The 72,089-nt window shown below is 43.5% G+C and overlaps 3 protein-coding genes and 1 pseudogene across 3 annotated transcripts; 2 read left to right on the plus strand and 2 right to left on the minus strand.

The window, feature by feature from the left end:
• The first annotated feature begins 24,288 nt into the window (after positions 1-24,288).
• LOC101952896 (olfactory receptor 10AG1) lies at positions 24,289-25,257 on the plus strand. Its single transcript, XM_005309064.3, has one exon. The coding sequence runs from the start codon at positions 24,289-24,291 to the stop codon at positions 25,255-25,257; it is 969 nt and encodes a 322-aa protein (XP_005309121.3).
• An 8,269-nt stretch (positions 25,258-33,526) lies between these two features.
• On the plus strand, positions 33,527-34,495 carry LOC135975091 (olfactory receptor 11A1-like). The gene has a single exon (XM_065565136.1). It carries the CDS (start codon positions 33,527-33,529, stop codon positions 34,493-34,495), a length of 969 nt encoding a protein of 322 aa, XP_065421208.1.
• Positions 34,496-39,063: 4,568 nt separating this feature from the next.
• LOC101952370 (olfactory receptor 10A7) lies at positions 39,064-43,349 on the minus strand. Its single transcript, XM_005309062.3, has 2 exons — positions 43,247-43,349; positions 39,064-40,091 (listed from the first exon to the last, which is right to left on the minus strand). The coding sequence occupies exons 1-2, from the start codon at positions 43,347-43,349 to the stop codon at positions 39,064-39,066; spliced, it is 1,131 nt and encodes a 376-aa protein (XP_005309119.2).
• A 23,166-nt stretch (positions 43,350-66,515) lies between these two features.
• Positions 66,516-71,159, minus strand: LOC112060457 (olfactory receptor 6C75-like; annotated as a pseudogene).
• Between the last annotated feature and the right edge of the window lie 930 nt (positions 71,160-72,089).

The raw sequence follows: 72,089 nt of genomic DNA on the forward strand, positions 1-72,089 counted from the left end.
TAATCCTACCTTCCTACCTCTTTTCTCATTGTCCCGTGTCTCTTCATTCCATTACAAACTCCCATGGCCCTAGACCTCTTCTCCTCTAGCATGCCTCCTTGCACCACTGTAACAGAGATTGAGCAATACATGATAGACCTTTTCAAACCTAACCAGTAATTTTCAGTGCCTTAATTTCTGGGTGTTCTGGCTGAGACCCATTAAAGGGTCCTGGTTTTCAGAGGGTGGCCATTAAGAACTTTCTGAAAACATGCCCAAAAGAACAAGGCACCTGAAACCAGATTGAGAATATAGGCTCTAGTATACTTGTCAAGGCTACTTCCCTGCTCTGAACTTTAGGGTACAGATGTGGGGGCCTGCATGAAAACTTCTAAGCTTAACTACCAGCTTAGATCTGGTCCGCTGCCACCACTCCCAATGTGCTAATTCCCTTCCCTGGGTAGCCTTGAGAGACTCTTCACCAATTCCCTGGTGAATACAGATCCAAACCCCTTGGATCTTAAAACAAGGAGAAATTAACCACTCCCCCTCCTTTCTCCCACCAACTCCTGGTGGATCAAGATCCAACCCCCTTGGATCTAAAAACAAGGAAAAATCAATCAGGTTCTTAAAAAGAAGGCTTTTAATTAAAGAAAAAGGTAAAAATCATCTCTGTAAAATCAGGATGGGAAATAACTTTACATGGTAATCAAACTTAAAGAGCCCAGAGGACCCCCCTCTAGCCTTAGGTTCAAAGTTACAGCAAACAGAGGTAAACACTCTAGCAAAAAGTACATTTACAAGTTGAGAAAACAAAGATAAACTAACACGCCTTGCCTGGCTGTTTACTTACAGGTTTGAAATATGAGAGACTTTTTCAGAAAGATTTGGAGAGCCTGGATTGATGTCGGGTCCCTCTTAGTCCCAAGAGCGAACAACCCCCAAAACAAAGATCACAAACAAAAGCCTTCTCCCCACCAAGATTTAAAAGTATCTTGTCCCCTTATTTGTCCTTTGGGTCAGGTGTCAGCCAGGTTACCTGAGCTTCTTAACCCTTTACAGGTAAAAGGATTTTGGAGTCTCTGGCCAGGAGGGATTTTATAGTATCGTACACAGGAGGGCTGTTACCCATCCCTTTATAGTTATGACACGCCCCCCAAATCACAGATAGAGTTGGACAGCTGGTTCCACACTGGCTGTGATTTCTTCCTGGAGCTATAGGAGAAACCAGAGTTAATAAGACACATGCACCTTTAGACATACTACTGATTATATAAAAACTAACAATATGTCCCACATTCCAAGAACAATTTTTAACCAGTTGATTCTGGGAAACTTTCCCGGGAGAGTGCATCAGCCACTTTGTTAGAAGCTCCTGAAATGTGTTGTATTTCAAAATCAAAATCTTGGAGAGCTAAACTCCACCGAAGAAGTTTTTTTTTATTCCCCTTGGTGGTATGAAGCCACTGTAGCACAGCATGGTGTGTTTCTAGATGGAAACACTGTCCCCAAACGTATGGGCATAGCTTTTCCAGCGTGTACACAATGGCGTAGCATTCCTTTTCACTGCTTTCCCTCTCAGACAGTTTCTTGCTGACAAACATGACAGGATGGAATTCTTGATCCGGTCCTTCCTGCATTTAAACTACTCCCACGCCCCGCTCGGACGCATCTGTGGTTACTAGGAACGGTTTGTCAAAGTCTTGGGCCCTTAGCACAGGGTCAGACATGAGCGTCGCCTTAAGCTGGTTAAAGGCCTTTTGACACTCATCAGTCCACTGAACTGCATTTGGCTGTTTCTTTCTGGTTAGGTCTGTCAGCGGGGCGGCGATTTGGCTGTAGTGTGGTACAAATCACCTATAATATCCGGCAAGGCCTAAGAAGGATTGGACCTGGTTTTTTGACTTTGGAACTGGCCACTTTTGGACAGCATCCACTTTGGCGTGTAGGGGATTTATAGTTCCTTGACCACCTGGTGCCCCAGGTAAGGCACTCTGTTTTGGCCTATTTGACACTTTTTAGCCTTAACAGTTAGTCCTGCCTGCCTGATGAGCTCGAAGACGTTTTCCAGGTGCTCTAGGTGTTCTGTCCATGAATCAGAAAAAATGGCCACGTCATCGAGGTAGGCAACTGCAGATTCTCCCAATCCCGCTAGGAGACCATCTACAAGTCTTTGGAAGGTGGCGGGTGCATTTCTCAGCCCAAAAGGGAGTACATTGATTTCATACACCCCTGCCTGGGTGACGAAGGCTGACCTTTCCTTGGCGGGTTCATCTAGTGGTACTTGCCAGTACCTCTTGATTAAGTCTAAAGTACAGATGAATTGGGCATGTCCCAATTTCTCCAATAGCTCATCTGTGCATTGCATTGGATAGTTGTCAGGACGAGTTACAGCATTTAGCTTACGGTAATCCACGCAAAAGCATATTTCCCCATCTGGTTTGGGAACTAGAACCACTGGAGATGCCCATGGACTCTTAGACGGGCGGATTATACCCATCTGTAGCATGTCCCGGATGTCCCTTTTTATAGCAGTTTGGGCACGAAGTGACTCCCGGTAGGGTGGGGTTCTAATTGGGTGAGCATTACCTGTGTCAACGGAGTGGTATGCCCCTTCGGTCCATCCTGGATTGGCTGAGAACAGTGGTGCAAAGCTAGTGCACAGCTCCTTGATCTGCTGTCGCTGCAGACATCCAAGGGTCGCGGAGAGGTTCACCTCTTCCACGCCACCATCACTTTTTCCTTCGTAGTATACACCTTCAGGCCACTCCGCGTCATCTGTTTCCTGGGCTGTAAACTGGAAAACCTTTAATTCTCCTGAAAAAAAGGGCTTAAGAGAATTAACATGGTATACCTTAGGCTTTATGTTGGAGGTGGGGGATGCTATCAGATAGTTAACAGCTCCTAGGCACTCCTGGACCGTGAATGGTCCTTCCCACGATGCTTCCAGTTTATGGGCCTGGAGCGCCTTTAAGACCATGACCTGGTCTCCTACTTTGAAAGACCGTTCTCTGGAATGTTTATCATACCAGGCCTTTTGCTCTTCCTGAGCATCCTTTAGGTTTTCTTTAGAAAGGGCTAAAGAGTGTTGGAGGGTGCTTTGGAGGTTACTTACAAAGTCTAGAATGTTAGTTCCTGGTGAAGGCGTAAACCCCTCCCATTGCTGATTCACCAACTGTAATGGCCCCTTAACCTCGCGGCCATACACAAGTTCAAATGGTGAAAACCCTAAACTGGGATGTGGTACAGCCCTGTAGGCAAAAAGCAACTGCTGCAACACTAGGTCCCAATCATTGGAGTGTTCATTTACGAATTTATGTATCATGGCCCCCAAAATTCCATTAAACCTCTCCACCAGGCCATTGATTTGATGGTGGTGAGGGCTGGCAACCAAGTCATTCACCTTATGAGCTTCCCACAGGTTTTTCATGGTCCCTGCCAGGAAATTAGTTCCCAAATCTGTAAGGATGTCGGAGGGCCAACCTACCCTGGCAAAAATGTCTGCTAATGCCTGGCACACACTTTTAGCCCTGGTGTCGCTTAGAGCTACTGCTTTCGGCCATCGGGTAGCAAAATCCATGAAAGTCAGTATGTACTGCTTTCCTCTTGGTGTCTTCTTTGGGAAAGGACCCAGAATAGCCACAGCTACTCGCTGAAATGGGACCTCAATTATGGGTAGTGGCTGGAGAGGGGCTTTGACCTGGTCTTGGGGCTTTCCCACTCGTTGGCACACCTCACAAGACCGGACATAATTAGCAAAGTCCTTGCCCATTCCCTCCCAGTGGAAGGACTTCCCCAACCGGTCTTTGGTTCTGTTCACCCCAGAATGGCCACTGGGATGATCATGGGCTAAGCTCAAGAGCTTTACACAATACTTAGTGGGAGCTACCAGCTGTCTTTGAGGGTGCCAGTCTTCCTGGTGCCCACCAGAAAGAGTCTCCTTGTATAAAAGTCCTTGTTCTACAACAAACCGCCATCGGTTAGAAGAGCTGAGAGGCGGTGGGGTGCTCCATGCTGCCGCCCAAGCTTTCTGAATGCTGTCATCTGCTTCCTGCTCAGCCTGGAACTGTTCCCTTGATGCTGGAGACATCAGTTCCTCCTTGGACTGTGGACATGGGCTTGGTCCCTCTGGAAGCGATGCAAGTGCTGGGGTTGTTTCCGTTGACTGTGAACTGCTCTCCGCTGGTGCACTACATAGTATTTCAGGCTCTGGCTGAGCCTCTTGGGTAGGGTTATCTGCTGCTTCAGGTGGTTCAGGCTCACTGGTGCCCTCTGGTGTTGGAGTTGTAGACGGGTTTGCAAACGCTGTACTCAGTGCTGGCAATGGTTCTGGCGCTGGTTGTGTTGCCAGTTCTGGTTCTGGGACTGGCTTTGTCTGGGTCTCTGGGATTGGATCCACTACGTCTGTTGCAGTCATTGGCAGGGGATCCGGTTCCACCACCTTTGTCTGGATCTCCGGTAACACAGACGGGGCCCTGGTGGACGGCTCAGGAACAGGGCTGGGGGTGAAAGCTTGCCTAGCCTGGCTGCGGGTGACTATTCCCACTCTTTTGGCTAGCTTCACATGGTTGGCCAAATCTTCCCCCAGCAGCATGGGAATGGGATAATTGTCATAGACTGCAAAAGTCCACATTCCTGACCAGCCCTTGTACTGGACATGTAACTTGGCTGTAGGCAAGGTGACATGAAGGGTTGAATTGTCACCAGAGCCTTCGCGTTGATGAGTTTGTGGTCCAGACACTCAGGAAAGAATTCTCTGTAGTAACTCAGATCCCACCCCATCTAACATCCCATCACAGAACATTGGGCACATTTACTGCTAATAGTCAAAGACCAATTAGTTGCCAAAATTAGGCTATCCCATCATACCATCCCTTCCATAAACTTATCAAGCTTAGTCTTGAAGCCAGATATGTCTTTTGCCTCCATTGCTCCACTTGGAAGGCTATTCCAGAACTTCACTCCTCTGATGGTTAGAAACCTTTGTCTAATTTCAAGTCTAAACTTCCTGATGGCCAGTTTATATCCATTTGTTCTTGTGTCCACATTGGTGCTGAGCTTAAATAATTCCTCTCCCTCTCTGGTATTTATCCCTCCGATATATTTATAGAGAGCAATCATATCTCCCATCAGCCTTCTTTTGGTTAGGCTAAAGAAGCCAAGCTCTTTGAGTCTCCTTTCATAAGACAGGTTTTCCGTTACTTGGATCATCCTAGTAGCCCTCTTCTGTACCTGTTCCCGTTTGAATTCATCCTTCTTAAACATGGGAGACCGCAACCACACACAATATTCCAGATGAGATCTCACCAGTGCCTTGTATAACCGTACTAACACCTCCTTATCTCTACTCGAAATACCTCACCTGATGCATCCCAAGACCGCATTAGCTTTTTCACAGCCATATAACATTGGCGGCTCATAGTCATCTTGTGATCAACCAATACTCCAAGGTCCTTCTCCTTGTTAGGCCCGTAAAATTATGGGGTATAAAACATTGTCTGGCTAGCTTAACCATATTCAGGCTAACAGTAGTTGGTAGGCCATTTCTTTTTTCCTCTGTGAGGCCTAGGGGCCCGCTTGCTCAAACTGTAGGAGATAAGATAGGAGGAAGGGCCACGTTCTTGTAACCGAAGTACCAGGAACAATTTGTTTAAACAGATGGAGACTCGGAGTCTCCACTCCCTGTTACTCCCTGCTTATGGGTTTTATCTGTACCTAACTCCTTCTTTGTTCTCAGCCTCTGGCACATGACGAAGATGTCGATAAGAAGTTGCTGAGGCATCATGAACTGGTTGTACTGTCAATGAAGATAGATATGCATAGATGTCAGAAGCTTTTAACTAGTAAAAGGGGGGTTCGGGGGGTTTAAGTTGCTTAACTATGACGCGACGAAACTGTCTATATAATCTCACTAGTTGTTGTAGAGGTGTGCTGGTTCTCTCTGGAGACGGGCCGCTCTCTATTGTTGTGTGCACTCTTCAATAAAGAGCTTGTATTGGACCTTGCTGGTGTTGCCTGTCTCTCACTCTGCGGTCAGACAACGAACCTTGCCGTCTGGGTTAAAAAGTCCCCGACATCCTCCTCTGTTACTTCCAAGTGATGCGTCCCCAGTTTATAACAAAAATTCTTGTTATTAATCCCTAAATGCATTACCTTGTATTTTTCACTATTAAATTTCATCCTATTACTATTACTCCAGTTTACAAGGTCATCGAGATCTTCCTGTAGTATATCCTGGTCCCTCTCTGTATTGGCAATACCTCCCAGCTTCGTGTCATCCGCAAACTTTATTAGCAAATTCCCACTTTTTGTACCAAGTTCAGTAATAAAAAGATTAAATAAGATTGGTCCCAAAACCGATCCCTGAGGAACTCCACTAGTAACCTCCCTCCAGCCTCACAGTTCATCTTTCAGTATGACCCATTGTAATCTCCCCTTTAACCAGTTCCTTATCCACCTTTCAATTTTCATATTGATCCCCATCTTTTCCAATTTAGCTAATAATTCCCCATGTGGAACCATATCAAATGCCTTACTGAAATCGAGGTAAATTAGATCCACTGAATTTCCTTTGTCTAAAAAATCTGTTACCTTCTCAAAGAAGGAGATCAGGTTCGTTTGGCACAATCTACCTTTTGTAAAACCATTTTGTATTTTGTCCCAATTACCATTGACCTCAATGTCCTTAACTACTTTCTCCTTCAAAATTTTTTCCAAGACTTTGCATAGTACAAATGTCAAACTAACAGGCCTGTTGTTACCCAGATCACATTTTTTTTCCCTTTCTTAAAAATAGGAACTATGTTAGCAATTCTCCAGTCAGACTGCTGGATGAGGAAAGTGGACAGTGGAAGCATGAGACGAAGGCAGAGGAAAAGACAGGCTACTGAAGGAGAAATAGATCTCAGGAACAGGTTTGCGGAGTTGGAAAATGAAGAAGGGGCACAGCAGGTGGTCGCTGAAGGTGAGAGGGCAAGGAAGAAGAGAAGAGCAGCTAGTCCTATAGGAAGAGGGGAAAAGTCAATGATGATAACACCAAATATGAGCCCCAAGAGGATACAGGATGGGTTGTGGAGGATTGCAAGGGACAATAGGAATTGAGAGGACTTTCAGCTAGAGGGAACAGGGGATAGACCGGAGAATCGCACCATCACCAGGAAAAGGCAGGTCTACGTGATTGGGAACTCCTTACTGAGAAGAATAGGCAGGCCTGTAACTAGAGCTGATCCAGAGAAGAGAAGGGTGTGCTGTCTGCCGGGTGCTAAGATACGGGATGTGGACCTGAGGCTGAAGAGGATCCTAACGGGAGTGGGAAAGAATCCGCTGATTGTCCTTCATGTGGGAACAAATGATATGGCTAAATTCTCACTGGAACGTATCAAGGGAGACTATGCCAGGCTGGGGAAGATGCTTAAGGGAATCTAGGCTCAGGTGATCTTCAGTGGGATTCTGCCTGTTCCTAAAGAAGGGCAACAAAGTGTGACAATAATATGATGACCAACAGATGGCTCAGACAGTGGTGCTATAAGAAGGGCTTTGGGATGTATGGCCACTGGGAGGCATTCATTGACAGAGGACTGTTCTCTCGGGATGCACTTCACCTGAGTAGGGAGGGAAATAGACATCTAGGATGGAGGCTGGCACAGCTGATTAAGAGAGCTTTAAACTAGGAATTTGGGGGAGATGGTTGGGAGATGTCTAGGTAATCTCCATGCCAGATTTTAACATTGAGAGGGAAGAAAACAAAGTAAGAAAGGATACAGCCGTGGGTAGGAGAATGGATGTAAGGAGGAAGGGTAGTGTAGATACCAGTCTAATAGGTAATACTAGTGGTAGAATGTCTGGGCCTAATCGGGTAAAGAATGTGAGCGAAGCCAAACAGCAAAAATTAAGATGTTTTTACACTAATGAGAGGAGCCTACGTAACAAAATGGAGGAACTAGAGCTATTGGTGCAGGAAGTGAAACTAGATATTATAGGCATTACAGAAACATGTTGGAATAGTAGTCATGACTGGAGAACAGGTATTGAAGGGTATGTGCTGTTTAGGAAAGACAGAAATAATGGCAAAGATGGTGGAGTAGCATTGTATATCAATGATGAGATAGACTGTAAAGAAATAAGAAGTGATGGAATGGATAAGACAGAGTCTGTCTGAGCAAAAATCACATTTGGGAAAAAAGCTACTAGAGCCTCCCCTGGGATAGTGCTTGGGGTGTGCTATAGACTGCCGGGATCCGATTTGGATATGTATAGAGACCTCTTTAATGTTTCTAATGAAGTAAATACTAATGGGAATTGTGTGATCATAGGAGACTTTAACTTCCCAGATATATACCCGAAGTCCAAAGGTGCAAACAATTCAATGTTTATTGGGGTGAACTTCCAGCAAGCATGATTCCAGTTTCCTTCCTTAGTGTCCCCCTTCCCAGCTCTGACACCACAGAGCCTTGCCTGTGTCCCTGTTCCCATTCCCCCCCTTTGCAAAACATGATTCCAATTCCCCACCCCCATTTCCTGTTCCCATTCCCCCACACACACTTCCTGATTGACTGCAGACTATATAGTAAAACTTGAGTTCTGCTTAGCTGTACCTTAACCAATCATTTTACTGAAATTTAACTAACCAATCCTAACATACTGTAACACCACCACCAATTTAACCAATTATATCCCACCACCTTAATTCGTTTACACCAAACAAAATTAATTATACAGCAGACAGAAACAATCACAGAACCAGACAGAGATTATACAGACAAACAATAGGAAAGTGGAGACTACAGTGATAGAACAATACAGAAATGAGGATTTCACATCCCAGCTATTGATAAGTGAGTTCTTACCAGACGGGATGCTATCAAACTAAGTTTCTTTTTTACATCTTCTAGGCTCTTCCTTTTCTCTGGAGGTGATAGGAATATCAGGACAGGATTGGATTCCTAACAGCCCAATAGCACCTTATTTCAATGTGACTAGTTTGGAATGTGAGGATGTGACCATACATTTCCCAGTTTATGGCTGGCCTCTGCTGCTTAGCCAAAGGCCTTAGCCTAAGAACCAGGCTTCAGACTGTCACAGTAAGAGAAGACCCTTACACCGGCAGACAGTGATTTTGATTCTTTCTTTTATACCTCTATAACTAGCTAAGTGATAAGAATACACCTAAAATCTTAAAGTATAGGCCTTTACAGACAGGCCTGACTATCTATATCCTAGCCCTCCTCCCGCTGCAGTGTACTAGACAACCCAGACCAACCTTCTTGGGCCCACTATAATGGGAAATCTGGAACACTAATTGGAATAGGTGTGGTATGCCCGTAAGAGACAAGGTGCAGGGCACTGTACTACACAAGGGGCAGTGGGACAAATGGAATATCGACACCTTCCCCTTGATGCCTGGCCCTATCAAGAAATGTCGCCATATGTCCTATGCTTTTCCAGGGATACCTGGGCAGGAGGGTCCCAAAAGAAAAAGGAAAAAAGGGGTGGAGTCTCTTCCAACCCTGATATTCTATGATTCTATTCTATGATTCTATGATACAAGGAGAGTTAAGCTCTGCAATAGCTCCTGAGGGAATCCCCATCACTGCGGGGTTTTAAGAACAGGTTGGACAAACCCCTGTCAGGGATGGTCTAAATTTATTTGGTCCCCACTCAATGCAGGGGGCTGGACTTGATGACTTCCAACCCTACATTTCTATTATTCTATTTAACATTTTCATGACAAATCAACATTTTCTGAGGAAACTGAATGTCAGAAAATTTCTGACCAATTCTAGCCCTTATCTTTATTCCCTGAGAGTTCAGTGGATCCACAGAGTCTTGCAGTTCCCTGATTGTGACGTACTGAAAGAGTTTGCTGCTTGCTTTTAACTCTGAGCACTTGTACTTCAAATTCCCTCTGACAGTTAAACCTCTTTTCATATCAGACCCTGCCGCTACTTCCATTTACACCCATCCCTCCGTCAGAGAAACTGCCACTGTTGGTGTGTTTGAATTACCCCCTCCCCTCTTCCGAGGTCTTCTCTATTGACCTAAAATAAGAGTTTCACTCAGAGTGAGACTCTCCCAGTAAACCCTTTCTGCTACTCTCATTCTCTCTCAAGGGTTTGCTCCTACCCCTCAGTGCTGCTAGGGAGAGTTTCTTTCCCATGCCTCTCTGACTCTGGGTTCCCTTACAGCCCTCTCCTCTTTCCCTGGGTGTCAGGCCCAGCTCTCTGACAGCTCCCCACCTCTCTCTGAGCAGGGGAGCTCAGCTGGCTCCCTCTTTAAGCAGGGTTGGCTCCAGGCACCAGCGCAGCAAGCGCGTGCCTGGGGCGGCAAGCCACAGGGGGGCGGCCTGCTAGTCACCGTGAGGGCGGCAGTCAGGCTGCCTTCAGTGGCATGCCTGCGGAAGGTTCGCCGGTTCCGCGCCTTCGGCGTCAATTCGGCAGCGGGACCGGCGGACCTTCCGCAGGTATGCCGCTGAAGGCTGCCTCCCTCCCATGCTTGGGGCGGCAAAATACATAGAGCCGCCCCTGTTTGGGTGCAGGTTCCTCTCACTCCTGGATTTGGCCTGTGTAACTCTGATGTTGCTAAAACTATTTCTGAGGCTGCTGGGGTGCAGTTAATGAGACCAAGTCCCTTGGTAGCATCCGGAGTCAGTTTCTAACTTTGCTAACAATGCCCTTTGGAAAATCAGAGAGCAGCAATGTAACTGACACCCTCTGCTCTGCCGCTCTGTTAGTGGTGACTGGCTACAAGTATATAGGCAAGTGGGGAGAGACTGATGCAAAGTCTGATGTAAGTTCTTCAGCTGAGGATAGTCAAGTGTTTTCCAAAAGCAGGAGAGCCGAAGAATGTATCTTACAGGGATCATGGACTGAAGGGCCTCATTCCTCTTGCATCTTTGTTCTTGACACAGGTAAATACCCTCTCATTTAGTTCACTGATCTTTTCCCCTGCTAGCTCTAGGGAAAAAATATGCATATTATTTGGCTGTCTCAGAACAGGCTGAATAACCCTGCAGGGCATGGGCAGTAACTTCCCTTGCACATTATCAGCCTCGGTCAATCTTCAGCTGTGTTTGGCAGTTACTTACCCAGCCTGCCATATCTGACTTAGCCTCAGTAGTCATCTTCCATGGTCCGAGCCTACAAAACCAATGCCCACGAGTCACTTCACTCATGTGTGTAACCCCTTTGAGCTAACGTGAATGGGGTTACCCATGTGTGTCAACATTACATCTTCTAGTGCAGCCGTCACATGCCATGGCAGATCAGTGGGTAAGCCTGGACTAGAGAGGGTCAGGACTTTTTCTATGGTGAGTTTTTTCATTTGAAAAAGCCAGTTTTTCAAAACTGAATTTTTGTGTGTGGAAATTTAGTAGTATTGACTAAGCTTTTGTCTGGAAGGTTTAATAATTGCAGCTTGAAACCAAATTTTGAAACACTGAAACTATTCACAAAATGCAATTCTTCTTTTCCACCCAGTCCTAGTATGGGCAAAGCTGATAGATAGATAGATAGATAGATAGATAGATAGATAGATAGATAGATAGATAGGAAAGCCAATATTATCTGTGAAAATAAAACATTAATATTGAGTAGAATCTCTCAGAAAATTTTAACTTTAAAATTACTTTGGAAGATTGAGTATTTCAAAAGCACTTAAGGGAATTAGGAACATAAGTTGATTTGAAAGTCAGTGTTCCTAACCCCCTAACACACTTTTGAAGATTCTCCCAGAAAACAGTTCACTTAATTATTTATTGTCCAAAATTTCATGATTTTTTTCTCACCCATTTTCTGACCAGTTTCATTTATCACTAATTTCTTAGGCTGGGATTTTCAATGGTACCTAGAGGAGTTAGGCACCCAATTCCCATTCACTATCAATGGGATCTGCTGATCGCCTCATTCACTTAAAAACTCTTCCCTTAAACCGATTCCAGACCCAAATCTTTGTTAATGCAGAGTCAAGGTGCCAAGTACAGCCTCACCCTTCCAGAATGTGGCGCTTGTCTGGACTTTAATCTCTGAAAAGCAGGGAACAAAGAATTAAGGTGCATGCCACCCCCGCAATGTAACCTTAACTCTGCCCCTTTAGAGTGTGCACTAGCCTCTGGGAATGCATGGATTTAAACTGATGGGTGGCTATCAGAGCAGATAACACCCTACCTGATGTTTAGAGGGACAGAGGGGGCAAGTGACAGAACAGCTAGCTTGGAGATGTTTAATTTTGGGCATTTTTAAAACTCACTTTTAAAAGAGACAGGTCTAGTCAGAAAATCAGGTAATCTTGGAAGATTTTCCCTTTAGCTGGAGTAGCACAGTCTCTGATTAACTTCCCTTTTGTGGAGTATCTATTCATTCAAGGCAATGCTCTGGTTGGCCATCTAAATAATTCATTTTATTGTAGGTTATTAAAAAAAATAAACTATAACAAAAGAAATGAATGACTTTCCTCCACAGAAGTAATATCAGGTGCATACGTTTTAATTGTGAGTTGGTGCACAGGTGTTTGTTGGGAAGGCCATGTGTGTATTTCACAGTAATCAATCTTTGTGTTTGTTGTAATCTTTAAGGGTTTTTAAAGTTCCCCATGTAAGTGTATGTTCACAAAAATGAGAGTTGCGTTTGCAGTGGTGTGTATTTTGGCTCTCTGTGATTGTGTTACAGGGTCTATAATTGTGTGTTTGCACCAGTGTCTGTGTCTATTTGTAAGGGATTTCTTAGGGAGCGTGTCCTGTGTTTATGAATTGCTCCAGTGGGTATATGTGTGTTTGGTCTCTGGCCGTGGAATATGTATGTTTTTAATGTATAATCATTAGCATGTTTGCTTTGTTTCTGTGAGAGTAAAAGCACATTTGTGCTTATACCTTTGTGTCTATGAGTATGCCACTATGCCTTCCTGTTGTGTATTTGTGTGTGTGCATGCAGATGTGTATTTTTGCACTTGTGTCTGAGCTTTTGCAAATATCAGCCAGCATGAACAACAGAGACAGAGAAACAAGAAAACCAGGAATAGAACTTGTGTGACATGGGCCCCAATTCAACATATGGGGCAACCTCATTTTCAGTGAAGCTAGCTTAGATTTACACCAAAATAATTGAATCCATCTCATTAAGTTTCAATGGACTGTCATTTTTCTTCTATTCGTAAAACAACAAAACCCAAGTGGTTATTGATATTTCAGGAGTCAATCAGACTGCTTAGATGAATAATGTTAGTATTGACAGGATTGGACGGGGGGATGGATAAAACAAAGATTTGTTTTCCTATATCCACATTCAATTTTTAAAAAAACAATCTGAAATTGGTGAAAAAGGCAAACATTTCTCAGGATTTTTTTTTTTCAATTTTGTCTTTATTGGTAAATATTTCCCACTTTTGAAAAATATTCACAATTCTATTGTTAGGCAAAAAGATTCTTTTCCCCAAGAATCAGACAAGCACAGACAATACTGAAGGGGGGTTATTCATTGTACCAGGAAGACTGACAAGCAGCTTCAAAAATATGGTGCCACCGTGGCCAGTTATATACATTCTCTTATCAATTCATTCGCATTTATCAGTATATACAGAGACAGACTAAGGTTATGTCCAGACTACCCACCAGATCGGCGGGTAGCGATTGATCTATTGGGGATCAATATATCGCGTCTTGTCTGGGATGAATGATTACAGATATCCGGTGGGCTGTGAAGGAAGGGTTTATTCTATTCTAAGAACTAAGTTACTGAGCGGGCATTGACCATATAAGCTTATCACTTGTTTACAATTGTCAGTGCCGTTTGTGCTACTGAAACATTCCTGCTTGCTTGTCTCGGCCCGATCCTGATAACCTCGCTGAACTGTCCCTTTCCATGGGCACAAGCTTTGTTCCTTCTTACCGATAAGCTGAACTAAGTTATCATGTATTGACAGAAACTATGTCCTTGCTTCTCAGCAGTTTCCGTCTTTTCTGCTGGCTGAATTTTAACTCCTTCCTGACAATTCCCTACTTTTGACAAATCAAACTTCTAAGTGAGATAAAGTCAACACTTTAAATACTTTAATATACATGATCTGTTTTAGGGTTGCCTGAGGAAGGCGGGTGGGGGGAGGGAGAGGGGAATTGGGGAAAGGGGGTAAAGGTAGGAAACATAGTAAGATTTTTAAGCATGTGTACAAAGTACCCACAGATGACAAGAGAGATTAGTAACACAAATATAGAAGCGACAGAAGCTGTTATTTGGACAATTGTCCACCAGGAGATGGGGCTGTAAGATGCATTACGAACAAGGTCTTTCAGTCGGGTGATGGTTTGATTGGAGTGCAACCTTTGGTGACATGGTTATGAACGGTTTTAAACACAGATGCAGAAGCCAGGACCACTTTGAGTAGTAGCTCCTTGGCTAGTTGAACTGGTGTATTGTTCAGGTATAGGTTGTTATACCACCGAGGAGCCATTGTCATTCCAGTGAACACACGGCTAGGGAGGTGCATATCACCTAGGGTAAATGAGTCAGTTATCTGCAGGCACATGGAAGCATTTGCCTGGCACTGTAATGGTCCATACATGTAATAAAATGCAGTGGTGATGAAACACCAATGAGTAGCGAATATTCGTACAGCAACTTCACCATCTGCAAGAGGAAGGACATCCACAACAACAGAAGAGGACGAGGTCAGAGGGCGAAGGGCAGAACAGGAGCACACGATGTAATTGTCTGTTTCTGTGCAACAGTCCGAAGTTGTCATCAGTGTAGCATTGTCAGGTGATGGTGTCAGGTATCCAGATAGCCCTATTTTGTACACCATATTATTAGCCACATATTCAATAGACTTGAAACGGAAAGAAGAAGGAAACACATGAGTAGGAATGACAGAAGGATACACAAGAAGGAAATTGAAGGAGGAGGGTGAGTTTGGAGGAAGCAGAAAGGCTACTATTAGTTGTGTAGCAATGCCTGCAATTTGGGCAAGGGTGGGGGAGGAAAGGGTATGAGACGGGGGAAAACCCAGGCATACATAGAATCATAGAATCATAGAATATCAGGGTTGGAAGGGACCTCAGGAGGTCATCTAGTCCAACTCCCTGCTCAAAGCAGGACCAATTCCCAACTAAATCATCCCAGCCAGAGCTTTGTCAAGCCGGGCCTTAAAAACCTCCAAGGAAGGAGATTCCACCACCTCCCTAGGTAACGCATTCCAGTGCTTCACCACCCTCCTAGTGAAATAGTGTTTCCTAATATCCAACCTAGACCTCCCCCACTGCAACTTGAGACCATTGCTCCTTGTTCTGTCATTTGCCACCAGTGAGAACAGACGAGCTACCTCCTCTTTGGAACCCCCCCCTCAGGTAGTTGAAAGCAGCTATCAAATCCCCCCTCATTCTTCTCTTCAGGAGACTAAACAATCCCAGTTCCCTCAGCCTCTCCTCATAAGTCATGTGCTCTAGACCCCTAATAATTTTTGTTGCCCTCCGCTGGACTCTTTCCAATTTTTCCACATCCTTCTTGTAGTGTGGGGCCCAAAACTGGACACAGTACTCCAGATGAGGCCTCATTAATGTCGAATAAAGGGGAACGATCACGTTCCTCGATCTGCTGGCAATGCCCCTCCTTATACAGCCCAAAATGCTGTTAGCCTTTTTGGCAACAAGAGCACACTGTTGACTCATATCCAGCTTCTCGTCCACTGTGACCTCTAGGTCCTTTTCTGCAGAACTGCTACCTAGCCATTCAGTCCCTAGTCTGTAGCTGTGCATGGGATTCTTCCGTCCTAAGTGCAGGACTCTGCACTTGTCCTTGTTGAACCTCATCAGGTTTTTTTGGGCCCAATCCTCTAATTTGTCTAGGTCCCTCTGTATCCGACCCCTACCCTCCAGCGTATCTACCACACCTCCCAGTTTAATGTCATAGAATCATAGAATCATAGAATATCAGAGTTGGAAGGGACCTCAAGAGGTCATCTAGTCCAACCCCCTGCTCAAAGCAGGACCAATTCCCAGCTAAATCATCCCAGCCAGGGCTTTGTCAAGCCGGGCCTTAAAAACCTCCAAGGAAGGAGACTCCACCACCTCCCTAGGTAACGCATTCCAGTGTTTCACCACCCTCCTAGTGAAATAGTTTTTCCTGATATCCAACCTGGACTTCCCCCACCGCAACTTGAGACCATTGCTCCTTGTTCTGTCATCTGCCACCACTGAGAACAGCCGAGCTCCATCCTCTTTGGAACCCCCCTTCAGGTAGTTGAAGGCTGCTATCAAATCCCCCCTCATTCTTCTCTTCTGGAGACTAAACAATCCCAGTTCTCTCAGCCTCTCCTCATAAGTCATATGCTCCAGACCCCTAATCATTTTTGTTGCCCTCCGCTGGACTCTTTCCAATTTTTCCACATCCTTCTTGTAGTGTGGGGCCCAAAACTGGACACAGTATTCCAGATGAGGCCTCACCAATGTCGAATAAAGGGGAACGATCACGTTCCTCGATCTGCTGGCAATGCCCCTACTTATACAGCCCAAAATGCCGTTAGCCTTCTTGGCAACAAGAGCACACTGTTGACTCATATCCAGCTTCTCGTCCACTGTGACCCCTAGGTCCTTTTCAGCAGAACTGCTACCTAGCCATTCAGTCCCTAGTCTGTAGCAGTGCATGGGATTCTTCCGTCCTAAGTGCAGGACTCTGCACTTGTCCTTGTTGAACCTCATCAGGTTTTTTTCTGCCCAATCCTCTAATTTGTCTAGGTCCCTCTGTATCCAATCCCTACCCTCTAGTGTATCTACCACGCCTCCTAGTTTAGTGTCATCTGCAAACTTGCTGAGAGTGCAGTCCACACCATCCTCCAGATCATTAATAAAGATATTAAACAAAACCGGCCCCAGGACCGACCCTTGGGGCACTCCACTTGAAACCGGCTGCCAACTAGACATGGAGCCATTGATCACTACCCGTTGAGCCCGACGATCTAGCCAGCTTTCTATCCACCTTACAGTCCATTCATCCAGCCCATACTTCTTTAACTTGGTGGCAAGAATACTGTGGGAGACAGTATCAAAAGCTTTGCTAAAGTCAAGAAATAACACATCCACTGCTTTCCCCTCATCCACAGAGCCAGTTATCTCATCATAGAAGGCAATTAGGTTAGTCAGGCACGACTTCCCCTTCGTGAATCCATGCTGACTGTTCCTGATCACTTTCCTTTCCTCTAAATGTTTCATAATTGATTCCTTGAGGACCTGCTCCATAATTTTTCCAGGGACTGAGGTGAGGCTGACTGGCCTGTAGTTCCCCGGATCCTCCTTCTTCCCTTTTTTAAAGATGGGCACTACATTAGCCTTTTTCCAGTCATCTGGGACCTCCCCCGATCGCCATGAGTTTTCAAAAATAATGGCTAATGGCTCTGCAATCTCACCCGCCAACTCCTTTAGCACCCTCGGATGCAGCGCATCCGGCCCCATGGACTTGTGCACGTCCAGCTTTTCTAAATAGTCCCGAACCACTTCTTTCTCCACAGAGGGCTGGTCACCTTCTCCCCATGCTGTACTGCCCAGTGCAGCAATCTGGGAGCTGACCTTGTGCGTGAAGACAGAGGCAAAAAAATCATTGAGTACATTAGCTTTTTCCACATCCTCGGTCACTAGGTTGCCTCCCTCATTCAGTAAGGGGCCCACACTTTCCTTGATTTTCTTCTTGTTGCTAACATACCTGAAGAAACCCTTCTTGTTACTCTTAACATCTCTTGCTAACTGCAACTCCAAGTGTGATTTGGCCTTCCTGATTTCACTCCTGCACGCCTGAGCAATATTTTTATACTCCTCCCTGGTCATTTGTCCAATCTTCCAGTTCTTATAAGCCTCTTTTTTGCGTTTAAGATCAGCAAGGATTTCACTGTTTAGCCAAGCTGGTCGCCTGCCATATTTACTATTCTTTCTACACATCGGGATGGTTTGTTCCTGCAACCTCAATAAGGATTCTTTAAAATACAGCCAGCTCTCCTGGACCCCTTTGCCCTTCATGTTATTCTCCCAGGGGATCCTGCCCATCTGTTCCCTGAGGGAGTCAAAGTCTGCTTTTCTGAAGTCCAGGGTCCATATTCTGCTGCTCTCCTTTCTTCCTTGTGTCAGGATCCTGAACTCGACCATCTCATGGTCACTGCCTCCCAGGTTCCCATCCACTTTTGCTTCCCCTACTAGTTCTTCCCTGTTTGTGAGCAGCAGGTCAAGAAAAGCTTTGCCCCTAGTTGGTTCCTCCAGCACTTGCACCAGGAAATTGTCCCCTACGCTTTCCAAAAATTTCCTGGATTGCCTGTGCACCGCTGTATTGCTCTCCCAGCAGATATCAGGGTGATTAAAGTCTCCCATGAGAACCAGGGCCTGCGATCTAGCAACTTCTGCTAGTTGCCAGAAGAAAGCCTCGTCCACCTCATCCCCCTGGTCTGGTGGTCTATAGCAGACTCCAACCACGACATCACCCTTGTTGCTCACACTTCTCAACTTTATCCAGAGACTCTCAGGTTTTTCTGCAGTATCATACCGGAGCTCTGAGCAGTCATACTCCTCTCTTACATACAACGCAACTCCCCCACCTTTTCTGCCCTGCCTGTCCTTCCTGAACAGTTTATATCCATCCATGACAGTACTCCAGTCATGTGAGTTATCCCACCAAGTCTCTGTTATTCCAATCACATCATAATTCCCTGACTGTGCCAGGACTTCCAGTTCTCCCTGCTTGTTTCCCAGGCTTCTTGCATTTGTGTATAGGCACTTAAGATAACTCAATGATCGTCCCTCTTTCTCAGCATGAGACAGGAGTCCTCCCCTCTTGCGCTCTCCTGCTTGTGCTTCCTCCCAGGATCCCATTTCCCCACTTACCTCAGGGCTTTGGTCTCCTTCCCCCGGTGAACCTAGTTTAAAGCCCTCCTCACTAGGTTAGCCAGCCTGCTGGCGAAGATGCTCTTCCCTCTCTTCGTTAGGTGGAGCCCGTCTCTGCCTAGCACTCCTTCTTCTTGGAACACCATCCCATGGTCGAAGAATCCAAAGCCTTCTCTCCGACACCACCTGCGTAGCCATTCGTTGACTTCCACGATTCGACGGTCTCTACCCCGGACTTTTCCTTGCACAGGGAGGATGGACGAGAACACCACTTGCGCCTCAAACTCCTTTATCCTTCTTCCCAGAGCCACGTAGTCTGCAGTGATCCGCTCAAGGTCATTCTTGGCAGTATCATTGGTGCCCACGTGGAGAAGCAGGAAGGGGTAGCGATCCGAGGGCTTGATGAGTCTCGGCAGTCTCTCCGTCACATCGTGTATCCTAGCTCCTGGCAAGCAGCAGACCTCTCGGTTTTCCCGGTCAGGGCGGCAGATAGATGACTCAGTCCCCCTGAGGAGGGAGTCCCCGACCACCACCACCCTCCTCCTCCTCTTGGGAGTGGTGGTCGTGGAACCCGCATCCCTAGGACAGTGCATCTTTTGCCTTCCAATCGGTGGAGTCTCCTTCTGCTCCCTTCCCTCAGATGGGCCATCTAGTCCACTCTCCGCATTAGCACCTGTAGAGAGAACATGGAAACGATTGCTCACCTGTATCTCCATTGCCGGTGCATGGACGCTCCTCTTTCTTCTTCTGGAGGTCACATGCTGCCAAACCTCCTCACAATCCTTCTGTCCCTGCTGCGCCTGCTCTGAATCTTCAGAACATTGCGGCCGTAGAAGCATCTCCTGACGTCTGTCCAGGAAATCTTCATTTTCCCTTATGCAACGCAGAGTCGATACTTGTTTCTCCAGCCCTCGAACCTTCTCCTCCAATATGGAGACCAGCTTGCACTTTGTACAGACAAAGTCACTTCTGTCCTGCGGAAGAAAGACAAACATGGCACAACCTGTTCAGGTTACAACAGCTGATCGCTCACCTTCCATATCACCGTCCTCTTAGGAGCTTCCTCAACTGTTGCAGGAACTACTCTGAGAAACCTGCAAACTTGTCATCTGCAAACTTGCTGAGAGTGCAGTCCACGCCATCCTCCAGATCATTAATGAAGATATTGAACAAAACCGGCCCCAGGACCGACCCCTGGGGCACTCCACTTGAAACCGGCTGCCAACTAGACATGGAGCCGTTGATCACTAAGATCAACTTATATATTTTTTTGCAATGTTAATCAGATCATGAGCCAGCATATCACAAGCACGACCTTTAGCTTGTGACTTGGCCAGGTTGACTATAGCATCTGAGGTTTTCTCAACGATTTTGTAAAAATCCTCTATGGCTACATCAATTGCAGTTAGAGCATAAGATAACCTGGTGTTGGTATGTCTAAGGGCTTGGGTGGTTTGGCCTTTGACCCAACATTTTGTGATCTTGCATTCTGAAATTGGGGGTCCTATATGCGTGTGCCCACATCCCCTGAAGCTAAATACCCAGTTACAGTCCAGATCCAGTGAAATACAGAGAGGGAGTTGAAGACTGCTCCCAGGCTGTGGTAGTCGGATTGAGACCTAGGAGCCTGGATGTTTTTGGAGGCGAGCAGTAACCATGATAGGTCCCAGGTGGGGGCAAGGCAAGTGTTTGGTTTCTTTACCCATTCACCGCTGCCTCCTGTAGGGAGTTGCACATACTGGCCAGCTTTGAAACAGGTATCTTGTGTAACATGTACCAGGAGGCTGCATCAGGTATGTTTGCCAGGAGGATTAATGTGGGGAGTCACATTTGTTACCTAAAAGGATACAATATAAACAAAATGAATTTATATATACATTTTAATTCTGGTTTTATGAACCCATGTTGGAATTTCTTGCACTTTCACAGAGGTATTTGTATGGGCCAATACCATGACCTGATTTGCCTCCTTTACGTCCTCCCAAGAGGGGGTCTCTTGAGGGTCCTGGGCTTACGAGGGTGCACTTCTACAAGGAACCAGTATATCTTGCTGAAGTATAGAGTAAATAATATTACCTACCCCGTCCATTGCCTCAGATTTGAGGGGGTATTGCTTGGTAGGTAGAGGACATTGACTGGTAACCTGGATGGGTGGGCAAAGATGAGCAGGCATCGAACTGCAAGACAGCTTATCTTCTGCCCAAACAGAGGGGAACCTGGAACATAATTCTTGAAAAAGGGTTAGATGTATGCCAAGTAAGAGCCACAGATTTGCCAGTGCAACAGAAGAGAGAAATGTATCATTGCGGAGGGGGATGGTATGAGTATGCATAAGTTTATCAGTAACTGTACTCTGAGTGAGGTTAAGAGTTGCTGCATGGTTGCAGAGGATGTCCATGCCCAGAATAGTTCCCTCTGCATTTGGAGCTACATTAAAAAAAAAAAAAAAAAAAAGACTGAGTCCAGAAGAGTAGATTAGATTTTACAAGAACAGGATCGCTTTTATAAGCCATGAGTTGTGCACCTCCTACCCCTGAAATAGTCATATACTGTTTAGTAGTGGGGAGGGGGAGATCAGTAATGGAAACAGATGCTTCTGTGTCTGTGAGAATTGTGCATGGCTGGCCCCTTATCCATGCTTGTAAGTGTGGCCTTGAGGAATTTATATCTGTATTAACAGTACTGACAGGCAAGGGCGGGGGGCGCTGGATCCTAGCGGGTCATGGCTTTTAAAAGCCTGGCCATTTCCTCTTTACTCAGGTGTGAGTAAGGGTTGGCAGTCGGTTGAGACACCGGGTGGGGCTGTTGTTGGTTACCGAGGGTTATTCGGCTTACGCATCCGGCTGCCCAATGTCTGGTCTCTCTGCACACAAAACACTGGGAGGTGGGGGGGTTGGCAGTGGGCGCAGGACCAGGACCAGGTCAAAAAGGCAGAGAAGTACTGCAGGGATTCAACTGGCCATGATTCTGTCCCTGACTAGGCTTTTGGGTTTTTGCATTTGCAGTTCTTTTGGGTATGCCTGAGACACCCACAATTATAGTAGGCTACAAGGTGTTTCCAATTAATTTCATTTTGGTCTTTATCAATTTCACTGCTTGAGTCAGGGTCAGTAAAATTACCCTTCTGTTGTATGCTAGCAACAACACGATGTGCAGAGAAGTTGGTTTTTTTAGTTTTGCTTTTAGAGCCTTGTTTTCTGCTTCAAGCTGACTTAGCTTGTGGTTGAAATCTGCCTTTTGATTCAAAGCCTTTTGGAGTGTTTCCAACTCTTGTAATTTCCTTTCATATTCACAATACATTATTACGATCCCTTTCCCTAATCTTTCTTTTGTCTGACCAGACCACCACAACTCACTATCCATAGTACTCATACCCTCATTCCAGCCATCTTCTGCCATTATCTTTTGAACCTTCTCATGTTTCCCTTTCATAAAATCAATGAGTCTCCCTCCCATGGAGGGCATCCCTGATGTTCCCCGGGGCCAGTCAATGAGTCTCCCTCCTGTAGAGGGTATCATTAGTGCACCCTGGGGAATGCCAACGAGTGCCCCACCCCCATAGAGGGTATCAATGATGCATTTTGGGGCAATTCATAAGACATTGTATCCCAGCTTCATGAAACCCCCTTAAGCGGCGGTTCAAGGGAGACTGACTGAGCACACCCTTGTATTCAGTTCACTGCAGCACACACCCTGATGCTCAGTGCCTGGCAGTGCAGCCTTTGCCTCCAGTGATCCCGGCACCCCAACAACCTTGGCCACAAACACAGTCCCATTTAGTCCTCTTGCCTGTGCATCCTGTATGTGGTTCGTATTAAAAAAGGGGTGTGGAGGGGTGCCTCGGGGAGTCCCAAACCAAGGTGTGCGCTAGAGGTGGTAAGTAAAAAGGTACTCACCTCTATCCCTGGTTGTGAGAAACACTCCGAGGGTTCCTGATCACACTCTGCTCGCTGCACCAAAACTGTTAGGCAAAAAGATTCTTTTCCCCAAGAATCAGACAGGCACAGACAATACTGAAGGGTGTTTATTCACAGTACTGGGAAGACTGACAAGCAGCTTCAAAAATATGGTGCCACCGTGGCCAGTTATATACATTCTCTTGTCAATTCTTTTGTATTTATCTGTACATACAGAGACAGACATTGTTACAAGTCAAGAGAGAACCCTGAACAAAGATAAAAATAAGAACAGTAAGTACATATAGAGGTCATCCTAATTGCATCTAACATCTATGACTACCTTGCAGAGGAAGGAGTCTGGGAGTGGGGGATTGGGATGAATGTTTACAGATATCCTGTGGGCTGTGAAGTGAGGGTTTATTCTATTCTAAGAACGAAGTTACTGGGCGGGTATTGACCATATAAGCTTATCATTTGTTTACAATTGTCAGTGCCGTTTGTGCTACTGAAATATTCCTGCTTGCTTGTCTCGGCCCGATCCTGATAACCTCGCTGAACTGTCCCTTTCCATGGGCACAAGCTTTGTTCCTTCTTACCGATAAGCTGAACTAAGTTATCATGTATTGACAGAAACTATGTCCTTGCTTCTCAGCAGTTTCTGTCTTTTCTGCTGACTGAATTTTAACTCCTTCCTGACACTATAAACCAGTCAAAAAAGAGCAAAGGCTTGACAGGAAATTTCTGTGAAAAACGTATATGCTATTTAAAAAATCTGTTTTTTTTTTAAATCTAATATTTGCCTTCATTGTTTTTTTTCCTAGAGAATGTTGCTGCACTATTTGGATTTGCCTTTAATGTTCTTCCTCATATCCCTTTGCTTTGTGATTCACAGCTTGTCTGGAGCACTTAAATAACATTTTAATTTTTATGTATTGAACTCTTTCTTATTTTCAGCAGCAATTAATTAATTTGGGAAAAGACCATTCTACTTTAAATTGATCAAGGTCCAGAATCTGCCTTTCTCCCTCTCATGGAGTTTGTTAAAGGTTTAAAATGTGAGAGAAAGCAACACTTTGTACTTTTTAAAAGGTTTTCACAATTCTCCTTTTTTAAAAAACAAACAAACAAACAAACAAACAAACAACCTTTTTTCAATGTTTTCCATTTAATTTTTGGTCAATAACCCATTTTTAAATTCAATTAGAATACATTTCTGCTGGCTAAAGGACTGTGCAATGTGGTCTGACCGGGGGGCCAGGACACTCTTATGGCTAGAATAAGCCAAAGAAAAAATGGGGAAAACTGAGGCAAAAGTTGCTTCCATGCCACAACCAGCCAGGAAGGGGTGTGTCGGGGTAGCAACTTTGCCACGCTCCCGTACACACATTAGACAGAATATACGACTGTCACAATCAGAAGAGTGTGGGCATCTATGCAGGTTTCTATTACTGGTGGCTGAGATGCCTGATTTCACCTCTGTGAGAGAAAGTTATGGGCCAGCACTCTGAGTAAGTGACATGCCCTTGTCCTCTACCTTTGTTGTCTCTGCAGATCCAATGCACCCATCCAATGGTGACTGGAAATCACACCACAACACCTGGCTTCATCCTCTTGGGATACTCCAGCCTCACAAACCTGCAGGGTTTGCTCTTCATGGTCTTCTTGGTCATCTACATGGTGATCCTGCTAGGGAATGGTGTCATTGTCTTGGTCACAGTGTTGGACTCTGCCCTGCACACCCCCATGTATTTCTTCCTCAGGAACTTGTCCTTTGTGGAGATCTGCTACATCTCAGTCACCCTGCCCAAGATGGTGGCCAATTGCCTGGCAGAAGATGGAAGTATCTCATTCACTGGCTGTGCTGCCCAGATGTATTTCTTACTTTTACTAGGTGGCAGAGAGTCTTTCCTTCTGGCGGTCATGGCCTATGATCGTTACGTGGCTATATGTAACCCCCTGCATTACACACTTATTGTGAACAGGGAGGTTTGTGCTAGGATGGTAGCCGGGTCCTGGCTTGTCAACATCCCGGTTCATTTTGGGCAGATATATTTGGTGTTTTCTTTGCCCTTCTGTGGGTCTCGTGAAATTAACCATTTCTTCTGTGACATCCCCCCTCTGCTGGAACTGTCCTGTGTGGACACCTACAGGAATAAAATGGCAGTGTTTATGGCAGTTCTGCTATTCATAATCACCCCTTTTATCTTAATTGTTATCTCTTATATTAAAATCGCCAGCACGATTTTGAATGTGCCTTCAGCCGAGGGCAGACACAAGGCCTTCTCCACCTGCTCCTCACACCTCACTGTGGTGACTCTCTTCTATGGCTCTGGAATGATAGTGTATTTGAGACCCAAGTCAAGGAACTCAGAGGACACTGAAAAACTGCTCTCTCTGTTTTATACCATTGTGACTCCGATGTTCAACCCTTTCATATATAGTCTGAGGAACAAGGAAGTGAAAGCCGCCCTAAGGAAATTAGTAGGTAAAAAAATGATTCCACAAAATACACCACATATTCCTCACATAATGTTGTAGATTCCTCTAAAGACGATGCAGAACCCACAAGATATATTTCTGGTTCCTCAAGAGTAGTTCTAGATTTCTGAAGATCGATTTTAGACTCCTTGGAGAGTGCACCAGACATATTATTGATTATTACGCATTCCAGATTGCTCAAAACACATTCTAGACATCTTATCAGCCTGAAACAATTCCTTCAGACATGTTCAGCAAGATACAATTCATATTCCTCAAGATATAGCTTAATATTCATGTTGAACTCCATTATGTATAGTTTAAGGAGTGGAAGAAAAAAATATTCTCTTGAGGGAAATGTCATATACAAAGCAATTCTTTCATGTAGGGTTCACATTTTTACACATATGTTTTCTTGTAAATATAAAATGTGATGTAACTTTAATAAAGTAAACAAATGTAATGAAATAATATATCCTGATAATATACATTCTTTCTTTCTCATATTTTCTGGACAGCTGCATTCAAATCTGAAATATTATCCATCCTCAAATGTAAGCCAAAATGAAATATGTTTTAAAATGCCAATTTTTGCCTTATATATTAAAAATGTATATACTTGGACTGAGGTTGAGATGTAAATAGGAGACAGACTTGTTGAAAATCTCTGGGTAAGGATAAAAGGGATAAAAAACAAGGGTGATGTCATGGTAGGCGTCTACTACAGACCACCTAACCAGGAAGAAGAGGTGGATGAGGCTTTTTTTAAACAACTAACAAAATTATCCAAAGCACAAGACTGGGTGGTGATGGGGGACATCAGCTACTCAGACGTCTGTTGGGAAAACAACACAGCAGGGCACAGATTATCCAAGTTCTTGAAATGTATTGGAGAATTTTTTTTATTTCAGAAGGTGGAGAAAGCTACTAGCGGGGAGGCTATTCTAGATTTGATTTTGACAAATAGGGAGGAACTAGTTGAGAATTTTAAAGTCAAAGGCAGCTTGGGTGAAAGTGATTATGAAATTGTAGAGTTCATGATTCTAAGGAATGGTAGGAGGGAGAACAGAAAAATAAAGACAATGGATTGCAAGAAGGCAGATTTTAGCAAACTCAGGGAGTTTGTAGGTACTAGGACCATGCTTCATCAGCAAGAAACCAGGCTGAGGACCTTTGCCACCGAACCGAGCCTGTGATCTTTCTGGGTAGTACCACCGAGGTCTGCTGAGCCGAGTGTCTGCGCAGGGCTGGGACAGCAAATGGAGCGAGCACACACACACCAACTGACAACAGGGGTCATTTCTGTTTGTTTCCCTCCCCCTAAAAAAAAAACATTTATTTTGATGAAACTGGATTTTTTATCATAAAAATAAATAAAAGTGTTGTGGGGCATTGTCATGTTTTTTTCATTAAAATAAAACAAATTTTATGTTTGTTTGTTTGTTTTTTGTTTTCAAAAACTACAAAAAATAGTTTAGGTGTTTTTCTCCAGTCCTTCATTTAGGTGGTTTGTTTTTTTTCCCCATCCCATCCTTTTCCAATGAAAAAAGGGTAAAAACACTAGAAATATTCCATAAAATGAAATGATTTTGTGTGTGTATGAAACAAGTTTTCTTTCTTTCTTTCTTTCTTGCTTTCTTTCTTGCTTTCTTTCTTTCTCAGTTAAATTATTTTATTTTTACTTTAGAAATGACAAAGTAATAATTGTTTCTGCTTTTTTCTCCCCCACCCTTCTTTTCCAATCAAAAGGAAAAAGAAAGAAGGAAATACAATCCTCTAAATCCAAAAAAACAAAAAACAAAAACATTTTTTGTTTCATCAAAAAACTTGACAATATATTTTTAAAAAAAGAAGATTTAATTTGATTTTTTCCCTATGGCAAATACAGAGCAATTTTGACCAGATTTAGATGGTGCCGTGAAGCTTTCATGGTTGTCAATTTGTTTAAGGCCAAAACTCCCACCCTGGCATTCCCAGCAGGATAAGTTCAACTGGACATTAATGACCTGAATTCTAATCATGATTTCCTTTAAAAATGCATAAAGAAGAACAACATTAAAATGTCTACTTGCACCGTTTAGGAAAATGCAGCCCATTTTTATTTAATATTAAAAATTTGGTAGCAGAGAAATATTAACATGCTACAGGAAGAATGCACAGAAACTTTCCTTTGAATTTAAGGATCCTTGACATAACATCATCCCATTCTATCCCTTTGGCTTGAAAATGCTCAGAATTTAATGGCCTTGTCTTGCATGATGTTTCATTGTCTGAATTTCCAACCAGCATCAAGAAAAAGGATAGAAAATCATAGGTCTCAAAGCTAGAACTCTTTGGAAAATGGTAAGGAAATTGTTGGTGAAAATTTTGAAATAACTTTCATTCTGAAGCTTTGCAAAATAAGTGATTTTAATATATTTGAAACATCTTGGCAATGTTTTGGAACATTTTGGGGTTTTATTTCGAGTGGGGGGTTGTTTGTTTTTCCTCCTTTTTTCCCCCTTTCCACTACCAACATTTTTCTCTCTCACTTTTGTCCTCTTTCCATTTTGCCACAAAAATCAGGGGAAAGAGGGTGAAAAATGGGGAGGTGGAAGGAAAAGAAAAAACAAGTAACCATCTAAACAATTAAAAAATCCAAACTGAATAATTTTCATTTTGGGGTGCCATCAAATAAAATGGAAAAAAAATACAAAAATATATTTTTTCTATACACATTTCAAAAACAGCTGAGCTTTCCTTGAACAAAATAATATTGCATTTAAAAACTTCTACCTGCTCTGCCAAAATGTGAGCGGATGTCAGAAATTCTCAGCATGTCATCATTTTCGCACATGTTGTTTCAACTGGCCAGAAACAGAGGAGACATGTGGTGAAATCTGGACCCTGTTGAAGTTAAGGGGAGCTTTACTATGACGTCAAAGGATATAACGCTTCTCTGCATGGGCATTGTGTCTATGACTCAGTGAATCACCTCAGATCATCCTCATTTCTTTTCAGACGCAAGCAATTTGCTAGGGGCTTCAGAATTCTTGATGGGGCCACAAACTCACTGAGAGCTTTGCTCATTGCATCAACTTCCTTCTGTCTCAGACCACATATGAGAGGGTTATTCAGTGGGCCAGGATACCACAGAGCACAGAGCACCCTTTGTTCAGGTCTGCCAGTGGGTTGGATTTTGGTAGCAGGTACACAATGAGTATGGTCCCATAGAACACTGTTTACACAATGATCTGAGAATAGCTGGTGGAAAAGGCCTTTTTTCTGCCAGGTGCAGAAGGAATTCTCAGGTGGGAGATGATCATATAAACATAGGTGGACAGGGTTAATAAAAATGAGGAGAGAGTGCAAAGAGAGACCAGGATTAAATCCAATAGCATGCTCAGGTTGGTGTCCCTGCATACCAGTTTTATGATTGGGGTGAAATCACAGAAGAAGGGGTTGATTTTGTTAGGGCCACAGGAAGTTCATTGTGACATCAAGGATGATATGATGATAGTAGCCAAACAGCCACTTATCCAAGACGAGTCTGCTAGCTCGAGGCAGAGCCTACTGTTCATAATGGCTGCATAGCGTAGCGGTTTGCATATCTCTAAATACTGATTTTAAGACATTGTGGAGAAGAGACAACATTCTGTGTCTGAAAGTGAAGCAAAATAATAAATAAAACTGTGCAACACAGTCACTGACAGAAATGGTCCTATCCCAAGTCAGGCGACCGGCCAGCATCCTGTGCAGGACAAAGAGTGGTAGGTATACTGTTCTATCCTGACCCTGTCGATCAACACTCTCAGATATATCCTGAGGAAGTCAATGCAGTGAGCAAAGGAAGTGAGCAAAGGAAGTCAATGCAGTGAGCAAAGTCATCAGTGAGTTTGTGGCTTTGTCAAGAGTTCACACATCCCTAGCAAATTGTTTTAGGCTGAAAAGAAATGAGGATGATCTGAGATAATTTACTGAGTCATAGACACAGCGTCCATGCTGTGAAATCTTGGCCCACTTGACATCAGCGGTAAATCCCACCTTGACTTGAACAGAAACCGGATTTCCCCTCCCCTCCCCTGTTTCTGGCCAGTTGAAACAGTTTGTGAGAAAGTGATGACATACTGAGAACGTCTGACATCTTCTATCATTTTGGCAGAGCAGGTAGAAGTTTCGGTACAATATTTTTTGTTCATGGAAAGCTCAGCTGTTTGTTGAAATTCATATAGAAAATATATATTTTTGATTATGTTTTGATTTTATTTGATGGAACCCCAAAATGAAAGTTTTTCAGTTTTTTTGTTTTTATTTTTTCTTTAGGTTTTTACTCCCCCCCCTTATTTTTCCATCCTTTTCTCCATTTTTCACCCCTTTTCTCCTGATCCTTTCACACACACACAGAAAATTATTTGATTCTGTTAGAATTTTTTCATGGATTTTTTCTGGTGTTTTTATACATTTTTCACTGGAAAAGATGGGACGGGAGAAAACAACTTGATTTTTTTTTCAGGTTTGAAAACAAAATAAAACATTTCCAGTTTTCATTTAATAAGTGAAAAGTCAATGCCCCACAACATTTCTATTTATTTTTTTTAAGATTAGAAAAATCATTTTTCATCATAAGAAATATTTGGGGAAAAAAACAACAAAATCAACAAAAATGCTTGCCTCTGGGTACAACTTGTGCGTGAACGTCGGCACATAACATCTGTCACATCTGAGCTTTATTGGGATATGTATGGGTTAAGTAGAGACCTGGGAAGCTGCTAATGTGCTGACATGGCATTAGGGGACAAAGGCATAAGAAGGCTGTAGTTCTTTGTTTAATAAATAAGTTGCCATATTTTGCCCTTCCCTGTTGCTTGTAAGAATTAATAAGGATGCATCTGCATAAAAAATGTAGCCGTTGAATAATGCCGTTTGTGTGAAAGAAGGTAAAAGAAATGTTATCCCCCCTTTCCTTTCCCAGCTACATAAACAAGCCCTGGTTTATGGCCTCTTCCTACCTCCCCTGAGAATTGCTCATGGCCCCTTCCTCCCTCCCCTGAGAATTGCTGACCAGGAAGATTTGTGGCAACAGATTGTTGCAAAGAAATATATTTTCAAGGTAAAATGCCTGTGTGATATTCGTAATGCTGTGCACAATAGATAGGGTGGGTTTACTAACAAAATGGGTGTTTTTATTACTTAATAAGGGGTTTTGGGGTGTTGTAATGGATGTAGGTGTGTACATACTAGCAAACAAAAAGAATGTGCTGTAACTAATTCCGTGCTTACTGGACAATTGGGTCCAGGGGAACAAGTATGGCAATAAAGAAGCCTGTACTCATATGAACCACTAGGACAACCTGCTCCTTCTTCTAACAAGCTTGTGCTTACTGCCATCTTCATCTCAGGGCCCCTGCAAATCAGCTGGTGCTCATTACACTCACAAAGGGCACATGGGGCCAGTCACAAACGGTGGCATCTGCACACTCAACCAGGGACATCTTTATATGGGCTAAACCCAGATGATAAGGACCAGGTTGGGCCAGTCAACAGCACCAGGCTCACAGGGCCCTTCGAGGCGGGGAGTTTGGGCAAACACAAATAAATGAACCCAGAACCAAGGTCAATGGGGACAGTCCTGACCCAGCTGGGGGTTTGCAAGGGCGCTAGGAGATGGACTGGCCAGTGAAACGGTCACCGGGAAGGGACTCGGCATATGGCACCCCCGGACAGAATCTGCTTTGCTGCCACCAACTTCACAGAGCAGTTTGAAGGCAGGGAGCTGCTACAGTGAGTGTCCCCAGAAATGAGTGCTAAAAGTGCAAGGTCTGAGAGGGCTTGTTCTCAGTGCACTGCACCGTCAGTCCCTGGTGCCACAGATAGTCCCTCGGGAGTGAGGCAACAGACAGCTCTCTGAGATGCCTTGAACCTTTGGAACACAATGGGAATAATTGGAAAATAGTTATGGAGGTAGTCACCAGGTGGCAAAGTTAAACATTGTTTTAAAAGTTTTTATTTGTCTTTCCTTGTGAGTCTTTGAAGAAGTGCTGTAGGGCTCTTCAGTTTGTGATGCAGTTTCTTTTGCGGTGACCTGTTGCAAACAGCAGAAGAGTTTGCTTCCTGCCGTAATGTTCATAAATAGATTCAAATATTGGGATAGAGTGGCTTCTTTGGAACCAGACCTAGGCGCATGGGTCAAGAGCCCTAAAAGAAGGAATTCCATGCATGTTGTTTCTTACCACCTCTGCTCCAGGACTGGTTCATTTGTGTCAAGTTACACCAAAAAATAATCCAGACTCCACATCACTGGCTTCGCCTCCAATGGGAAACCAATCTTCAAGTCCCTGATTGTGCTATCATTCAGCAGAGGCCAGAGAATATTGTTAAACAAATAAAGATTAATAATTAATAATCATATCAAAGTTCCTTTGGATAAATATTTCCATTGGGATTGTGTGTGTGTATTTTGAATGTGTGTGTGTGAGACAGAGGGATTTCCTTTCATGCAAAGCCTTCACTTGCATACTACGGATTAAATTTACATTCTGTACCCTTTGTTTTTGTTAAACTGCATGACCTGAACAACCAGTCTGACAGGCTTCACTTTTCCTAGCCGTTCTTACTTATGGAGTTGCTCCACTAAAGACAATGGGACAACTGACATGCGGAAAGATTACTCAGCAGTGTCAGTGTCTGCAAGGCCATGCACTCCATGAGCGATGTGTTACATTTCAGCCAACCAGAGCAATGATCTCCTACAGTCGGGAGCAGAAAGGTCCACTGGGTGTGGGCAGTTGGTTGCATTAAGACAGTTGTTTGTACTGAATGCACAGAAAACACAGCACTAACTCCCCAGGCTCAGCCCCTTTGGAGATGGAATCAGGGGAGACAGCCTGCCACAGAGAAGGATACAAATATGAGGTGACCTCTGGACTGTGTGAATGGAGGGGAAAGAGCACGTTCTAACACGGCACACGGCAGCTGCTCGTCCATTCAGGTAGATGCAGGTGTCTTTGCTGAGAAGATCCAGATTTTGCAGAGAGAGAGAGACAAGAACTTCAACTTATGAATCTGTGTCCTGGCTGCTGAGCACAGAGAAACAAGAGCTCATCGCTTCAAGCTTTGGCTGTTCTGTGGTTACAGGTGAGCACCATCTTCCTGACTGCGTTTCTATCCCACCTTCCAGACAGGGGCATGAATGGGCTTTGTGAATATGAACAGTCTTAGCCTCACTATCCCACAGCAGTGACAATCAGTGTTCATAGCACCATTTAACAGTGAGAAAATTGAGATACATGTCTTGTGAAAGGTTCTCAGCTAGAGATCTGGCCCATTGAGTCCAATGGAGTTATGGTTCATTAACACCAGCCAGAGCTCTGGATCAGTGTGACTAGGCCAAAGCCTGGAGTAGCATAATGGGAATCCAAACAAAGTGAAGCAGATAGAAAGGACCATAAAAATGACATGTAAAATGTAAGGAGGAAATTAGCAGGATGGCAAAGGGTGGCTTGGCCTTTGGAGGGAGATGGGCTCTGCCCCCACCTCTGCCTTGTCCTCTAAACCCAGCCAATGAATTTAGGTTTGGGTGACAAGACGATAGCTCAGGGACAGGGCTTCCTAAAAAAGGAAGGCAGCTGAGCTCTTCTGCTCTGAGAGACGTGGGGAGCTGTCAGAGAGCTGGGCCTGATACCCAGGGAAAGAGGAGAGGGCTGCAGGGTGATTTCTGCAGGGGATCCAGATGGGAAGCAGAGTAAGAGAGGAGTGGGAAAGAAACTCTCCCTAACAGCAGTGAGGGGTAGGATCAAACCCTCGGGAGGGAATGAGAGGACCAGGAGGGGTTTACTGGGAGATTCTGGCTTTGAGTGAAACCCTTATTTCAGGTCAATAGAGAAGTCCACAGAAGGGGAGGGTAATTCAAAGGCACCAACAGTGGATGTTGGTTTGATGGAGGGATGGGGGGGGAATGGAGTCAGTGGCACTGTCTGATAAGAAAAGAGGTTCAACAGTCAGTGGGAATTTGAAGAACAAGTGCTCTGAGTTAACAGCCAGCAGCAAATTCTTTCAGTTTGTCTGAAGCAGGAAACTACAAGACTCTGTGGATCACCACTTTCCTGAGAACCCTTCCACCGCAGAGAGGCAGAAATAATTTTCCAGTGCTCCTCTCACAGTGTGAAGTTCTATGCCTGAGACACATGCCTCAATGTCTAAATTTAGACAATAATGTAACAGCTGGTCATCAGGAGAGAGAAAGGAGATTTTGCATCTTTATGGAATTAACTGATGACACTTGATGAACTGTTAACTCTTTGTTCTTCTGATTCGATTGCAAAGTTCATTTTTTTGTTCCTAATGTCAACCCATGGCCGACACAGAATGGAGAAATCAAACGGCCATCACAGAATTCATCCTACTGGGATTCGGGGATCTCCCTGAGCTGCAGCTCTTTCTCTTCCTGCTGTTCCTAGTGATCTACATCTCAACCATGGCTGGGAACGTCCTCATTGTTGCGCTAGTTGTGACTGATCAGCACCTTCACACCCCCATGTACTTCTTCCTGGGGAACTTGTCCTGCTTGGAGACCTGCTACACCTCCACCATCCTGCCCAGGATGCTGGCCAGTCTCCTGACTGGGGATGGGACCATTTCAGTCAGTGGCTGCCTTACACAACTGTTCTTCTTTGGTTCTCTGGCAGGTACGGAATGCTATCTTCTAGCAGCAATGTCTTATGATCGGTATTTAGCAATATGTAAACCCCTGCACTATTCAGCTCTGATGAATACCAGGTTTTGTCTCCAGTTGGCTGCTGGGTCATGGTTCAATGGTTCTTTGGCTACTGCCATCTTTATATTATTCATGTCACAGTTCATATTCTGTGGCCGCAATGAAATTGACCATTTCTATTGTGATTCCGGCCTATTAGTAAATCTTGCTTGCGGAGACACACACCTTATGGCATTGTTGCCTTCTGTTCTAGCCTGTGTATTCACTCTGCCTCCATTTCTACTAACCCTGACATCCTACGTGTGTATCATCACCACCATCCTGAGAATCCCGTCCACCACTGGGAGGCAAAAGACCTTTTCCACCTGCTCCTCTCACCTCATTGTGGTGACAATTTTCTATGGGACCATAATGATTGTCTACATGCTCCCGAAACGTGATATACCAAGAGTGCTAAAGAAAGTGCTCTCTCTTTGCTACACAGTCCTCACTCCCCTGGTAAACCCCCTCATCTACAGCCTGAGAAACAGAGACTTCAAAGAAGCCTTGAGCCAAGCAGTCACTAAATATGTGGCTTTCACAAAGAATGTAGAGATGGGTAGATAATAGCTAAGGGCCAATTTGTTAAGGTGTTTAGACACCAAGTGGGATTTTGAAATCAAGATACTTTTGAAACTCCCATGAGGCACCTAAAATACCTTTGAAATTCTGGCCTCTAGCATGAGGTTTTAAAAGCTACCTGGGTGATTTGGGCAAAAAACATCTATTGAAATTGATTTGAAAACTCCCATTGAAAAACTCAGAATACATCTTTAAAAATAAATGCAGATAATCTGCCTGGAGCTACTGAGTTTTTATGGTCCCTCCCTGTGTCCATTTAACAGAGGGCACAAGAAAGTGAGGTTTTGGACAGCTCTGTCAGCCTCTCGTGTCCAGCACTGGCACATACAGGATGATGGTGTCTTTTCTCTTTTGGGGGTGGCTAAACATTCACGCTGGGTGAGGTGGGTATGTAATGTCTGAGAATGCACAGAGCTAACAAGTCATGTAAGCGACAGAAAACACTAAATATCAAAGCAAATCCCTGGCTGTAACCCCAGCTGTACATTGCTTCTCTATTGTTTGCAGTGTTGTTGTAACCATGTTGTTCCCAGGATATTGTTTCCCTGTGTTCCATAATAAAAGCTTGTAATCAATGCCAGAAAATGTAATACGAATAAAACATAAGGAATGATGTTATCATCAGGTTGGTTGCTTCAAATGATATCTTATGCCTCTAAAGTCACAATAGAGAATCCAAACGGAGCTCAAGTCTGTGTTGTCCAATTAAGGAAAAGGACCAGGCTGGGAGATGGCCAGACATTTTTCCCCATCATGGAGGTTTAAGTAGGCACCAATCATTGTGAACAGAAAATTTCCACAACATTTTTATTGCCAGAAAAAAGTCCATATTTCACCAAAATAAATAACTGGGCAAAATAAAAAAATGAATAGTCTCTAGATGTAACATATCCACCACCAGCTCTCTTGACTCTTTGGAAGGCAGGAGAAACGCTCACTCATCCTTTCCTCTACTTTCCTCAGGCCTCAAACTGAAGCTGCTGTTTTGCTGGGAGAGTAACCTAAATTTGAATTAAGAGACCCACAGTAAATGGCCTGAATTCCTGGAGTCATGTGACTACATCAGACTCTTGGCTTCCATTTAAAATCAAGTTTCTAGGTTTTTTTAGATACAATGAAAATCTTGAAAATGGCTCCCAAGTGTAACTGAGACAGTGATATCTGCCTGAGTGTGCAGAGAGCCTGAGACAATAGCTCTCCGAGGAGGGAGTTGCCCTGAGTGTAATCAATGCAGCAACTCCTGTCTGAGTTAGTGGAGAGACTGAGAGAATCACTCTTTGGGGAGGGGAGAAGCTGGCTTAAATGTAACCAACACAGCAACATCGGCCTGAGTGTGCAGAGAGCCTGAGATAATAGCTTTCAGTTGGGGGAACTGCACCATTCATGTCAATGGAGTGTTGGACCAACTAGCCTTGGGAGGACCCCACCAACCATATCTCAGCACAGGACACTGTGAGTGTAGAAGGAGGTGAAGATCACAGTGGGACGAGCCTCACCCCCCTCCCAAGGCCAGTGGTTCAAACACTCCATTAAGATAAATGATGCAGTTCTCCCCACTGAGAGCTATTGTCTCAGGCTCTCTGCACACTCGGGCAGATATCATTGTCTCAGTTACACTTGGGAGCCATCCTCAAGCTTTCCACTGTAACTTTAAAACCTAGAAACTTGTTCTTAAATTAAAGCCGAGATTTTGCTGTAACCATGTCCTTTGGAAATTAGTGCTTGTGTCTCAATCAAGTGTAGACTAACCCCCATAGGCAGAGAAGCAGCTTCCCATTTGAGGCCCAAGGAAATGGGAGGGAAGAATGAGTGAATCTTTCCTCTGCCTTCCCATAGGGCCAAGGGAACTGGTGGATGGATGATCTGTTCATTTAGGCCTGACCTCTCACACCAGGATAGAGAGGCAGAGCAGAGGAAGAGTGTCTGCAATTAGACACCTGTGACTGGCCTGTGCCAGCTGACCTGGGATCATGCGGTTTGGGCTGTGGTGTTGTTTCATGGTAACGTAGACTTCTGAGCTTAGGCTGGAGTCTGGGTTCTAGGCCCCTGCGAGGTGGGAGGGTCCCAAAGCAGTGACTGCAGCCCAAGTGTGTAAGTCTGCACTGCAATTAAACAGCCCTGCAGCCCGCGTCAGCTGGCACTGTCCAGCCATGGGGGTCTAACTGCAGTGTAGACATACCCTCAGGTATGTTAGCAGCCAGCCAGGTCAGCCAAACCCAGGGCAGGAGGCAAAGGGAGGGCACAAACTAAGGGCATATTATCCTGGCTTTTTTCCTTGCCAAAATGGGAGTGAAGCCTTTTTGGGAAATCTATCTGCAGTTGTAGGTGCCAAGCTGCTGGAAATCAGGCCCTGACATTTTCACAAGCACCAAAGTGGTTTAGGAGCCTAATTCCTATCGCTAGAGTTATTGGGATTTGGGCTCCTAAACAGCTTAGTGGCTTTTGGAAAATCCCACTCCATCTAACAAGCTCAATGCTGAAACATCACAGTCCAGGAGATGTACCAGGGAACATAAGGGGGTGCAGAGCTTTGTCTCTGTGTAGGTGCCCTCATGACTGTCTGATCATCTCCCAAACGTTAATGGATTTTCTCCACACAACCCCCCTGTGAGGTCGGGGAGGATTGCAGCCATTTTACAGATGAGGAACTAGGGCATAGGGAATATTGAGGGACTTTACTAAAATCATACAGGATATTTGTAGCTGAGTTAGGCACAGAACCCACATCTCTTTAATCCCCACTTAAGCCTAACCCAGCCCAGTTCATCAGCCACTTGACCAGTCCAATGGGAAAAGCCCCAATAAATTCAAAGTGCTTTACCCTAGTATAGCACACACCGTCAAACAGCTCAATACCAGAGCTAGGTGTGAGGCAGAGAATATTCATTTATTTTCCTCACCTAGACTTGCCTCCCCTTCCAAGCTCAGCCAGAAAATCTACCACACCTGGTTCTGAAACTGGGGCCATTTTCTTGAAGTTTCCTTCCCAAGGAAAAGAAAAAAATGGGTGCGAATGAAAACAAACATGTAGAAGTGCTCAAAATTTTTCATTTGGAAGCGGAAACATTGTTGGAAAATGGCCTTTTTTAAATGGAAACCTTTAATGGAAATTGTAGATTTTGAATGAAATATTCTGGTTTTATGATTGAAAATACATTATTATTATTATTATTATTATTATTATTATTATTATTATTATTATGTTTTCCCCACTCTCTCCCTCCCCCTCCCCCTTTTTTCATGATGCCCATTTTGGGTGCCAGGGGTGCATTTATCTAATTGAGAACTGATTTTTTCATGGTAGAAGATTCTCACAAAAAACTAAAATTGAGGTGAAAAAGGCTGTGAAACATCCCTAGACCAGACTGACACAAAATGAGCACATTAATTGAATTACTATTCTTTTATTGTAATTTTTAATTAAAATATTTTATGACCTATCTATATAAACTGATAACATTCATTTCAATTTTTATAGTATGTTTAAAATTAATTGACCCTGGAATTGTTTCTGCAAGTTCTTTTCCTGCCAGCACAATCTTAGATCTCTGTACTGAATCTTGTTCTGTTGTCTCAAAAATCTGACATAGACAACATGTACATCACACTTAGCATCACACCCTTAAAAATGAGTACAAAATTTCATGCAAGTAGCAACCTGAGCTTCAGTGAAACTGCAAACGTTAGTCCTGAAACCGAGTGAGTGATAGAACAGCCAGTGTGGCACTGATTCACAAAGTTTTTCTCAGGCTGTTTAGGAGGGAACACAGAAGCAGACAGAAAAAAATTGTTGAGGTCTCTGAAAAAAATGGTTAATTTAAGCACACAATTCATTCCATGGTAGTCAAGTGCTTAAAATCAACTGTTTCCTTTACCTTCCTGTATAATGAGTTACATATTCATGATCCCCTAATTTTTTCCAGATAATGGCCAGAACCTGCTTACCAGAGTCAATAATTCAATTCAGATTCCTCCCCGTTATGCTGCTGAGGGGGATTTTTCTGTGAAAATTGTTGAAAGAAAACAAACTTCTGATTTTGTCTGAATATTTCCACTTGTTTCCCTGTTTTTGGTTGAAAAAAATGTTTTCTGTTTTGGGGTATTCCCCCGTCCACTTTCACATTTCAACTTTGCCCACATTTTTTTCTAGTGAAAAAACCTGCACTTTTTGTTTTTACTTCTTTCCCCTGGAAACATGCATTAATAGTGGCAAGGTAAGGACAAAGTGTTACTTTCTCTCCCTTTCACTTTTTCATACTCATTTCAATATTTTTCTGGTGGAAAAAAAGTTTTGTTTTCCAACTTTCTCTTTAATGTATTATTGTCAGAAAAGTGAGATACAAGTCTATTTCTTTTCCAGTGAGAGAAAATATTTTCTCACGGCTTTAAATGTTCTTTTTACTTTTTTCACATTCTTATGGGCTAAGAAATTGAAATAAAATGGGGGGGGGGAATCTCTCACTTGTTTAACTTTTTCTATTAAAAAAGTGAGAGAAGAGTAAAAGTAAAAGCAAAACTCCATCTTTTTCACTTTTCCAATGCAGTTAAAAACATTAAAATGTTTCCAAATGTGTTCTCTTCCCCCATTTTCTCTCCAAGGTGGAACAAGCAGGTAGGACTATCTCAAGTCTTGTGAAAACGACAAATGTATTGACAGCTTTTTGCAGGGCCTGCTTGACCTCCCTATTTCTCAGGCTGTAGATGAGCGGATTGACCAGTGGGGTCAGAACAGTGTAGAAGACTGAGAACACTTTGTTCAGGGCTTTCAGTGTGTTGGTTTTGGGGAGCAGATACACAATAATTATGGTCCCATAGAAAATTGTCACCACGATGAGGTGCGAGGAGCAGGTGGAAAAGGCCTTTTGCCGGCCGGTGTTGGAAGGGATTCTCAGGATACTGAGAATGATATAAACATAGGACGTCAGGGTAAGAAATGGGGACAGGGTGAATATTGAAGCCAGAATAAGGACTGTGAGTTCAACCAGATGGGTGTCACTGCAGGACAGTTTTATTATTGGGTTGAAATCACAAAAGAAATGGTCAATTTCATTGGGGCCACAGAAAATGAATTGGGACATCATGGAGGTGATTATGGTGCTAGCCAGAAACCCACTTACCCAAGAAGCAGCTGCTAGCATGGCACAGACCTTGCCATTCATAAGGGCTGCATAACGCAGTGGTTTGCAGATTGCTAAATACCGATCATAAGACATCACAGATAAAAGATAACACTCAGCAGCTACCATGAAAGCAAAGAAATTATATTGCAAGAAGCAGTTTCTGATGGAGATGGTTCTGTTCCCAGTCAGGAGACTGGCCAGCATCCTGGGCAGGATGGTGGAGGTGCAGCAGATCTCAAAGCAGGACAAATTCACCAGGAAGAAGTACATGGGGGTGTGAAAGTGCTGATCAGCCACAACTACCATAACAATGAGGATGTTCCCGGCCATGGTCCCAATGTAGATCACTAGAAGGAGCAGGAAGAGAAGAGTCTGTAATTCCGGGATATTTTTGAATCCCAGGAGGATGAACTCTGTGACGGATGTTTGATTTCCCTGTTCTCTATTCACCATGGTTTTATCTAGGGAAAAGGAAATACATGATCAAAAAATAAAGATTATAATTTATTTTCCATTTTCTTTCTCTTAGCTTCCCCTCCCATCTTTAACCTTTCTTGTCTATTTAGATTTGAACCTGCTCAGGTTACTTACTATGTGTTTGTGTAGTGTTGAACACAATGGCAATGTAGCTTTAACCACAACAAAGCAACAACATCAGCAAAATAATAATAACAACATCAAATTAAAGCATAATTTACAATGCTGGGATTTCGCCAGGCTTCTTTCAAGTTTCATGACTTTTGAAAATCTCAGTCTTATTTTTCCCCATTTAATTTGTATCACATTGGTGATTCTTTGCATCTATTTGAATGTGATACTGTTTATCTGTGAAACTCATTGGTGTCGAAAGGAATTTAGGTGGATTAAAAAAAGTGTTAGAGAATTATTGTGAATAATAAGGATATAGCCCATCATTCTAATAGCTAGGACAGAAATTGATAAAAGAATTACATCCTTATTGTTCAGGTTATAGGCAAACATTAGCAAATGGCAGTTATGAAGAAACTTCCATCATTGGTTAATTAATCCATAATTCTCCATTACAGTGATTCTATACTTTCTCCTGGCCACCATGTGATGGAGAACAGTCACCCAGTTTTGAGAGATTCTTTAGTAGCTCTTCACAGTCTGCTTGAGAATTAACTATCTTGAGTAATTTTGTATCATCTGCAAATTTTGCCACCTCACTGTTTACCCCTTTTTCCATATCATTTATGAATATGTTGAATAGTACTGGTCCCAGTACAGACCCCTGGGGGACACCATTATTTACTTCTCCATTCTGAAAACTGACCATCAATTCCTACCCTTTGTTTCCTATCTTTGAACTAGTTACCGATCCATGAGAGAACCTTCCCTCTTAACCTTTGACTCCTTACTTTGCTTAAGAGCCTTTGGTGAGGGACTTTGTCAAAGGCTTTCTGAAAATCTAAGTACACTATATTCACTGGGTCCCCCTTTTCCTCATGCTTGTTGACCCCTTGAAAAAATTCTAGTAGATTGGTGAGGCTTGATTTCCCTTTACAAAAAACATGTTGACTCTTCCCTAGAAATTATGTTCATGTAGGTGTCTGACAATTTTATTATTTACTATAGGTTTAACCAGTTTGCCTGGTACCGAAGTCAGGCTTACCAGCCTGTAATTGCCAGGATCACCTCTGGAGCCCTTTTTAAGAATTGGGGTCCCATTAACTATTCTCCAATCACTTGGTACAGAAGCTGATTTAAATGATAGGTTACAAACTACAGTTAGTAGTTCTGCAATTTCACATTTGAATTCCTTCAGAACTCTTGGGTGAATACCATCTGCTCCTGGTGACTTACAACTGTGTAGTTTATCAATTTGTTCCAAAACCTCCTCTAATGGCACCTCTATCTGGGACAGTTCCTGAGATTTGTCTAAGAAGAATGGCTCAGGTTTGGGAATTTCCCTCTCATCCCCAGCTGTGAAGACCGATGCAAATAATTAATTTAGTTTCTCCACAATGGCCTTATAATCATCTAGTGGCCCCACTGGTTGTTTAACAGGCTTCCTGCTTCTCATGTACTTAATTTTTTTTTTTTTTTGCTATTACTTTTTGTGTCTTTGGCTAGCTGTTCTTTAAATTCTTTTTTGGCCTTCCTAATTATATTTTTACTCTTCATTTGCCAGAGTTTATGATCCTTTCTATTTTTCTCATTAGGACTTAACTTCCTTTTTGCCTCTCACTGTTTATTTTACTTTGTTGTTTAGTCATGGTAGCACTTTTTTGGTACTCTTACCATGTTTTTTTTTTTTTAATTTGGGGTATATATTTATATTGAGTCTCTATTATGGTGTCATTAAAAAGTTTCCATGCAGTTTGCAGGGATTTCAATTTTGGCGCTGTACCTTTTAATTTCTGTTTAACTAACTTCCTCATTTTTGTGTAGTCCCTCTTTCTGAAATTAAATGCTACAGTACTGGGATGCTATGGTGTTTTCCCCATCACAGGGATATTACATTTAATTATATCATGGTCACTATTTCCAAATGGTCCAGCTATATTCACCTCTTGAACCATATCCTGTGCTCCACTTAGGACTAAATCAAGAATTGCCTCTCCTCTTGTGGGTTCCAGGACTAGCTGCTCCAAGAAGCAGTCATTTAAGGTGTCAAGACACTTTATTTCTGCATCCCGTCCTTAGATGACATGTACCCGGTCAATATGGGGATAGTTGAAATCCACCATTATTATTGAGGGTTTTTTTCAAAAAATTATAGCCCCTCTAGTCTCCCTGAGCATTTTGCAGTCACTATCACCATCTTGGTCAGGTGGTTGGTAATATATCCCTACTGCTATATTCTTATTATTAGAATATGGGATTTCTATCCATAGAGATTCTATGGTACAGTTTGGTTCATTTAAGATTTACTTCATTTGATTATACACTCTCTTTCACATATAGTGCCACTCCCCTACCAGCATGACCTGTTCTGTCCTTCCGATATATTTTGTATACCTTGGTATAAGTGTGTCCCATTGATTATCCTCATTCCTTCAGGTTTCTGTGATGCCTATCATATCAATATCCTCATTTAATACAAGCACTCTAGTTCACCCATCTTATTAGTTAGACTTCTAGCATTTTTATTTAAGCACTTTTAGATTTTATCACTTTTTAGCTGTCTGCCACTACATGATGTAATTGAATGTGAGTCTATTCATTTGACTGTTTCTCATCAGATCCTACCTGTATTTTATCATCTTCCATCCTCTCCTCCTTACTAGGACATAGAGAATCTCCATTAATAGATCCTCCCCTGAGGGATGTCTCTGTCTGAACCACTTGCTCCTCCACACGTGTCGGCTTTTCCCCAGCCCATTGTTTAAAAACTGCTTTACAACCTTTTTAATGTTAAGTGCCAGCAATCGGGTTCCATTTTGGTTTAGGTGGAGTCCATTCTTCCTGTATAAGCTCTCCTTTTCCCAAAAGTTTCCCCGGTTCCTTATAAATATAACCCCCTCCTCCCTACACCATCATCTCATCCACACATTGATACCCTGCAGTTCTGCCTGTCTAACTGTCCCTGAGCCTGGGACTGGAAGCATTTCAGGAAATGCTACTATGGAGGTCCTTGGCTTCAATCTCTTACCTAGCAGCCTAAATTTGGCCTCCAGTATCTCTTTTCCATCCTTCCCTATGTCATTGTTAACTACATGTACGATGACCACCAGTTCCTCCCCAGCACTACACATAAGTCATGTGAGCTTGTCATGTTGTATCCCAGGGCTTCCTTCATTTGAGAAGAGAAGTCATGGCTTCACACAGTGGATATAGGTAAAAACACTTCAACCATGATTTTTCCCCTTTCCACTAAGGTTAACCATAACCAGCAAACATGTTAGAAGGTGTTGCTAAGGTCCACATTCAAACACTGAGTTTTTGAATGAGAAACTGAAATTCCCAGTCTAGCCAAACATCTACACTGATCAGTTTCACACAAGCTCCTTTCATATTTCTTAGAGGTGCCTGCCTTATAAGACAAGAGACCCCTCATTCAGGTGACTCATCGATATCTCATATCCAGCATCTGCTGGGTGAAATCCTGGCCCCATAGAAGGGAAGGGGAGTTTTGCCATTGACTTAGGAATGTAGGACATAGGATTCAAAGGGCCCTACTGAGTCATGGAGCCCATTCACCCTGCTGTCATTGGCAACCCCTTCACATAATCCCATTCATAAATGTATCAAATCCCATCTCAAAACTAGTTAAGCTGTTTGCCCCTGTTACTCCTGTTAGAGGCTGTTCCAGAACCTCCCTCTTCTGGTTGTTAGAAATCTTCATCTAAGGGCTTATCTAGGTGAACAACTAGTTCACAGCAAGTTGGTTTGAATCTACCCCACACTAGCCTGCTGTGGACTAACTATCTGAGTGGACCCTGCTGACAGGCATCTAATCCCTTTTCAAAGAGGACTAGATCAAAGCACAGTAATGAACTGTTAGTGAATGTCAACAGGGTCCACAGGGACTGTTAGTCCATGGCAGGGTAGCTTGGGGTAATACACACCCAGTTTGCCATGAACTCAATATTTATATAGACAGTATAAGCCATAAATCCAGACTACATTTATTCCTGGCCAGTTTATCCCCATTTGTTACAGTGCATTTACCTCCCTGATGTATTTATAGAGAGAAATCTCAGCCTTTGTTTTGCTAGGCTTAACAAGCCAAGCTCTTTTAGTATGCTCTGTTCAACAGGGCTGTGATTTCACACAGTAATTTTAATTTTGTTCTCACTTATTTTTTCACTCTAGGAAATTTTGACACATAACAAAACATTTCTTAAATATGGAAGATGATGCTTACCTGAAATGCTAGAATATTTCAAGTTTGGAGCAATGATCTCTCATTGCTCTGGGATTCTGATTCCACTCTCTCTTTCCTCACACATTTAATTACTCACTGAAGAGAAATGTAAATGCCGGAATCACCCAATCTGTCCTGCAACATGTGCTTTCCCTTGTATTTCTAAGATGCAGATGCCCCTTCATTCAGAAAGGAAATAAGACATAAATTTACCATTGGAGCAATATACCAATGGTTGTGGTGGATACTCCATCACTGGCCATTTATAAATCAAAATAAAGTAAATAAACAGAAGTGAAGTCTGGGATCTTCAAAACCACACAGGGGATTTAGATGACCAGTTCTCAATAACTTTGGTGGAAATTTGTCATCTGTATCACTTAGCTAGCTGTCAAATCTCAGCTGAAGAGATGCTTTGACTAGAATTCTTATGCGACTTTGGTGATCAACTGGACCTGGTGGAACTGTTCAGCTTAGAAAGACATGGCTATGCATGGATATGATAGAGGTCAATAAAATCATGAATGGTGTGCAGAAAATGAATAGAAAAGTATTATTTATCCCTTCCTGTAATACAAAAAACAGGGGTCACCCAATGACATTAATAGGCAGCAGGTTTAAAACAAAAAATAGGAAGTATTTTTTCCCACATAAAATACAAATAACCTCTGGAACTGATTGCCACAGAATGTTGTGATGGTCAAAAGTATGACTGGGTTCAAAAATGAACTAGATAAGCTCATGGATGACAAGTCCATCAAACGGCTATTAGTCAAGATTTTCAGGGATGCAACCCTATGCATTGGGTGACCCTGAACCTCTGACTTCCAGAAGCCAGGAAGGAAAGTTAGGGGAGTATCACACCATAATTGTCCTGTCCTGTACACTCCTCCTGAAACACTTGGCATTGGCAACTGTCAGAAGACAGAATACTGGGCTAGATGGACCTTTTGTCTGACCCATTATGGCCGTTCTTATGTTCTTATCTGCTGATGATCTATAATAGGAGATGCCTATGATAGGAGTGTCCATGTGGAGACAGCTGAGGTAGCTGTCCCAGTATACAGGACTGCTGACACACCACTGGTGGAGGAGGAGATGGCTCAGGGTGGACACTGGCAGCTGGTTACTTCTGGCAGTGGGCAGTGCATCACCCCTGCCACGAACGCTCCCACCATGGTAATAGGTAACTGTTATGCTCTTCTTGATACAGGAGAGAAGGAATCACCCCCTACAGTAGAGGAGGAGAAGCCTCGTACCCCTAAGGCTGGGAGGTCTGCTGCCACCACTGCGAATAGGAAACGTAGGGTAGTGGTGGTCGGAGACTCTCTTCTGAGGGGGATGGAGGTGCCCATCTGTTGCCCTAACATTTCATCTTGGGAGATGCTGCCTGCCAGGGCCCCGTATCTGAGATGTTACATAGGCATTGTCAAGGATTATCCAGCCCTCTGACTACTACCCCATGCTACTCATCTATGTGGGCACAAATGATACTGCGAGATGTGACACTGAGCAGATTAAGAGTGACTACAAGGCTCTGGGAGTATGGGTGAAGGAGTTTGGAGTGCAGGTGGTATTCTCTTTGATTCTTCCTGTCAAAGGTAGGGGCCCGGGCAGAGACAGGTGCATCGTGGAGGTGAATGCCTGGCTGCGAAGATGGTGTCGCCAGGAGGACTTTGGCTTCCTCAACCACGGGATGCTATTCCAGGAAGGACTGCTAGGCAGAGATGCCGTTCAACTTTTGAGGAGGGGAAAGACCCTATTTGGACACAGACTGGCTAACCTAGTGAGGAGGGCTTTAAACTAGGTTCGACGGGGACAGGTGAGCAAAGCCCACAGGTAAGTGGGGAACATGGAGACCTGGGAGATGGGTTGGAAATCGGAGGGAGTATGGGCCATAATGGCATAGAGAAAGGAGGGTCAGGGCAAAACTGGGAGGCAAGATCAAATCAGTATCTTAGATGCCTATATACAAATGCGAGAAGTATGGGTAATAAGCAGAAAGAACTGGAAGTGCTAATGAATAAATACAACTATGACATTGTTGGCATCACCAAAACTTGGTGGGATAATACACATGATTGGAATGTTGGTGTGGATAGGTACAGCTTGCTCAGGAAGGATAGACAGGGGAAAAAGGGAGGAGGTGTTGCCTTATATATTAAAAATATACACACTTGGACTGAGGTGGAGGTGGACGTAGGAGAAGGAAGTGTTGAGAGTCTCTGGGTTTGGCTAAAAGGGGTAAAAAAACAAGGGTGATGTCATGCTAGGAGTCTTAAAAAAGCCTCATCCACCTCTTCCACCTGGTTAGGTGGCCTGTAGTAAACAACTAACAAAATCATCCAAAGCCCAAGATTTAGTGGTTATGGAGGACTTCAACTATCCGGATATATGTTGGGAAAATAACACAGCGGGGCACAGACCATCCAATAAGTTCTTGGACTGCATTTCAGACAACTTTTTATTTCAGAAGGTTGAAAAAGCTACTGGGGGGAAGCTGTTTCAGGCTTGATTTATACAAATAGGGAGGAACTCGTTGAGAATTTGAAAGTAGAAGGCAGCCTGGGTGAAAGTGATCCTGAAATCATAGAGTTCACAATTCTAAGGAAGGGTAGAAGGGAGTACAGCAAAATAGAGACAATGGATTTCAGGAAGACTGATTTTGGTAAGCTCAGAGAGCTGATAGGTAAGGTCTCATTGGAATCAAAACTGAGGAGATTTGACAGTTTTTCAAAGGGACACTATTAAGGGCCCAAAAAACAAGCTATTCCACTGAGTAGGAAAGATAGGAAATGTGTCAAAAGACCTCCTTGGCTTAACCACGAGATCTTGCGTGATCTAAAAAATAAAAAGGAGTCATATAAAAAATGGAAACTAGGACAGATTACAAAGGATGAATATAGGCAAACAACACAGGAATTCAGGGGCAAGATTAGAAAGGCAAAGGCACAAAATGAGCTCAAACTGGCTACGGGAATAAAGGGAAACAAGAAGACTTTTTATCAATACATTAGAAGCAAGAGGAAGACCAAGGACAGGGTAGGCCCACTGCTCAGTGAGGAGGGAGATACAGTAACAGGAAACTTGGAAATGGCAGAGATGCTTAATGACTTCTTTGTTTCGGTCTTCACCTAGAAGTCTGAAGGAATGCCTAACATAGTGAATGCTAATGGGAAGGGGGTAGGTTTAGAAGATAAAATAAAAAAAGAACAAGTTAAAAATCACTTAGAAAAGTTAGATGCCTGCAAGTCACCAGGGCCTGATGAAATTCAACCTAGAATACTCAAGGAGCTAATAGAGGAGGTATCTGAGCCTCTAGCTATTATCTTTGGAAAATCATGGGAGACAGAAGAGATTCCAGAAGACTGGAAAAGGGCAAATATAGTGCCCATCTATAAAAAGGGAAATAAAAACGACCCAGGAAACTACAGACCAGTTAGTTTAACTTCTGTGCCAGGGAAGATAATGGAGCAAGTAATTAAGGAAATTATCTGCAAACACTTGGAAGGTGGTAAGGTGATAGGGAATAGCCAGCATGGATTTGTGAAGAACAAGTCATGTCAAACCAATCTGATAGCTTTCTTTGGTAGGATAGTGAGTCTTGTGGATAAGGGAGAAATGGTGGATGTGGTATACCTAGACTTTAGTAAGGCATTTGATACGGTCTTGCATGATATTCTTATCGATAAACTAGGCAAATACAACTTAGATGGGGCTACTATAAGGTGGGTGCATAACTGGCTGGATAACTGTACTCAGAGAGTAGTTATTAATGATTCCCAATCTTGCTGGAAAGGTATAACAAGTGGGGGTCCAAAGGGGTCTGTTTTGGGACCGGCTCTGTTCAATAGCTTCATCAACGACTTAGATATTGGCATAGAAAGTACGCTTATTAAGTTTGCAGATGAAATCAAACTGGGAGGGATTGCAACTGCTTTGGAGGATAGGGTCATAATTCAAAATGATCTGGACAAATTGGAGAAATGTTCTGAGGTAAACAGGATGAAGTTTAACAAAGACAAATGCAAAGTGCTCCACTTAGGAAGAAACAATCAGTTTCACACATACAGAATGGGAAGAGACTGTCTAGGAAGAAGTATGGCAGAAAGGGATCTAGGGGTTATAGTGGACCACAAGCTAAATATGAGTCAACAGTGTGATGCTGTTGCAAAAAAAGCAAACATGATTCTGGGATGCATTAACAGGTGTGTTGTGAGCAAGACACGAGAAGTCATTCTTCCACTCTACTCTGTGCTGGTTAGGCCTCAACTGGAGTATTGTGTCCAGTTCTGGGCACGACAGTTCAAGAAAGATGTGAAGAAATTGGAGAGGGTCCAGAGAAGAGCAACAAGAATGATTACAGATCTTGAGAACATGACCTATGAAGGAAGGCTAAAAGAATTGGGTTTGTTTAGTTTGAAAAAGAGAAGACTGAGAGGGGACATGATAGCAGTTTTCAGGTGTCTAAAAGGGTGTCATAAGAAGAAGGGAGAAAACTTGTTCACCTTAGCCTCTAAGGATAGAACAAGAAGCAATGGGCTTAAACCGCAGCAAGGGAGGTTTAGTTGGACATTAGGAAAAAGTTCCTAACTGTCAGGGTGGTTAAACACTGGAATAAACTGCCTAGGAAGGTTGTGGAATCTCCATCTCTGGAGATATTTAAAAGTAGGTTAGATAAATGTCTATCAGGAATGGTCTAGACAGTATTTGGTCCTGCCATGAGGGCAGGGGACTGGACTCGATGACGTCTCAAGGTCCCTTCCAGTCCTAGAATCTATGAATCTATGAATGCTGGTGTTCACAGCTGTGGATTCAACTCCCTCAACTCCCTGCAGTGTACTACAGCAGAGGAATGTACATAAATCTGGGGCTGGACAGTAAGATTTCTCCTACGTGTTAAAGGGTGTCCTGCACAGCTGAGGCTGGTAGTCACAACGGTGGCATCTGGAAGATAAATATCCATCTTTCAATTGCTCTACAGCTAGCTGACTTTGTGCTAATAATAATGTTTCATTTAAAGGAACTTCACAATGTATATTTGTTAACTGCTTACTAGTTAATCAAAACTTTTTAATTGAAATATCTTAAATGATAAATGGGTTTTTGACAGAAGGAACATTTTTAATGGAAATTATTCATTTGTCTTAAAAATCATTTTTGTTGAAAAAAAAAACATAATTTGGGGGCTATTTTTTTCTTTTTTCACTAAAATATTCAATATCTCGGTTCAGTTTTCAGTAAAAAATGCTTTTTGAAAGCCAGACATCTACCAAAACCTGATTATTTCTAACCAAAGCTGGCTTTCAAAAAACATTTTATGGGAAATTTGGAAAAAAAATGGGGGAGAAAATTGAAATTTCCAGTGAAAAAATATTTCACATTTTTCAGTTATCTTATTACTGATAAACTCCTGCAAAATATAATCAGCCCTTACAGTGGGAAAACCTTGCATTTCAGTATGGTGAATAGAAAAGGTAAACAAACACATATCTTTCTTTCTTTCTTTCTTTCTTTCTTTCTTTCTTTCTTTCTTTTCAAAAGGGGTGTTGAAGTTTCATTCACCATAAGACTGCTGTAGTACAAGCCTGAATCTCTTAGATGTTTCCCCTTTTATCACTAAAATAGTCTGAACAATTTACATGTCTAGAGTCCTTTTCATCTTCAAAGTATTTTACAATATTAAGGTCCCAGTTCAGTCAAGCAACTTAGAACATGTTTAAGTCCTTCCTTCTTCTGCACATCACTTTAGTGCATAAATTTAGACAGCATGGCCCTAATTCCTATTGACTTCAGTGGGACTTGGGCATATGAGAGCTAAAACAGAACCAAACTAGTTCAGTCTTTACATAACCCTGTGACTTATGTAGAGATCCTGAGCAGAAAAATCCTACATTGGACAGGCTTAGTGGAAAAGTTTTTCTTTACTGCGTAATTTTATTGTAGGTTAAAAGCGTGGGGGAAGATTGTTTACCTTAACACAGGTGCAGAAGAAGCTCAAATCTCTGTTGTGACTGCTTCATTCAGTGATCTACAGACAAATATTCAGGTCTTGCAGTCTTCTATTCGCACCTAGAACATGGGCTACCAATCTCTCCGTAACGAGACCTGCCTGCACCGGATGGGACACTCTGGTGCTGCTGACATCCTTGGTGCGACTTGCCTTCTATCAGTTAGCAGAGGGTGAATGTCTCTCCTGTTTCATCATTTATGCTGCAAACAAGAAGTGAAATCTCCCTCTGCACCTCTGCTAACGAGCATCTTCAATTATCGAGAAGAGCATGTGAATAAGGATTGATTTTATTTTTAGACAAATAAACATCAGAGGTAATAGAGTCAAACAACCTCCAGGGAAGGTCATGGGGAGAGAAGAACTTCTGACTTCAAAGAATTGTTTTCATCACTCTTACATGATGAATGCTGGGTTAGCAGTGAAGCAATATGCCACCATTGGAAGCAACAACATTTGAAGGCCCTGATGCTGCTTCCTAGGGCATCAATCTGTCCCATAGACCCTTGAGAGAAATTGATCTAGCCCATCTAGGAAGAAAGAGACCAGCCACCTAAGTGGACTGCAGAAACAAAATGGAAAATCTTGTTCTTCTTTCTCATTGATCTGGACTCATTTTCTGCACTAGGTGCATGGGAAGTATTGTATTATTACTGAAGCCATCTGACAGACAGAAGCAAAAAAGAGTAAGATAAAAACAATCAAACACCACCACAATGTACAACATTAAAATTATTATTAATAATAATAACAATAATAATAATGGATTCCTTCCATTGTATAGCTAGAGGCCACTAAAACCTCTTCCCCATTAGTATCTACTATACTTTTGTGCCTTCAGAGTTTTGTTGTTACTGATGTCCTGTGTGATTTATTTGTCCCATATGCAATTCATTCATTTCTTTTATTTCTAATGAATCTCTCCAGAAAATACATCACATAATGGTGAGAATCCAGCTTAACCCTAAAGGAAAACTACCCAAGGTGACGATCTCCCATCATGTACCGACACTTTACAATAGAACCTCAGAGTTACGAACACCAGCGTTACAAACTGACTGGTCAACCACACACACCTCATCTGGATCTGGAAGTATGCAATGAGGCAGATACAGAGGATGGGGGGGAAGCAAATACAGTACAGTGCTGTGTTAAATGTAAACTACTTAAAATATAAAGGGAAAATTAAAAAAAAAAAGATTTGACAAGGTCAGGAAATTTCTGTGCTTTTTTCATTTAAATTAAGATGGTTAAAAGCAGCGTTTTCCTTCTGCATTGTAAAGTTTTGAAGCTGTATTAAGTCAATGTTCAGCTGTAAACTTTTGAAACAACAACTAGAGCATTTTTTTCAGAGTTACGAACTTTTCAGAATTATGAACAACCTCCATTCCTGAGGGGTTTGTAACTCTGAGGTTCTACTGAATCCAGTTTTGGGCCCCCCACTACAGAAAGGATGTGAACTGAGCAAGGAGCAATGGTCTCAAGTTGCAGTGGGGGCAGTCAAGGTTGGATAGTAGGAAAAACTATTTCACTAGGAGGGTGGTGAAGCACTGGAATGGGTTACCCAGGGAGGTGGTGGAATCTCCATCCTCAGAGATTTTAAAGGCCTGGCTTGACAAAGCCCTGGCTGGGATAATTTCATAGAATCATAGACTATCAGGGTTGGAAGGGACCTCAAGAGGTCATCTAGTCCAATCCCCTGCTCAAAGCTGCGTCCCCATACTAGTTATGCAGCCGCATACCTAGATGATGTCATCATCCATACGCCAGACTGGGGAGCCCACTTGGAGAAAGTTGAGGCAGTACTGAGCACCTTAAGGCAGGCTGGCCTCACCGCTAATCCTGCTAAATGCACCATAGGGCTAGCAGAGTCTAGGTACCTGGGATATATTGTAGGAAGGGGCATAGTGAAGCCCCAAACAAATAAGCTAGAGGTGATTCAAAACTGGCCCCGGCCGACCTGAAAGAAGCAGGTCCGTGCGTTCCTAGGTATGGTAGGCTACTACTGATGTTTTATTCCCCACTTTGCCACTAGGGAAAGTCCCCTAACGGACCTGGTGAATGCCTGAGGTCCAGACATGGTGAAGTGGACCGATGCAGCAGAGGGGGGCTTCAAAGACCTTTGGACGGCCTTCTGTAATGACCCCGTACTCATATCCCCGGACTTTAACAAGGAATTTATTTTACAAACAGATGCTTCTGAGGTGGGGTTGGAGACAGTTCTGTCGCAAATGGTGGGAGAAGAGGAACACCCAAACTTCTAACTAAGCAGAAAGCTTCTCCCAGGAGAACAGAAATACGCAGTAGTCGAGAGAGAATGCCTTGTGTCAAATGGGCTGTAGAGACACTGCGTTATTACCTCTTAGGCCGGCAATTCACTCCTGACAGACCATGCACCCAGTGGATGCAATAGAATAAGGAAAAGAATGCAAGGGTCACCAGGTAGTTCTTATCCCTCTAACCATTCCAGTTCCACATAAGGCACAGGGCTGGATGCCATCACAGCAACAATGATGGTCTATCATGAGCACACTCCCTTGCTTCCCAAGTTGCCCAACTCTATGGTGTTGAGCAGAAGGGGGGAGGAGGAGATATGTGACTGGGCAAGGCCAGATGGCTATGGAAAAGTAATAGTAGACAGATATATTAGCCCCAGGCTAAACAAATCCCTCTTACCAGGATAAGTAAATGGCAGCTGCTCCAGGTCAATTAAGACACCTGGGGCCAATTAAGATCTTTCCAGAAGGCAGGGAAGATAGCTAGCTTGATTGGGACACCTGAAGCCAATTAGGGGCTGGCAGAAACTAGTTAAAAGCCTCCCAGTTAGTCTGTTAGGCGCGTGTCAGGAGCTGTAGGAGGAAGCCGCGCTGTTGGAGGAACTAAGCAGTACAAATCCATCTCAGGCGTGAGGAAGGAGGCCCTGAGATAACAGTAAAGGAGATATTGAGTGGGGGTTGCTGTGGGGAAGTGGCCCAGGGAATTGTATATGTCCTATTTCCAAAAAGTCAGCTACCATAACTGCTACTATTAGGGTCCCTGGGCTGGAGCCCAGGGTTGAGGGTGGGCCCGGGCTCCCCCATCCCCTCCCTGATTAATCACTGAGACTGGGAGACAGAGACTGTGTGAGGGAGCATTGCTTCTCCTCACCTCCCTTGCTGGCTTATGATGAAAATGGCTCAATAGGCTGTGACCCTTGCCTCTAGAAAGACAAGGGCTAGGTGGAGGGTTACAGTGAGCCTCTGAGGCTAGCGAAATCTGACAGAAAGCACTGGACCCACTGAGAGAAGGACAGAGCTTTGTCACACATATTACAAATATTCAAGTTCTTTGTGAGGGAGGTGCTGTATAGCAGGAAAAATTCTCCATTGGACAAGGCAAGTGGCCTGTGTAATTGAATGTGACTTTCCTATTTCCTTACCAGTTGATATCATTTTAAAAATAAAGAGTGCCAAAGATTGCTTTACCTTTAAGAGCTTGACACAAGTTTGAGCAGGATATGCATCCTACCGCTGTCCCCCTTCTTTTGGTGGACTTCAGTTCCCCCAGTAAGAGACCTGGTTCTGGTGTCATGCCTGGTACCAATGACCAAAACCAATTATGTCTTCTGAGTCATTATTTATCCTTTACATGAGAAGGCAAAATCCCCTTTGGTATTTCCACTGATGGGCCTTTGAGATCACTGAGAACGAAAAAGAAAAGTATGTGTTCTCTGGGCACTACAAGCAGCAGTGGGAATGGAGTCAAACTTCTAACCTCCGAGATATCTCTCTTTGCAAGGTTCTTGGGAGTTTGCTCCTAAAAAGATTTAACCTGTGTTCAGAACCTGGGGTGAAGGGGAGGCTGGGTAGATTCTCAGGAGGTTTCAGATGAACAAAGCAAACTCTTGTCCATGATAGCTTTTCAACATCCGCATTCTCTGGGAAGGTTGTGAGCTTCCTGGTCAGTTGGGGACCTCACTACCTGCTATCCATGATTCTTTCACCTACCAATTGGCTAGCCACAATGCTATCTGCATGGGACTGCTCCAGCAGTCTACTTAGAAGCTGAAGATAATTCATAACGCAAGGCAACACTTGATAAATATAATACATGACACCAGGTTCATGTGATCTGGACCAGCTGGCTTCCAGGTGGAATTTATGGAACTGATTTTGACTGATAATGGTCTAAAGCGTATGTCTACACTGCATCTATAAACATGCCTCCCAGTCTGGGTGGCTTTCCTTGAGCTAATGCACTAAAAATAGCAGTCTGGATATTTCTACACAGCCCACTGGATCTGAGCTCAGGTGGATAGCCCAAGCCGCTGCCTATCCTGCAATATCCACATGGCTATATTTAGCATTCTAGCTTGAGTCTGTCTTCTTGGTCTGGGAGGTGCTGTGTAGATGTACCCAAAATGGCCTTCAGACTTGCACAGTGACTCTCAATGAGTTAAATTCTCCCCTGAGCTTTGGAGAAGCACAAGGCCTAGGTATTACAACATGGGTTTAGAATAGATATAAGGGGTGCACGTGTGACAGGCATCATCTTCATTAACAACAAGAACTGAACCTGGGACCTCCAGGGCTGAAAGCAGAAATTTCTGTAGCAGGAAAGCTAAAGAGCCAGGCTCTTCAACCAGAGCTGTAAGCGGGGATAAAGAACCTCCCTAACCTGCAATGTCAATTATCCAGAGGTCATATTTCTATCCCATCATAATTCTCAATTCCAATAGAAGAATCACACTGGATACGACTGGGAGGGAGAATAGGTGGTTTCCAGTTGGTGAATTTCCAATTATGGGGAAAGAACAAGGAATAGCTGAAGCAGTGTTGTGATCTCCAAGCTGCTTTTTAACTTCCTACCTCACAAGGGTATTGTGAAGAAGGTACATTAAAGACTATAAGGTGCTCAGATACTATGGTGATTTTTTTCAACAGTGTGCAATTGGCCAGATGTGGGTAGGGGGGAAGGGAAAGCAGGGTTGCCTTCCTCTGAAGCCTCAGAGATTGGCCAGAGCTGGAGGTGTGACATGGAACGGGGTGGGACGGAACTCTGAGCTGGTTCAGAGAATAGTCATTCTAGATGGCTGGTTGGTGGGTCTTGCTCACATCCTCAGGGCTTAACAAATCACCAGATATGGAATGGAGAAAGAATTTTCCCCCTAGCTCCTATTGGGCAGGGATCTTCAGGGTTTTCACCTTCCTCTGCAGCGTGAGGCATGGAGCACCTGCTGCGATCATCTGGGTAATCAATTCCATGCCATTGCAGGGACCTTGGGTACTGGTAGAACCTTGGTCTCTCCTTTTATGCCTGAGCTCACAACAGTTTAGTCTCCTGGAGCCTGAAAGGCTTTAGTCTACCTATTTTATATGGGTCAGCAACAACCTGTGCCAGGGGATTCACATATTTACCCAGTTATTAAGGTCAATAACACTCCTCTGAAGTCTATGGAGAAGTTTTGCTACATAAGATGTATGCTGTTGCTGTCACAGCATCCCCCGCTGATGATACAATTACTCACTGCATTGCAAAGGCCAGATCTGCCTTTGGAATGTTCTTATACCACCTATAGAATGATAAACAGTAAGCTAAATGTGTACTGAGAAGTTGTGCCTACAATGCTTCTAAATCTACCTCCACTGGAGTCAATGGAGCCAGATCTGCAGCTGATGTAAGTCAGCCATAGCACAATGAATGCCAATGGGGCCAGATTCCCAAAAGTTGTAAAACACTTTTGCACAAATGATGTCACTGGAAATACATTGAATTTGCACCAGCTGGGGATCTGGTCCTTTTGTGTAACTGAGCACAATGTCAGTTTGTGACACCACGGTTAATGGGGGCTCCACAGACAATCTGGTTGTCTGAGATATGCCATTTCATATGATCACTATACTTCTCTCCTTTACCAGTTTATGTAGGACTAGCTGAATCATGCCTCTCCCCCTTAGAGAAGAAGAGGAATCATCACCAAGGTAGGCACAAGTGCCCTGGAGAACAGGGAAGGTATTTAACCACAGGACTTTCCTCCTTGACTGTGGTAATAATTGTGAGTGACATTGAGGAGACAAGTACCAGAGGGGTAGCCATGTTAATCTGGATCTGTAAAAAGCAACAAAGAGTCCTGTGGCACCTTATAGACTAACAGATGTATTGGAGTATAAGCTTTCATGGGTGAATACCCACTTAGTCAGACGCATGTAATGGAAATTTCCAGAGGCAGGTATAAATATGCAGGCAAAAATCAGTCTGGAGATAACGAGGTTAGTTCAATCAGGGAGGGTGAGACCCTCTTCTAGGAGTTGAGGTGTGAACACCAAGGGAGGACAAACTGCTTTTGTAGTTGGATAGGTATTTGCAGTCTTTGTTTAATCCTGAGCTGATTGTGTCAAATTTGCAAATGAACTGAAGCTCAACAGTTTCTCTTTGAAGTCTGGTCCGGAAGTTTTTTTGTTGTAGGATGGCTACCTTAAAATCTGCTATTGTGTGGCCAGGAAGGTTGAAGTGTTTTCCTACAGGTTTTTGTATATTGCCATTCCTAATATCTGACTTGTGTCCATTTATCCTTTTACGTAAGGCCTGTCCAGTTTGGCCAATGTACATAGCAGAGGGTCATTGCTGGCACAGGATGGCGTATATAACGTTGGTGGACGTGCAGGTGAATGAACCGGTGATGTTGTAGCTGATCTGGTTAGGTCCTGCGATGGTGTCGCAGGTGTAGATATGTGTGCAGAGTTGGCATCAAGGTTTGTTGCATGGATTGGTTCCTGAGTTAGAGTTGTTATGGTGCATTGTGTGGTTGCTGGTGAGAATATGCTTAAGGTTGGTGGGTTGTCTGTGGGCGAGGACTAGCCTGCCTCCCAAGTGTGAAAGTGAGGGGTCATTGTCCAGGGTGGGTTGTAGATCACTGATGATGCATTGGAGAGGTTTAAGCTGAGGACTGTAGGTGATGGCCAATGGAGTTCTGTTGGTTTGTTTCTTGGGCTTGTCTTACAGCGGGAGGCTTCTGGGTACACGTCTGGCTCTGTTGATTTGTTTCCTTATTTCCTCGTGCGGGTATCGTAGTTCTGAGACTGCTTGGTGAAGATCTTGTAGGTGTTGGTCTCTGTCTGAGGGGTTAGAGCAAATGCGATTGTACCTCAGCGCTTGGCTGTAGACGATGGATCGTGTGGTGTGTCCAGGATGGAAGCTGGAGGCCTGAAGGTAGGCATAATGGTCGGTGGGTTTTCGGTATAGGGTGGTGTTAACATGACAGTCACTTATTTGTACTGTGGTGTTTAGAAAGTGGACCTCCCATGTAGATTGGTCCAGGCTGAGGTTGATGGTGGGGTGGAAGTTGTTGAAATTGTGGTGGAATTCTTCCAGAGTCTCCTTCCCATGGGTCCAGATGATGAAGATGTCATCAATGTAGTGTAGGTAGAGAAGGGGCCTGTCATAACTATAAAGGGAAGGGTAACAGCCCTCCTGTGTACAATACTATAAAATCCCTCCTGGCCAGAGACTCCAAAATCCTTTTACCTGTAAAGGGTTAAGAAGATCAGGTAACCTGGTAACCTGGCGGACACCTGACCCAAAGGACCAATAAGGGGACATGACACTTTCAAATCTTGGTGGGGGGAAGGCTTTTTGTTTGTGCTATTTGTTTTTCGGGGAGTTTGCTCTTGGGACTAAGAGGGACCTGACATCAATCCAGGCTCTCCAAATCTTTCTGAACAAGTCTCTCATATTTCAAACTTGTAAGTAAACAGCCAGGCAAGGCGTGTTAGTTTTATCTTTGTTTTCTCAACTTGTAAATGTACCTTTTACTAGGGTGTTTACCTCTGTTTGCTGTAACTTTGAACCTAAGACTAGAGGGGGGTCCTCTGGGCTCTTTAAGTTTGATTACCCTGTAAAGTTATTTCCCATCCTGATTTTACACAGCTGATTTTTACCTTTTTCTTTAATTAAAAGCCTTCTTTTTAAGAACCTGATTGATTTTTCCTTGTTTTTAGATCCAAGGGGTTTGGATCTTGATCCACCAGGAGTTGGTGGGAGAAAGGAGGGGGGATGGTTAATTTCTCCTTGTTTTAAGATCCAAGGGGTTTGGATCTGTATTCACCAGGGAATTGGTGAAGAGTCTCTCAAGGTTACCCAGGGAAGGGAATTAGCACATTGTGAGTAGTGGCAGCGGACCAGATCTAAGCTGGTAGTTAAGCTTAGAAGTTTCATGCATGCCCCCACATTTGTACCCTAAAGTTCAGAGTGGGGAAGAAGCCTTGACAGGGCCTAAGTGGACGGGAGCTGAGGAAGCGTTGTTCCAGGTCAGCCATAAAAAACGTTGGCATATTGTGGGGCCATGCGGGTGCCCATAGTGGTGCCACTGGTCTGGAGGTATATATTGTTACCAGATTTATTTATTTTAACTCTCAGGCCATGAGGTTTCCACCACTTTTCTCTTTGTACCCACTTGTTCCCTCCTCACCCATTCTATTGTCCCTCATTTCCCTCATGGTGCCAGGGGTTCTGTATGCCCTTTCATTCCCCCTCACCTATTCCAGGGTCCTCCACTCTGTCCCCAGGTCATGGTATTTTTGTGCCTCTCCCATTTCTACCTTCAACACACAGAGAACATGAGTCCCAGTTGAGGCTCTGTGTATCTGCCATTTCCCTTGTGGCTGCTCCTGTCTTACCCTACTCGTGTTTCAAAATCACTTCCTTACTGGATAGCTTAATCAACCCCGCAATTTTCAGTTCAAAGGAAATTTCAGCAGCCCAATTTTTGCCAGCCATATGTTCAAATTAATTGGTAGAAATTCATTGACTTCATTGGACTTTGGACCAAATCCCTTATTGTATCAATAATCTTCCCTTTCTGTTATTGTACCAGTAATGCCTGGTAAAATAGGTAAGTCGAGAACTTTTCTTCTCCCTTCTAAAGTTAGAATTTTATATCAGAACTAGGGCTGTTTAATTATTAAAAACATACACAAGATTAATCACAAAATTAAAAAAAATTAATTGCAATTAATCACAGTTTTAATCACACTGTTAAACAATAATACAACACCAACTGAAATTTAATATAAATATTTTGGATGTTTTTCCACATTTTCAAATATATTGATTTCAATTACTACACAAATACAAAGTGTACAGTGCCCAATTTACATTATTATTTTTCATTACAAATATTTGCACAGCAAAAAATATAAACAAAAGAAATATTATTTTTCATAAAAAGAACAGGAGTACTTGTGGCACCTTAGAGACTAACAAATTTATTAGAGCATAAGCTTTCATGGACTACAGCCCACTTCTTCGGATGCATACCAAAGAAGTGGGCTTTAGTCTACGAAAGCTTATGCTCTAATAAATTTGTTAGTCTCTAAGGTGCCACAAGTACTCCTGTTCTTTTTACGGATACAGACTAACACGGCTGCTACTCTGAAACCTATTATTTTTCAGTTCAACTCATACTGTAGTGACATCTCTTTATTGTGAAAGTGCAACTTGCAAATGTAGGTTTTATATATATATATATATATAACTGCACTCAAAAACAAAACAAATAGGAACCAAGTGAGATTTTCAAAAGCAGCAGGAGGTGAGATATAAAAAAATAGACTTTGGCTCCTAACCACTATAGGTGCCAAAATCCCAGTATTGGGCCCCAATAGGATTCTCTAAATCTCCACTCAGCTTCTCCCAAACTCTGTAGGCATCTAAACTCAACTTGCAGCCTACTTTTTTGCAGTGAAATTCCCTAGGGTGTCTAGGTTTTTGTCTCTGGGCATGCACACTGCAGCCTCAAACCAGGCATCCAGACACATACAATACAGAGTTCCTCCAGCTAACTCACCTAAGGGGCCCAATCTGGTAGGTGAGCTCACATAAAAAGTGTGGGTGGAAGGAGGGAATCCTTTATCACTTTTAGCACAGTGGTTAGGGTACTCAGTTGGGATATTGCTGGAGGATAGTGATAGGGTCAAGAGTGACCTAGACAAATTGGAGGATTGGGCCAAAAGAAATCAGATGAGGTTCAACAAGGACAAGTGGAGAGTCCTGCAGGCAGGAAGGAAGAATTCCATGCACCACTACAGGCTGGGGACCGAATGGCTAAGCATCAGTTCTGCAGAAAAGGACCTGGAAATTACAGTGGACGAGAAGCTGAATATAAATCAGCAGTGTGCCCTTGTTGCCAAGAAGGCCAACGGCATATTGGGCTATATTAGTAGGAGCACTGACGGCAGATCGAGGTAAGTGATTATTCCCCTCTATTTGGCACTGGTTTGGCCACACCTGGAGTATTGTGTCCAGTTTTGGTCCCCCCACTACAGATGGGATGTGGAAAAATTGGAGACAGTCCAGCGGAGGGCAACAAAAATGATTAGGGGGCTGGAGCACATGACTTATGAGGAGAGGCTGAAGGAACTGGGGTTATTTAGTCTGGAGAACAGTGAGGAGGAATTTGATAGCAGCCTTCAACTACCTGAAGGGGGCTTCCAAGGAGGATGGCGCTAGGCTGTTCTCAGTGGTGGCAGATGACAGAACAAGAAGCAATGGTCTCAAGTTGCAGTGTGGGAAGTCTAGGTTAGATATTAGGAAACACTATTTCACTAGGAGGGTGCTGAAGCACTGGAATGGGTTACCTAGGTAGGTGGTGGAATCTCCATCCTTAGAGATTTTAAAGGCCCGGCTTTACAAAGCCTTGGCTGGGATGATTTAGTTGGTGTTGGTCCTGCTTTGAGCAGAGGGTAGGAATAGATGACTTCCTGATGTCTCTTGCAACCCTAATATCCTATGATTCTATTATATCAGAGATCCCTGGTTCAAGTTCTCCCTCTGTTGGAAGGGGAAAAGGAGTTATTTGAACAAGGCTATGTTACTTCTCAGGTGAGTGTGCTCACCACTGGGCAATGGGATATTGTGGTATGTGGGACTTCCTCTGTCTCTCCAGTTGAAGTGGTTTCATGCTGGATAACTAGTGGAAGAGTGACTCTATAGCCTGCTAGTTAGAGGACTTCACTTCTTTCTGGGGGGACTGTAGACAAAAACCTCAAACGCCCTAAATCAAAAACATCATTTCATGACTGTCTTTGTTCATCACCCTAGAGTTGCCCTGAAGAACGGAGATATGTGAATGTAGAGTTTTGCCTGCCTTATTTGAAAATATGAGAGGTCCCGGATAACTGGAAAAAGGCTAATGTAGTGCCCATCTTTAAAAAAGGTTAGAAGGAGAATCCGGGAAACTACAGGCCAGTCAGCCTCACCTCAGTCCCTGGAAAAATCATGGAGCAGGCCCTCAAGGAATCTATTTTGAAGCCTTTTGAGGAGAGGAAAGTGATCAGGAACAGTCAGCATGGATTCAGCAAGGACAAGTGATGCCTGACTAACCTAATTGCCTTCGATGATGAGATAACTGGCTCTGTGGATGAGGGGAAATCAATGGACATGTTGCTTCTTGATTTTAGCAAAGCTTTTGATACAGTCTCCCACAGAATTCTTGCCAGCATGTTAAAGAAGTGTTTGTGATGGGTTAGATCACAGAACCCCCCTTGGGAGCTGCCAACTGATGCGCCAAGACTACTTCTGCCCATGGTTCCCTACCCCATCAGCTTAGGACTTCAGTGTCCTGCCTGGTTTGAGCCAGACCCACTAGCCTGCTGCAAACCCAGACCCAGGTCTGAATCACGTCCCCTAACAGCTGTAGTCTTACCTGAAAGCAGCTTACAGAAGTGTTCTTGTCTTTAACACTCAGATGCCCAACTCCCAATGGGGTTTAACCCCAAATAAACTCATAAATTCTTTGCCCTCTATAACACTGATAGAGAGATATGCACAGCTGTTTGTCCCCCTCCCCCCCCGAAGTATGAATACATACTCGGGGTTAATTAATAAGTAAAAGGTGATTTTATTAAATACACATAGTAGGATTTAAGTGGTTTCAGGTAGTAACAGACAGAACAAAGTAAATTATCAAGCAAAATAAAATAAAACATGCAAATCTATGTCTAATCAAACTGAATACACATAATCTCACCCTTAGAGATGCTTTAATGAGTTTTATCCTCAGACTGGACACCTCCAGTCCTGGGCACAATTCTTTCCCCTGGTACAGCTCTTGTTCCAGCTCAGGTGATAGCTAGGGGATTCTTCATGATGGGTCTCACCTTTGTTCTGTTCCACCCATTTATATGTCTTTTGCATAAAGCGGGAATCCTTTGTCCCTCTCTGGATTTCCACCCCCTCCTTCTCAATGGAAAGACACAAGATTAAAGATGGATTCCAATTCAGGTGACATGATCACATGTCACTGTAAGACTTCGAGCCTTCATTCCTCCCAGCCTGACTCACAGGAAGGCTTGCCTGCAAACACAGCCATCCACAGTCAATTGTCCTGGTTGATGGGAGCCATCAAGATTCCCAACCACTATTTTTAGCCCACAATTTGCACAATTACAATAGGCCCTCAGAGTTATATTTCATATTTCTAGTTTCAGATACAAGAGTGATACATTTATACAAATAGGATGACCACACTCAGTAGATTATAAACTTTGTAATGATAACTTACAAGAGACCTTTTGCATGAAGCATATTCCAGTTACATTATATTCACTCATTAGTATAAATTTATAAAATCATATAGAGTGCAACATCACATCCTTGTTGCCAAGAAGGATAATGGCATTTTGGGCTGTATAAGTAGGACCATTGCCAGAAGATCTAGGGACGTGATAATTCCCCTCTATTCGACATTGGTGAGGCCTAATCTGGAGTACTGTGTCCAGTTTCGGACCCCACACTACAAGAAGGATGTGGAAAAATTGGAAAGAGTCCAGCGGAGGGCAAGAAAAATGATTAGGGGGCTGGAGCACATGACTTATGAGGAGATGCTGAGGGAAATAAGATTATTTAGTCTGCAGAAGAGAAGACTGAGGGGGGATTTGATAGCTGCTTTCAACTACCTGAAAGGTGGTTCCAAAGAGGATGGATCTAGACCAGGGATCGGCAACCTTTGGCACATGGCTCGCCAGGGTAAGCACCCTGGCAGGCCGGGCCGGTTTGTTTACCTGCCGCGTCAGCAGGTTTGGGCAATCATGGCTCCCACTGGCTGCGGTTCGCCGCTCCAGGCCAATGGGAGCTGCGGGAAGCGGAGCAGGAGGAGGAATGTGCTGGCTGCAGCTTCCCGCAGCTCCCATTGGCCTGGAGCAGCGAGTTGGAGCCGAACCTGTGGACGCGGCAGATAAACAAACCATCCCGGCCTGCCAGGGTGCTTACCTTGGTGAGCCGCATGCCAAAGGTTGCCGATCCCTGATCTAGACTGTTCTCAGTGGTAGTAGATGACAGAACAAGGAGTAAAGGTCTCAAGTTGCAGTGGGGGAGGTCTAGGTTGGATATTAGGAAACACTATTTCACTTGGAGGGTGGTGAAGTACTGGAATGGGTTACCTAGGGAGGTGGTGAAATCCCCTTCCTTAGATGTTTTTAAGGTCAGGCTTGACAAAGCCCTGGCTGGAATGATTTAGTTGGGGATTGATCCTGCTTTGAGCAGGTGGTTGGACTAGATGACCTCCTGAGGTCCTTTCCAACCCTGATATTCTATGATTTTATGATTCTATGCTGAAGCGGTAGAGTTAAGTGTTCCCAGAAAGATTTACAATCCTGGATTCATGATATTTAGGTTCCTACATTAGTATTTGGCTGTGGAAATTAACTTTGGAAACCCATATTTAAAAAATGTTCCACCTGAATTCATGATGCTGTTTTTCATTGGTTCTCATTGAATTTCTCAGCTATCTCTGATAGTTACAGAGGTGGAGATGTGCACACTGTAATTTATTACATATTGAAGGATGACCTCCTGAGGTCCCTTCCAACCCAGACATTCTATGATTCTATGATACAAAGAAAGGATTGCAAGTAAACAGAGCCGTTTACAGTTCATTGATTCTGAAGCACCCCTAATGGCTTCCACTTAATATATTTATATCAGTAATACAAGTTTATATCTTATTCTCCTTACTCCAGACATAGAAATAATACATGCAAACAAATAGAATCAACACACTCAGTAGATTATAAGCTTTGTAATGATACCTTACAAGAGACTTTTTGCATAAAGTGTATTCCAGTTACATCATATTCACATTCACAAGCATATTTTCATAAAGCATATGGAGTGCAATGTCACACATATGTTTCCATACAGAGATCTCCAGTCTGCAAGTGGGACCAGAAAATCCCCTTACACTCAGAATGACAACTTGTAATTTAAACACAGTTTTCAATAAAAAGAACAGGAGTACTTGTGGCACCTTAGAGACTAACAAATTTATTAGAGCATAAGCTTTCGTGGACTACAGCCCACTTCTTCGGATGCATATAGAGTGGAATAACTATTGAGGAGATATATTTATTCCACTCTATATGCATCCGAAGAAGTGGGCTGTAGTCCACGAAAGCTTATGCTCTAATAAATTTGTTAGTCTCTAAGGTGCCACAAGTACTCCTGTTCTTTTTGCGGATACAGACTAACACGGCTACTACTCTGAAACAGTTTTCAATATGCCACACTCTGCATAAGGATGAATAAGTTTGTGACATTCATGATGAGAATCAATAGTCATTGGGCTAAAAAGCAAGTCCAAGGATGACTGTGTAGTCTGGTAGTTAAGACGCACACTTTGTCTGCAGGAGATCGAAGTTCAACTCCCTGTTTCAATGACTATTTAATTATTTATACCCAATGGAATCACTTTAACAGGAGAGAGAGAGAGAGCTTCTGCGGAGAGAATTCTATAGGGCAGTGCACTTGTTTGCAATGTGGGAGACTAAAGACTTCCCCCCCACATCATGCAGGGGGGATATTGAACGTGGGTCTAACACATGCACACACACACACGCACACATTCTACATGAGTGCTTTAACCACAAGTTTAAATGTTATAGTGGGGGCGGGTTGCTGCCCCGCATCTAAGTCCTGAAAGATTTTGATTGCATTTGATGAAAATATCCAGCTAATTTGAGTTAAATTCATGAATCACTTCTGGCTGACCAAATCAATAATTCATCCAAACAAAGCCTGATACATGAGACCTCAAACTACATATACCCCCATCTATGAATGTGGGTGGGTGGTCAGGGGAGCAATGGGCATCTAACCAGTTACAAAGAGAAAGGGGAATTACGATATATTTTGGCCCAAAAATGTGGAGGAAGAACAAAAGCACCAGGGAGACTTAGTGACATTTTATTCTTTAATTTATTTTTTGCCAAACTTTGGTGGTAAAGGTTTTTTATGCAAATAGTGCATTTCTATCTGTGGTGAGGGAGGCCCATGTTACACTATATAGGCTGAGATTTGAAAAGTTGCCCAGTGCTTTTTGGTGCTTATTTCTTATTCATTTTAATTCATTCATTTCTTTTTATTTGCATGGGAGAGAGTGCTTTGAAAATTTTGGTAATACACCTTATCTTTGCATTTTATATATCTCTATCAATATCTATATTTATATCAGTATCAATATAGAAATAGATATTTTAATGTTGCCTTGATCCTGCAAAGATGTATGAACAGGCAGGAGATTTCACATGGCAGGGCACTGAGACTCCCAACCCTCCACAGACTTTCATTTTTTGTTTACCCAGCTACAGATCTGCATAGAATACTGCTCAATCAAAGTTCTCCACTCAATGTGGTGGCAACAGTTTTCACTTACATTTCAGAGGTGTCATTGACAACAGAGGATCCTAATCATTGGAGAATGAATGTCATTGGTTTCAGAGGGATTAGCAGAGACCCAGAACCACTCAAAAGATTTTAAGCTCCTTGCAGAATTTGGGCACTAGTGTTCGTATATAGATGACGGAAACAGAGTGCTGGAAAAAAGCACAGTTTCAGAAAGAAAGAAAGAAAGAAAGAAAGAAAGAAAGAAAGAAAGAAAGAAAGAAAGAAAGAAAGAAAGAAAGAAAGATGAAGTAAGGTCAATAAGGGGTGTACCTGTTCTCAAGGACTCAAATGGGTAATGTCTAAGAAAGTATATAAGTTAATCTCTATTTTGCTATATGCTAAGCTTCTTTAACCTAAGCTTCTTTCAGCATCCTTTAAGCTTCTATGCCGGTTTCTGAAAGCAACCAGCTTAAGAATCTCTTTTCTCAGGGGCTCATTGACCTCCTTGTTTCTCATGCTGCAGATGACAGGATTGATCATGGGAGTCAGGACTGTGTAGAAGAGAGAGAATATTTTGTGTAGGACCTTGGGAGTGTTGGCTGTTGGAAACACATAGATAATTATCATGGTCCCACAGAAAACTGTAAGCACAATGAGGTGAGAGGAGCAGGAGGAAAAGGACTTTTTGCACCCGGTAGTGGGATTCTCAGGATGGTGGAGATGATACACATGTAGGATGTCAGGGTCAGTAGAAAGGGCACAAGTGCCCCTATGGCAGCAATAGGAATGTCAACAGTTGCAGAGTCTGGGTGTCAACACAGGACAGCTTTATCATGGGTGAAAAATCACAAAAGAAATAGTCAATTTCTTTAGAATCACAGAAAGTTAATTGGAACAAGAAAATATTTACTATGGTGCAGCCCAGAAAGCTACTTATCCAGGACACTGCTGCTTGCTGGAAACAAACACTGCCATTCATCAGAGCACCATAACAGAGTGGATTGTATATTGCTAAATACCAATTGTGACAGGTTGGATCAGAGAAACCCCCTTGGGGCTGCCAAATGATGTGCCAAGATTACTTCTGCCCCTGCTTTCCTGCTCTGGCAGCCTAGGACTTCAGTGCCTTGCCTGGTTTGAGCCAGACCCGCTAGCCTGCTGCAAACCCAGACCCAGGGTTTGAACGACATCCCCTAAAAGCTGTAGGCTTAACTGAAAGCAACTTACAGAAGGGTTCCTGTCTTTAACACTCAGATGTCCAACTCCCAATGGGGTCCAAACCCAAATCAATCTGTTTTACCCTGTATAAAGCTTATACAGGGTAAACTCATAAATTGTTCACCCTCTATAACACTGATAGGGAGATATGCACAGCTGTTTGCCCCCCCCCGGTATTAATACATACTCTGGGTTAATTAATAAGTAAAAAGTGATTTTATTAAATACAGAAAGCAGGATTTAAGTGGTTCCAAGTAGTAACAGACAGAACAAAGTGAATTACCAAGCAAAATAAAATAGAACACGCAAGTTTATGTCTAAGAAACTGAATACAGCTAAAAACTTCACCCAGTAAGCTTCCTTTTACAGACTAGTCTCCTTCTAGTCTGGGTCCAGCAATCACTCACACCCCCTGTAGTTACTGTCCTTTGTTCCAGTTCCTTTCAGATATCCTTGGGGTGGAGATGCTATCTCTTTAGCCATTTGAAGACAAAATGGAGGGGTCTCTCAGGGGTTTAAATAGACTTTCTCTTGTGGGTGGAGACCCCCTCTCCCTCCTATGCAAAGTCTAGCTACTAAATAGAGTTTTGGAATCACCGGGGCAAGTCACATGTCCATGCACGACTGAGTTCCTTACCAGCCAAGCCACATTCCTGGGAAAGCACAGATGTGGATTGGCATTTCCAAGTTCATTGTTGGCTTAAGGGCTTCTTGACTGGGCACATACTGAGAATGGTCTTTTCTCAGAAAGCTGACCAATTGTTTCACTAAAACCCACTTAGAATCAAACAAATATGCAGCCGACATTCATAACGTCGAATACAAAAGATGATACATGCATACAAATAGTATTAATCAATTCAGTAGATCATAACCTTTACATAGATATGTTACAAGGCATCTGTAGCATGAAACATATTCCAGTTGTGTCATATATATACATTCATAAACATATTTCCATAAAGCCTTAGGGGGGGGCACCGTCACACCAATCATAAGACATTGCCGCGAGCAGCAGAGAATCTGTAGATGACATGACACAAAATAAATATAATTGCATAATACAGCCCTTAACAGAAATGGTTCTGTCCCCAGTCAGGAGACTGGCCGCAGCCTGAGTAGGATGGTGGAGGTGTAGGAGATCTCCAGACAGGGCAAGTTCCCCCAAAAGAAGTACATGGGGGTGTGAAGGTGCTAATCAGTGACAACTAGTGCAACAATGAGGATGCTCCCAGTGACAGTCACAATATAGATCACTACAAACAACAGGAAGGGAAAGGGCTGCAGTTCAGGGATATTCCCAAATCCTAAAAAGATGAATGGGACTTATGTGATGCACATGAGATGGGCACCATCTTAACCAACCCATTGAGGTTTGAAACTGGGACCCACAAAGTTGAAAGTTTAAACTATTGCAAGTTCCTCTAAAGTGCCAGGCCTGGTTATCTATGATGGTAACAGACCCATATCTTCTGCTGATCAGGTACACACTTTGGCCCATGGGTAACAAAGATCTTCTGCTGGCCATGTGAATTTTGCTGTAAATCCTCTTATTCCTAATCATCATCATAATGTATTTAGGGGGCTTGCTGCATTTCAAAAACATCCAGGTGTCTAACACCAATTAAAATCAATGTGTCCCTAGATGGTTTTGAAAATCCAACTAGGTGCCTACATATCTTTAAAAGTTCTGAAAGGAATTACTTTGGGGCAGTTCTCCAGCCTGTGTTATACAGGAGGTCAGATTAGATGATCATAGTGGTCCACTATGGCCTTGGAACCTATGAAAAATCTGGCCCCTAGAGTTTAAGTTCAAAGATGATAGACGGGTGAATATAGCAAACAGATAACAGAAGAATAATATAACAATGACACATTTGTGAGAAAGATTAAACAGGTGTTACTACATTTTGCTTGTAGTTTATAATCTTCTCCTTGCTACTCATTTATTTCGTTTATCTAGATGTTCAGTGAAGGAAGAGGAAATCAAATGTCCATCACCACTTTCACCCTGGTAGGATCTGAGTGTCTCTGTTACATGCAGATTCTGCTCTTCCTGGTATTTCTCATCATCTAGCTTTCCACCATAGTTGTAGTTTCTTAGCACGGTCACACCTCCATGTTCCTGGGAAACTTGTTCAGTTTGGAGACCTGCTAAACATCCTCCATCATCCCCCGGATGCCGGTGTATTGCCTGACTGGGGATAACAATATTTTCTCGTAGAGCCTCTATAATGTAATTATATTTCTTTGGGTACTTAGTAACTACAGAGTATTTCCTGTAGGGAACCCATTGCACTGTGCATCACTCATGGATTTCAAGGTCTGTGTTACCAGATTTGCCCATTACTTTGGGGTATGCTCATTTATTAGGGTAACTCTTCTGGGGGAGGGAGGTGGTTCTGTACTTCTGTCAATGTACAGCCTGTGTCATTTGTGTTCTCATATGGAGCTCTACTTCTCCCTGCTGCAAGTTCCCTCCCAATGGAGCTATTCTGCAGGACCTAGGTTCCCCAGGGCTTGGTTTTTCCAGCCCCCAAATCAGACGAACACACACACATACACATTAACAGAGTGCGTCTGAGAGGACTGGGTTAATCAGCACTCCCAAGCTGACCCCTTATATGTCCCTGGCCTCAGTAGGCTGGGTCAAGCAGCACTTCCAAGCTGTCACTCTCATATGCCCTTGGACTCAGCAGGCTGGGTCGAACAGCCCTTCCAAACTGTCACCCTCATATGCCATCTATACTGCACCAGAATAGAGCATGCCTGAGCAGGCTGGGTCAAGCAGCACTTTAAATCTGCCACCCTTATATGCCCCTGGACTCAGCAGACTGGGTCAAGTAGCACTTCCAAGCTGCCACCCTCGTATGTTCCTGGTTCAGCACATCTCTATCCCCACTTTCACATTACAATTGTTCTGTAGTAACCCACTTGATGAGCAAACCCCACAGGATTTTTGGGCGCTGCAAGGATCTTTTAGCTTAGGTACGAGGAGCGAGAGCAAATGAGGAAACAAACAAAGAAACAAAAAAACACCAATGAGGGGGAGAGAGAGACAGAGAGAAGCAACCAGCTTAATCATGAAAGTTATTTATTGCCAGGTAATAACCATAGGGGAGCCAAACAAAGAAAACAGTTATAATATTAAATCTAACCTAAATTTGATTATAAAAGTCAGGTTTACAAAACTATAACTGATCACACAAGTGAGGGTCAGAAGGCTATACCGAAAGAGAGAGAGAGAGAGAGGGAGAGAGAGATGGGTTCTCACCATTCCATGAAGCTTGAATCGATCAGGGATCCCAGGTGATGGTGGTAGCTGAGGGTCCGGAGTGCTGGAGTCAGACAGAGCCCCCAGCACAATTAGTCAGGAGAAGATGAAATCCCAATGGAACTGATGTCGATGTTGGATCCAGGAATCAGAACCCTTACTTGAGCATGGATAGGAGTTTTTGTACAGAAACAACAATGGTTCAAGGGAGAACACTAGATTTGTTTATGTATAAACAAGGGAGAATACCAAAGTTGTTTTGTACAGGCTAGATATGGGATCTGATCATTCCTGGCTGTGGGCAGTGTTCCTTGGAGGGAGCTCACAATGCAATTAGGGAGCTTCATTATTTTGGATACCAATAAGGGATTTATTACTAGAATTGGTCTGATAACTACTGAGCTGGGTGTGTGCAGGTGTGGGTTCATTAACATCTGGAGCAGCGATCCCCCATGATGCCGTGCTTCCCTGATTTTCTGGTCCAAGAGTTCAGTGCAGTTCTTGCCTTGGAATCTCTGTTCTTCATTCTTTATGCTAATGGAGATGCCTCCTTCTCCCATCTTTGATGCAAATGAGGCTAGGGGAATTTCCTTAATCCTGTCATGCTTATCCCAAGTGTTTAGGTGTGTCTCCTACTGCCTTTTCATTGTTTTTTGTAAGTCTTTCGGTTCAAGCGGGGGAGCAGGGGCCTTTTCATGAGTCAGACAGGCTGGGTAGTGCACTCTGGTTCCCCAAGAACACAGAGCTGCTCAGGGGCATCAGATTTGTAGAAATTTTGGTGGTGCCCAGAACCCACCCTTTCAAACTCCGCCCCCTCCACCTGCCTAAGACTCTGGGAGAGAGTTTGGGTGGGGGGAGGAGGTCTGGGGTTCAGAATCTGGGCTGGGGCACGGGATTGGGGTGCAGGAGGGTTGCAGGCTCTGGGAGGGACTTTGGGTGGGGGAGGGGGTCTGGGGTGCAGGCTTTGTGATGGAGTTTGGGTGCTGGGTGCAGGCTCCGGGCTGAGGCAGAGGGTGGGAGTGTAGGAGGGGGTGAGGGGTGCAGGCTCTAGGATGGAGTTTGGGTGTAGGCTCTGGGTTGGGGCAAGGGGTGGTGGTGCAGGAGGGCATGAAGGGTGCAGGCTCTGGGCTGGGGATGGGGGTGAAGGCTCTGGGAGGGAGTTTGGGGATGGCAGGGTGCAGAGGGCTGTGGTGCAGGCTCTGGCAGGGATTTTGGGAGCAGGCTTTGGGCTGGGGCAGGGGGCGAGGGTGTAGGAGGGGTGAGGGGTGCAGACTCTGGGCTGGGGCAGAGGTGGGGGTGCAGGAGGAGCGGTTGAGGGGTGCAGACTCTGGGATGGAGTTTGGGGGCAGGAGGGGGTGTGTCGGAAGGGGGAGGGGGTGCAGGATTGGGGAGGGGGCGGGGGGGTATAGCGCTTACCCGGGGCTCCTAGGCAGGGCGGGCCGAGGGGCCTCCAAGTGCTGTTACACCCAGGCACTGCCCTTGCAGTTTTC

Source organism: Chrysemys picta, chromosome 13 (assembly GCF_011386835.1).
Source record: "Chrysemys picta bellii isolate R12L10 chromosome 13, ASM1138683v2, whole genome shotgun sequence".
NCBI classification, from domain to species: domain Eukaryota; kingdom Metazoa; phylum Chordata; order Testudines; family Emydidae; genus Chrysemys; species Chrysemys picta.

What these genes read in the sequence shown, in the direction of transcription:
- LOC101952896 (XM_005309064.3), top strand. Translation starts at nt 24,289, where the DNA reads ATGGTGACTGGAAATCACACCACAACACCTGGCTTCATCCTCTTGGGA.
- LOC135975091 (XM_065565136.1), top strand. Translation starts at nt 33,527, where the DNA reads ATGGCCGACACAGAATGGAGAAATCAAACGGCCATCACAGAATTCATC.
- LOC101952370 (XM_005309062.3), bottom strand. Translation starts at nt 43,349, where the DNA reads ATGTGTAGTGCTGGGGAGGAACTGGTGGTCATCGTACATGTAGTTAAC. An exon ending in GGCCAAATTTAGGCTGCTAG is followed by an intron (nt 40,092 to 43,246) that starts GTAAGAGATTGA and finishes CCTTTTCCCTAG; the next exon opens with ATAAAACCATGGTGAATAGA.